The 61,967-nt window shown below is 34.3% G+C and overlaps 2 protein-coding genes and 1 pseudogene across 2 annotated transcripts; 1 reads left to right on the top strand and 2 right to left on the bottom strand.

The window, feature by feature from the left end:
* Positions 1-25,563: 25,563 nt before the first annotated feature.
* Positions 25,564-32,561, top strand: LOC133179685 (uncharacterized). The gene is made up of 5 exons (XM_061314381.1): positions 25,564-25,727; positions 26,153-26,287; positions 26,861-27,045; positions 27,919-28,025; positions 31,662-32,561. Exons 1-5 carry the CDS (start codon positions 25,612-25,614, stop codon positions 32,559-32,561), a joined length of 1,443 nt encoding a protein of 480 aa, XP_061170365.1. The 5' UTR covers positions 25,564-25,611.
* Positions 32,562-38,935: 6,374 nt separating this feature from the next.
* LOC133179684 (uncharacterized) lies at positions 38,936-39,994 on the bottom strand. Its single transcript, XM_061314380.1, has one exon. The coding sequence runs from the start codon at positions 39,992-39,994 to the stop codon at positions 38,936-38,938; it is 1,059 nt and encodes a 352-aa protein (XP_061170364.1).
* A 2,604-nt stretch (positions 39,995-42,598) lies between these two features.
* LOC133179683 (uncharacterized) lies at positions 42,599-46,179 on the bottom strand (annotated as a pseudogene).
* Positions 46,180-61,967: the final 15,788 nt, after the last annotated feature.

Here is a 61,967-nt window from a genome sequence, read left to right as displayed (position 1 = left end):
TACAGGTGACATAAGTGTTGTTAATAATGAGGAGTAAATCACTTATTTTTAGAGGACCAAAATATAGGGCACCTAAAAATCTTTCAACTGGTGTCATAAATTCATAAATATTAAGAATTCTGTGGAAGATTACACCAGAACATGGGCCAGAAATGAAAAAAGACCTTGACACTTTAGAGTTTTAACTTGTCTAAATTACTGAATTGGATCAATGTCGGTATGATTTACATCAAGCAGGAATCAGACTAAGTTTATGTTAGTAAGGAAAAAAAAGGTCAAAAACAAATCATTTAAGGCTTCATTTTGGGAAATAAGTACGGACTTAAAAAAAAAATCCAGAACGCAATCGTAAGCTGATAACTTGCATCCATTTCTGTATTAAACTGTGATTCTGTCCATTCATTGAATCAAGGGTGTAAACTGATCTCTAGGATTTGCAAAGAGCAGAACCTAGTGGTTTCACCGCACATTTACGGGTAAAAAAAAGTCGACAATCGCACACTCAGGAAATGCATGCAATTATTTAATTTTTTAAATCATCAGCATATTAGGTAGTTAACGATAAGACGAACTTCAAAATTATAACAAATGAATGATAGGGGAAACATTTATTTTCTGTTATTTACATAAGAGTTGGGATTTGATGTCTATATATAATACTGAATTTGCATTTCTATCGTGCGCAACTTTTACTTTAAAATCAAACATTCAATTTGAGATACTGCAGAAAATATTAAGTTTTGCCATTTAATGACAAAATATAATCTACATGATCAATTTCAACATTTAATGCTTTGTAATTAACTTAGCCATTAAAAATGAAACATTTACCTTTTGATTCAACCAAGTATCAAACCTGCCAAGTTCCTAGAGAACCCATTAATAAGATGGCATCACAAATAAGTGATGTTAATCCTTCTCATTTTGACTTTACATTAAAAGTGCCAGGAATGCATTTATAACATACCAAAAAATAGGCTTTTATTAGGTCACCTGAGTCACTCAGGTGACCTATTGCTATCCGTTTTTGTCCGTCGTCGTGCGATGTGCGTTAACCTTTGAACATTTTTAGCTTCTTCTCTAAAACCGCTGAACCAAATTCAACCAAGTTTGGCATATAGCATCTATAGGTGAAGGGGAACAAAAATTGTGAATTTCATGGTCCCTGCTCCCCTGGAGCCTGAGGGATGGGGCTTAAACCACCGAAATTAATGCAATCTTGAAAAATCTTCTTCTTTACTCCTGGACATCAAGCAGTCAAACTGTTGGCATGATTGTAATAAGCATTGAGCCCTCCATCAAAATTGTGAAATTCATGGCCCCAGGGTCAAGGTTTCTGGTGCTGGGGTGGGGCTATATATATCATAAAGTGAAAGTACATATCTTTGAAAATCCTTTTCTCTGCTTCTGGGTATTAAATAAACTAAGTAAGTACATAGTTATCATGAGCAAGAGTTTCTCTTCCAAAATTGTGAATTTCATGGCCCCAGGGTCAGGGGTTCTGGTGCTAGGGCGGGGCTCTATTGATTAGATAGTGAAAATGCATTAATTCTTTGAAAATCTTTTTCTCTGCTCCTGGGTATTAAACTAAGTAAGCACATAGTTATGATGAGCAAGAGTGCCTCTTCCAAAATTGTGAATTTCATGGCCCCAGGGTCAGGGGTTCTGGTGTTAGGGCGGGGCTCTGTTAATTATATAGTTAAAATACATTAATTTATTGAAAATCTTTTCTGCTCCTGGGTATTAAATAAACTATTTAAGAACATAGTTATGGTGAACATGGCTGCCTTTTCAGAAATTATGAATTTTATGGCCCCTGGGTCAGGAGTTCAGGTGTTAGGGCGGGGCTCTATTGATTATATAGTGAAAATGCATTAATTCTTTGAAAAACTTCTTCTCTGCTCCTGGGTATTAAATAAACGAAGTAAGTACATAATTATGATGAGCAAGAGCGTCTCTTCCAAAATTGTGAATTTCATGGCCCCAGGGTCAGGGTTCCGGTGTAAGGGTGGGGCTCTATTGATTATATAGTGAAAATACATTAATTCTTTGAAATCTTTTTCTCTGCTCCTGGGTATTAAATAAACTTTGCAAGTACATAGTTATGATGAGCAAGAGAGCTTCTTCCAAAATTGTGAATTTCATGGCCCCAGGGTCAGGGGTTCTCGTGTTAGGGCGGGGCTCTGTTGATTATATAGTGAAAATACATTAATTCTTTGAAAATCTTCTTCTCTGGTCTTGGGTTTTAATTAAACTAACTTAGTGCATAGTTATGACGAGCATGATTGCCTATTCCAAAATTGTGAATTTCATGGCCCCTGGGTCAGGGGTTCAGGTGTAAGGGCGGGGCTCTATTAATTATATAGGGAAAATGCATAAATTCTTTCAAAATTTTCTTCTCTACTCCTGGGTATTTTTCAAAGGAAGTGCATGGTTATGATAAGGAAGAATGGCTCTTACAAAATTGTGAAATTCATGGCCCCAGGGGTTCTGGTGAAGGGGGGGGGGGTGTGCTCTATTGATTATATAATGAAAATGCATAATTTCTTTCAATGTATTTTTTTTCTACTACTGGTTATAGTCGCCCGCGTGGTGCAGTGGTTAGAGCGTCTGCTCTAGGCGTAAGGAGTTGATCCTTACGTTGCGGGTTCGAATTCCACTGTCGAACGTGGAGACCGGTCCTTCGTATGAGACCGTATGAACCGAGGTCCCGTGTCGCAGTAGGTCCTGGCACGAAAAAGATCCCTCACTGCTCAATGGCCGTAAGTGCCGAGTATAGGTCAAAATTTGTAGCTCTCCACCGGCAAGTGGTGGCGTCTCCATATGATTGAAAAATTCTCGAGAGGGACGTTAAACAACATACAAACAAACAAAACTACTGGATATAAAGCAAAAAAGCAAGTGTATAGTTAAGTATAGTAAGGATGCTTATTCCAGAATTGTGAGCCTATTACCAATGGGTCAGATGTTCTGGTGTAAGGATGGGGCTTTATTTATTAATAATATAGTGATAATGCATTTCTTTCAAAATTTCTATGCTTCTTGGCATATTCGAGGCAGACAGAGAAAAATTTTAATATGCAAGGGTATTTTTACCATAATTTTGAACACCTGGACAATTTAATCAAGTGTTCTAGTCCTGGCCAGTGCTCTATTAACTTGAATTCTGCTGAGCAAAGTTATTCCCCTTTGCCATTCATCTTGATAATTAATCACTGTAAATAATGTATTTGAATGCTTAATGGAATAAGAGAATTATGCAAGAATATTTATTGTATAATACAAAAAGTACTTTCATAGTTTTAATGATCAGGTAGACTTGGAAATAATAGATGAATAAAATTGAGACAAAAATAACTCATCTTTTGTAATTCTTCTTCAAAGGCGAAGAGAGGCTAATGTGAGAAATATGGGGTTAAAAAATAGACAGTTTGTTAAGTCTGCATGGTAATAGTTGATAAATGGGGGGACAGATAGATACCAGACCAATTAATTTGTTGATGCAAATCATACTATTTTTCTTGCTTTTGGGCACCAGAGCTTCATTTATCAGTTTATGGATCCTCTAAATTGTTGTATTGTACTCAGGTGACCTTTAAGGTCCTTGGACTTCTTGTTCTAATTAGGTGTAAACAAATATTGATGTACATAACAAAAGACCAACTGCACTGATCACCAATATGCAATTTCTCTAATTGAGAATTGTGGTTAGAGCGTCTGCTCTAGAGTCGCGGAGTAAGGAGTTGATCCTTACGTCGCGGGTTCGAATCCCACTGCGGGAAGTGGAGATCGGTCCTTCGGATGAGACCGTATAAACCGAGGTCCCGTTCTCGCAGTAGGTACTGGTACGAAAAAGATCCCTCATTGCTGAATGGCCCTGAGTGCAGAGTATAGGTCGAAATTTGCAGCTATCCACCGGCAAGTGGTGGCGTCTCTATATGAGTGAAAAATTCTCGAGAGAGACGTTAAACAACAAACAAATTAATGTCATAATGCTTTAGAACTGGCGTTGTGCTGACCAGCTGCTCTACTGCTTTGAAAACATCCTCTTGTTGAGACTCCCCTTGCCATAAAGTATCTTTGACGGTTAGTCGTCTGAGAGGTTCACACGTTTCTGACAAGTTTGGTGAATACTTGGAAAAGTAAGTCACAAGTATAATGAGTTTCTGAACATCCTTCACGTTAGTGGGTCTCGGCATCTGTACAACCGCTTCACCTTTTTTGGATCTGGACGCATTCCCTCTGAGGTGAGTATCTGACCCATGTACTTCGCTGAAGGAAGTCTAAGCTTTAACTTCTTGTTGAGTTTCAAACCGACTTGTCGTGCTCTGATGAGAAGTGCCCGAAGATTAAAGTCATGCTTTGGGATTTCATGAAGAGTAATTATCATTGTTACTATGTTTACGTTAGCGTTGCATGAGCAGGCAATTTTCGTTAATTTATAAGTAACCGGTCACTTCAGTACAAGAGTCGTGACGGCGCTTTGGTTGCTTCTGTGGGCGCTTGGAAAAGTCACCTCAAACAACAATATTACGCAGTACAGTTAAGGATACCCATGACATTTTTATGGTAATGAGGTTTGACGTCATGACAGTCGCTCCGACCTGATATATCTATATACGGAATTAGAGCTCAAAATAACTATTTAACGGCAATTGTAAGAATTTGTAACAAATGTCCGTATTCTTGGGTTTAAATAAACTAGAAGTAGTGATTTTCTCTTGTTTGTTGAGATAATAGTTTTCTTTTTAATTTTGAACAGATGTAAGAATTTCATTTATGAACTTGTTTTTTTTAATCAGTTATTTTCCAAGCTTAAATTGCTATTGCACATGTCAGAGTTTTAAAATTCCCAAAAAAGTTTTGTAACAAAAGAGTTCATGAATTTTAGAAAATGTAATATTACATGGTTTGTTTTGCACATTGCAATGCCATTCATTTAAAATATGTATTTGACTTATTACATTTTTGGTATATTTTATGTTACAGTAGCTGTTCACGAACAATTTGAACCATTCCAGTGTTGACACAGGCAGCAAGTGTATGGTCCAAGTAAAAAGGTATGCTCAATGATATCAACAACACACATATTCATGGCACTATTATTTTATAACATTATTTTAAGGAGGGATTCTTGTCTGGTTTCTGACTAGACGAAATATTCCAAGTATATATTCTTGTATGTCTTATATACTTAGCTGTAATTTATTAAAAAGATCATATTTTTCTTTCCTCATCACAATTGTTCAACTTTAAATAGAAATGGTAAACTGATTTGAAATCTAGCAGGGACTATAATTTTGGCGGAATGGCGGTGTATAAAAATAACTTCTTTTCTGCCTCTCAAAATAATTATAGAACAATGAATTTAGTTATAATTTTTACACAATCAAAGACTTGGAGAAAATTTTTAAATGTAGGTTAAATTAATAATAAGGGACTAAAGTTTTAAAATATATCAAATAAATATCATTTTCCAAAAAAACTACAATTATCTTAGCTTTTAAAAGCTTCCAATCTAAGTTAAGATTTGAGCCAAAAATCCGTAAAAAGTGTTTTTTCTCTCTTAGTAAACGGTCAAAACTTTTTGTTTTTATATCATTTTGTATCTTTATGTGACAACTTTACCATATGTGAAAATAAGAAAAATTTAAATATAGGAAGCATACAAAAATAACTAAAATATCTTAAAATTTTAAGAAAAATAAAGAAAATTCGGATTAGCCAATATCCATTTTAGTTAAATTATTTATGTCTAATGGTAATATCATCTTATAGACCCTATATGGTAATATCTCTTTATGCAAAGAGAAAAACATTTAATTTATTGAAATAGAGGTAGGCATCGCATGATTGGCAACAGTAAGTTCTTATTCTTAATGTCCAGGGAAAAGGTACTGACCTTGACCTGACCTTGCCTCTAATATAAAACGGTCAAATTTAATCTAAATGATACCATCACTTAGAGATATTGTCTTCTTGATTCTGTGAAAATTTCATTGATTTTTAAATACAAGAAATAAGTGTCCTTATGAGAAGAATCCCTCCTTAATTAATAAAAATAGCAGAGTTACAGATATTTGATACATTTTTATGTGATTTCATTAGATTTTACTCATTACATTGTTTTAAGTTGTACTGTTTTAATCACCAATGCACTTAATAAAATTTCATTTTATTTTTAGAATGGATTTTATCCCAGAGTACATGTCTTGATGGAAAAAACTATGCACCTGCTGAGAATTACTCTCACAGCCTGGCTTAGTATCACGAAAAAACACCCCAATGAATGAAAAGGAAAGGTAAGTACGTTTTCTTAATGTCATCATATAAATATTATGTTCACATAGTCGTCGGAACCGGGAGTAGGGTGGGGGCGGGGCTTAACCCCCCCCCCCATTTTTTTTATATAAAGATAAACATTAATATAGGCATTGAAATTGGGGCTTAATGTTTTTTTGTATTCCATTCACAGGCGAGAAAGAAAGAACAGATTTTATAGACACCAATGAACTGTTTTCAATTTCTCATCATCTCTCATTAAAGATCAGCACTTCAAAATAAAATGGTCAACGAAAGGAAAACAATAAGAATAAAGGTCAATGAAAAGATGAAACAAATGGAAGTCTATCAGAATCCTCTGGAGTAGAGGAGATGTGCTTCCTAGGTGACGTCCAAGGTGTTCTTTCTACATGTAAATGTATTGATGAAATATTTTGTGGTTTGGTATGCTAGGAAGGATTCTGTGGTAGTATTTGTTGTGGCAACATGTGTTGTATTGGCTTTTGTACCAGTGAGATTTTAGGAGACATTGAATGATGTGTATACATCTGTTGAGTTTAAATGTCTTGAGTTGGATGTGAAAGGGAAATCTGTTGTGTTTACATCTAGTATTCAAACGATGGCACCGATATTTGTTCAGTCCAAGGAGGTGGCTGTGTGTAGTCGAAGTCTTGTGTCCATGTGGCAAGTGCCATTGTTTTGTCTCTTTATATGTATGTGTAAATATCGTTAACCTAAGGGAAAAAATATTATATTACAAAACTGTAAGACTGATATCTTAATAAACATAGCTTTGCCAGTTGATTAAAAATACGAAACTTTACCTGAGACTCTGTATTGTGGAACTGGGGGATCACACCTCTCATGTTACTTTGTAGATATGCTCTCAACAGCAATCTTTCGCATGTGTTTCTGAGGGATGAACTGGAAAAATATCAGGACTCAGTTTTTCAAAAGGGGGTTAAATTTAACACAGTGGTTAGGATAACAATGTGTTTAATCCTTATTAATTAATAAGCTAACACAGTGGTTATATTCTGTTGATCAAAATCAATTTAACGCAATGGTTAACTAACACTGAGTTAACTGAATTAATCACTTGGTCACCTATAATGCATTTCTACTTCTTATGAGTCGCCCGCGTGGCGCAGTGGTTAGAGCGTCTGCTCTAGAGTCGCGAAGCAAAGAGTTGATCCTTACGTCGCGGGTTCGAATCCCACTGTGGGACGTGGAGACCGGTCCTTCGGATGAGACCGTATAAACCGAGGTCCCGTGTCGCAGTAGGTGTTGGCACGAAAAAGATCCCTCACTGCTCAATGGCCGTAAGTGCCGAGTATAGGTCAAAATTTGTAGCTCTCCACCGGCAAGTGGTGGCGTCTCCATATGAGTGAAAAATTCTCGAGAGGGACGTTAAACAACATACAAACAAACAAACTTCTTATGTAAACATGGAGAGCACTGACGACTTCTGCTTCTTCTTTTCCAAGCCTTGGCGCCGTAGACGCCAAAATTATAGTATTATGGGGACGACTACCATACACAACATTGTAAAGCAAACCCAATATTGGAGAGTAAGCACTTTATTATATGGTCACTAACCAGAAAAAAGAAAAGCGGTATGGAAAAACATCACAGAAAAAATTCGATGCTGTGGGCACTGCTCAAAGGACTGTAACAGAAGTAAAAGATAAATGGCGGATTATTTACAGGGACGCTAAACAATTTTTGCTGAACAACGTAGGGAATCGCAAAGGAATTCTAGTCAACTCGGCACCTGGTATACTCGGCACCAAGTAAAGTGAATTCGGCACCAGATATATTCGGCACCTAGTTAACTCGGCACCTGGTATATTCGGCACCTAGTTAATTCGGCATTTGTTTTGTGAGTTACTTTTCCACTTATTTATAATTATTTATGTTTATTTTTTGTCAATATATTCAATGTTTCCGATTGCAAGAGGTGAGTTGGAGATTGCTTATGTTCATATTTTCAGAAAATAAAATGTCACATAACGCACATATATACGAAATAGGCTATATCAACGAAACACTCATAAAAGTAAACAAGCATGGTAGAAGAAAAATATGATAATAAGGAAATATTTTCAAATATTTATCTTCATAGCTGTAATTTTTTATTTGCGTAGCCAATGTTTTCTGTGAGCGTTATTTAATTAATATGACATAATAGTACGGCGTTAAAACGGCACTTGTTCTTGGTTCTGGTTATCAATCTTTTTTTTAATCTCTCATTAGACATTGTTAGACTCACTATTTTCAGGTGAATGTTGTCTGGTGAAATTGACCTGAAGCTTACACGTAAATATTACTAGTATCTTGTTGTACTATTTAACTTTAATGATCACGTTTGTAGCGCTGATTTGGAAAAAGACATGCATGTATGTGTATCTATCAGTATGTAAATCTTTACTGGCTATAGATATAACAATGTTTATTCAACATTCAGTCAGTCAAAACATTTGTATAAAATAACAGTGCTTCATCAAATGACATTACTGGGGTGGAGGGCCATAGATGGAGGCACATCCTTTGAGAAGTTGGCTTGCATTTATTCCCCTTTCACAATATTATTACCACGGATCAAATATCCGACCCTCCACTTGACGGTCCTCTTCCGATGATACCGCTGTATATTTCCCTCCGACACCATCTGAATCTGTAACAAGATGTCCATTGCCTCTTTGTAAAGGACGGCAATGAGATGGTAAAATGGCACGGGTCCCCTGGTTGCCACACTGGTATTTAATCTGTTGTGCCACCCCTTCACATCGTTGTTGGTCCGGAATATCAGAATTCACCTGGTAGTATTCTTCGTTCCTCTTTCCGGACATAATGACAAACACCAAGGGGATCTGCTTTATGTGGCTACCTGACTTAACGAAGCCATGGATGGAGAAAAGCTGCTTCCAAGGATTGTTGACGCATCGAAATGTCCCATCCATATACCACGTCTTCGCCTTAGCCAATAGTTTGAGCTGTCTTTCTGTATAAAATATCAGATGTCGCTTGTCGTCCACTAGTAAGTCTGCGCCAAAATCCGTGGGCATGGAGCTCCAAAAAATCCAGGTCCAGCTGCAATAATCGCAAATAATGTTAATACTACAATATGGGTGTAATTGGGTGACGTTTTGTTTCACAATTCTTTATATTTAATTGTAAACACGCCTCTTCTTGAAGGTCAGAAGGATCCTGTGGTCTTGCAATGTTTTCATGATATTTTTCTGATTTTCATCGTTTTCAAACTTAATACCATCATATATTGTCAGTATGCATCTGTACCGATACACGTTAACAATGTTTTACAGGCAATTTATTGTTTTTCTTTCTGTACTGTGGCAATTTCATAATTTTGCCCATATCCTTAAAATGGCGCCATTTGTGGCCATATTACCACGTATGTCCAATTTCGCCGGTAAAGGACTATTCGTTGGTACATAAAATTTCTCCGGGATGACTGCAACTTCCGTTCCTTTGGGTTCCCCGTTCCCTTCACTCATTCCGAACAGAAGAGAAAGCATTCATCGAAGCTGGTGCACGTGTGTACTTCTGACACCATGTAACGTTTACTGAACAATCAACAACATATATTGTTCATTGAACCCAATCATTAAATTAGATCTTAATTAACCCAATTTCCTCACACGCAATTTTTACTTCAGAGTGCCAAGCGCTTGTTGGAGGAAGAAAAGGCGTATATTACTTTCCAGTTAAAGTTTATTAAGTATAAAACACAGATATTGATATATTGATCTTTTTTTCAGATTATGTTGTTTGCTGCAGATATACCTTCCCATATTTAGATGTTTATTTTGGATGTATTTAAAAATGGCGGAAAGATCAATTAGATTTTTGACGCAAGGTTATGCAATTTATAAATGACATCTGAGCATGCGCCATCTATCAGTGTGGGCGTTTCTTAAGAGAAGGATTGTGTAATCGATTGAGGAATGTATAATTATACATGTATGTCCTAAATTTATAATTGAAACATCTGAAATCTATTTATATGGTTTAAAGTAAAATACAGAGATGTAAAGTAAAGTGATTTAATTTTAATAATAATAATAATAATTTTAATACCAGTTTTAAATAGTTAAGTACTTTTAATTCCAGCTCTTTATATAAGAGGAGTATACGATGTTTTCCATTGAAATCAGACTTGAAAGCATTAGCATATTTTAAAATATACTTGGTTATGGATAAATGTTCTTTAAATTTTTCCTTATTTTTTACGCATATAACATTAAACATATGTAATTGATAAAAGTCAACGTTTAAGTTATAAACCCCTTCGAAATGGGTGAAAAAACGAGATTTTTTTCTTTTTATTTTTGTCTGTAAAACATATGCCCCCCCCCCCTTGAAACACGAAAAGCTTTATTAAGAATGTGTGAAATAACAATCCATATTACATGTCGAAAGGAATTGTTGTTGTGGGGGGGGGGGGGTGTTATAATATTTTCCGTTGATTTCTATAGTGAAAAACACAAGTTTTACTAAAATTATAGAGTTATCTCTCTTTGTTTACCTAAATAAGTAATGTTTTATGAAATTTCACATATATCTATATATCTATTTATATATATATTGAAAAATCATTCATATAGCTTTTGAAAATTGACTTGCAGTAAGGCGGGAGAACAATACTATCGTTCGTAGATCTTGGGTTGCAAAATATCAGATTCTGGCTGAAAAACTTGTCTTTTTGAGTTGAAACTAACAAGCGAACATTTGGTTTAGTCCCTTTATTTCTTGGCTGGCTATTCTGCATTGTCCAATTATAAATGCAATTGTTCCCTTAGTTTAATTCATGCCCATTACCCAAACATCTAATTTCCACACTGAAGAAAATTCAGATCTAAATTCGACAAATTCTCATAAGAGATAGGTATCTAAATCTAATATGCAACCGCATGTATGAGCTATAACTCTTCTTGCAAAACCATCAAGACTTGTATACCGTAACTGAATAGTTTTCAACATTAAATCAGACCCGTGCAAAATCTTCGACATTTTCCAAGACCCTCCTTCTCCAATTCTCTTAAAAATCTCTGAAAAAATTTCATCATTTCGGTTTCCTTTTCCAAAAGAATTTCTGGAAAGACTAGCCTTTCAAACACTCCTCGATTGGACGGAGTCAGTTTTCTGTAGCACTCATTGAGCTCCGTTTCCGTCATGAGACCATACAATTGCAGCTTAAAAACGAATCTATTTCAAACATAGATTTTTGCACAATTTCCTTATGTGCAATTTCCTGTAAGACAGTTTCAATGTTACCCGATGATAACATTCTCCTACAGTGATATGTTTGCGCAATATCATTGAGCTCATCAAGATGATCCACTGCATTTAGGTCTGTCAGAGCTTCGGTCAGAACAGAAGATTTGGATGGACTTACAAAAGTTAAGAAAGTTCGTTTCAAGTCTGTTTTCCCCTCTCTTAAATACAATATTCAATGAAAGGCCTTGCTATGTAGAAAGGGGAGGATCCAAATTCTTTATATCCGTATCTAATAATTTTACCGAAAGATTCCCACTGTTGGTGCCGTATCTTATAAACGGGACCTTGAAATCTTTACCCACTATGCAATTTCAATAAAAATTCCTCCCAAAATTTGGCTAGACAATCTCTAGGTACTCCACCCTCAGCTTGCGCTTGCTCAATTTTGCCGTTAGGAAGTACCATTTGGATTTATTTTGCTGTTTTCAAGAAGTAATGTTCTTGAAAATACCTCCATCAGTTCCTTTAATGCATGTCCCCTGTGGACCCTATCAAAATTTCATCCAATAGGATGTCTTGGTTTCGTAGTTTAATTGTATCACTCTACTGTCATTTTGATCAATGGTGTATACAACTTCTTCTTGTGTTTCATCTGGTAGCGTAACCTTCATCCCATGAATTCACTCAGATCAGGTAAAGTGTCCCTGTCGGATTCGATTTGCATATTTTATAGATGTACATTCCGACGGTAATTTCAAACTTTGCAAACCAGATGGACCTGGTATATCCTGGTTCTTTATTGAGAGAGGTAGTTCCGAAGGTGTGCATAGACCGGATAGTCCAGGAATGTCAGATGGGTTGGATGCCATTGTACATGGTTTTATAGTTTTTACATTAAATGAGCCAGGTATATCAGGATTTGGTAATGGTTCATCTGATATAGGGACACATTAGAACTCTTACATAGACTGGAAGGTCTAGGAGTGTCTGGATTTTTCCTACTCTCTGTTGTTTTCATTTTTGTTTTGTTTCTCATTTTCTTTCGGTTTCGTAAATAAATAGTACCTTAGATTTCTTCTGTTTGTCTTTTGAAACAGTTCGCCGATTGTTATCTTGTCATCTAAAGGATGTGACCTAAAATCTGCCACGTCAAATTCCAAATCACCTTCGTGTCCTTTTGATGATATTCCATCCTGAAAAAACATAGACATTGCTTTCGCAAGAAGGTAAGCTTTTGTGATTTTTTTGGAACGAAATATCATCCGTTCCGCCTCCTTCGTCAGATCTGACTTGAGTTTGTTCAAAGAATCATTTTTAAGGCTTCTGATACTGATTTTTTATGTGACTGTCAAAAACGAAGTCGCAGATGGACGCTAAACAGAGAAAAAGTTTGGAATGACCTTAACAAACGATATTTGTCTTTTTTTCCTCCCTGAAATATTTATGAAATTCATTTAATTTTCTCTCCCACATCTCGCCTTAAAGGGTTTCAATCTCATTCATTAATACCTGAATAAACTGTCATTTATCTATTTCTGTTCAATGCATTTAATCAAATTAAAAGGAACAAACGATGAAGATTTTACTCTTGTATACGTCACTTTATTTTATTATTAAGCCAATGAAATACAAAAAATATTAATAATTGAATTAGAGATCACTATTTCTTTTCACACATTTCCAATCACGAAAATTCAAAACATCATAAAAGTCTTCAGTTAATCACTCTCTCTTTTACAAAAACTTAAAATTCCTAAAAGTCTTAAATTTATGCAACTAGTGCCAGCTTCCGTAAGAACTCTGCAACCTTGGAGTTCCCCCTCCAAGGACGCCATTTTTTCCTCAAATGCTGTCATCCGGCGCTCCATTTCCATTTCCTGCTGCATGATCTAAAATGATAAATTTTACTGTTAAACAAAAATTATAAAATATTAATGATTATAATATTAATAGAATTTTCTTCGGTTCATGTCATACTATATTCTGTTAGGGCAAATATCTAATATCCAGGGGAAATGATATTATGATGAATGAAATGATCCCATTCTTAAGATTACGATTACAGCAATCCTTTTCCGACAAGCTGGAAAAAAACCCACATCGAATGCATTTACATCACCTGATGTTAAAATTTTAATCAATATGAAGTCGCTTCCTGTTTATTAAACTATTGGAAAGCAGAGTTGATTGTTCCATCAGTAATATATTTTTGATAATACCTTCACATTCATTCGTGAAGTTGAGCTGAATACCCTACAGCTAAAGGTGTCCTTACATTTATTTCAATGTTTACGAGGGGGATCGTTCACGCTCATGTTACAATGTCGGGGTTGTTTTTTCGTTTATAGGGAGGGGGGGGGGAGATTGTGATTACAGAATTGGAGAGGGGGTATATAACCAGGGAAGTAAAGGGAGGATCTTTCCGGTAGTCATAAAGGGGAACAGGTTGAGAAGTTGTGATTATGATACTGAGGAAAGATCGATTTCCGAGCAGAATCAGTTGAGATCTAACAAAATTAACCCCGCAAAGGAAATCATGTATGTAATGATGCAATAAATACTTATGACTAATGATATGAATCATATTAATAAGAAAAGTATACGGAGTCTTGTTCAGTTCATCCCACTTATTTCAGATGGTTAAAAATTATGAAGCCATTTTGTTCCATATGCAACGAATCGTTTAATAGTGTTTCTAATTACAATCGACATCATAGAGTTGTACATGAAGAAACAAATAGCTTTCGCTGTGATATCTAGTGATGGGACATCGGTTAATTGTCATAATCGATCATCGGTTAGAATCGGTTACTGCTTCCGATGCGATTTTGCAGATTATAATCGGATGTCATAGTTTTGTATATAAAAAGCAGACTATTACAATTATTTCATATTATTTGTTTAACATGAATATATAATATATATAAAATATTATTTTCTTTGTTGTTTTGCTTCTTTTACACTTTCTATATGTGCACCTTTCGGCTCTTAATCACGTCTGCTTCGTGCTAGTTGGCTAGTATCAGATGCAGACGCCATTTCCTTTCATTAAGAAGAAATAAAATTTTAAACCAGAAATGGATAATTCCGGAATGTATTGAATTAGAAATACCTTTCTGATGATCGAGTATTAAAAATTATAATCGATCATCGGAATCCTCAGCATTTTTTCGTCGATAATCGATGTTTTCTGATTATCGGTACAACACTAGTGATATCTGTGAAAAAGTACTGAATCGAAAAGACAATTATGATCGACATGTTAGATTGTGCAAAGCAGAATTTAAATGTTTGTACTGTGGCTACACTTTTAATTTTTCATCTCGTCGCAGACTACATGTCTACATTTAAATATATGCGACTTTTTGCAGCCTAATTTGGTTATGAAGGATACATTTTAATTACCTTTTTTTGCCAAGAAAAGTCAACGTTCTTTCCATAGTTTTATCTGATTTCCTCACCAGCTTTTATGTCTTTAACAGCAAAAATGCAGAGATGGGGCTCTGCAAATCCCTCATGAAGCACCTTTATATTAGCATTTGGACTTGTATGGTCATCATTTATCAGTCTTACCATGGAACCATCATCTTCCAAGGCATCAATCTTGAGAGAGAAAACTTGCATATACACACTAAGTAACACCGAGTTCAATACCCATATTTAATATTTATCCTACTGGAAAATGTGTATGTGGTAAGAATTAAGTTTTTGTCCCCAGCTGAAAGTGGGAGATATTAATTTCGGTCTCTTTGTCCGTCCTCCGTAATTCTCTCTGTCTGTAACACTTCCATTTCCAACCAATATGTCGAGAAGCCTTTGAGCTTTTGCAATGAAATTTTACACAACTCACTATGGCCTAAGGAAGACCCTATTTATTTTGAGGTCAAAGATCAAGGTCATAAATTCATACATTCTGTGAGTGTATAACTTTCATTTCCGGGCGATATCTCAAGAAGCTTTTGAGTTTTTGCAATTAAATTTTATTCCCTAACTCCCTATGGCCCCGCCCGCCATTCTTAAAGTGCCCCCCCCTCAACAACCCTAGATCCATGCATGCTCTTTTTTCACTAAGCGGGGGACACGGATTCTCTGAATTAGCTTATTTATATATCAATGAATTTCATGTTTCAAGGACAGGATTTTTTAAAATCAATTAACAGAATTATTTCAAACATGAGATATCGATACAATGACCTTGTCAGCAAATACAATTTATCATTGAGTCAAATGCTGACTGACGTTTTTCAAACTAATTGTTAGGCCATTATTAACACACTGAATTGTCGTCGGATTTTTCCGTTATTTCCCGATCATGACAAGGAGCACACGGGGGTGTGACCGGTCGTCAGGGGATGCTCACTCCTCCATGGCACCTGATCCCACCTCCGATGTGTAGAGGTCCGTGTTTGCTCTGCTCCTATTTTGTATTGTTTAATGGACTCTCGAGTTTGAATACTGATCGTTATCTCCACATATTATGCAGGGTGTGCTTAATACAGGAATTTTCAAATTAGGAAATAAAGGGGTGGGGGTAGGGACACTTATACCAAAGTCTTATTCTGACATTTCAAGCATTAACTTTGGAAATTAGCATGATGAGTGAAAAATAGCTGTTTTCCAATTAGAAAAAAAAACCCACTTCCTGTCACATGTCTATGACCCAAGAATACTGTGCTACATATACATATCCAAGAGTCTTAAGCCCAACAGCAATATATATATTTCAAGACCCAACATTTTCATTATTTACTTTTGAGAAGAAAAGTCTTCAACAGTCCTCAACATTAACTGATATATCCACCTTGTCCATCCATCAAGTTGCAAACCCAATGTTACTTGTCAGAATTCCTAATTAACTTGTCCAACTCTGAACATATATAAAGAATTTCGCAGAACTATAATATATAGATAATATTAATTAACAGTGATTTGTAAATCAAAACAACTGGGGAATAAAGTCATCTCAATTGCTATTTGTGACCATTTAATGCTGATTTAACTGTCGCAATCTATCAAAAAGTGGAGCCGGTAAAACAGATGTGCAATTCCCATTTAAATCCAGTTTAAATGCTCATTTAACTGCTTAAAAATCAGTGCATTAGCCAATCAAAATGCATTTTACTAATGGCAAATGCAGTATCACTGTCTGTAGCTTAATCTATTAACAATATCTAGTGAAGAGAGACTGAACCCTGATGGCAGCATTTTTAAACTATGACAGTGGTTAAAAATTATTTGGGGTAATAATTTAAAAAAAAATCATATTCACAATATTCTCTAAAGGTATTAAGGTAAAAAGATTTTCTTGCCGATCAGACAAGTGTGCTTGGAGATTGACATGTCTGATCACAAAATGAACTGTACACAGGCAATTGTGAGACATGCACCAGATATTAGGGCTAGTGGTCTCCCTGATCTTCAAAACTTCTTTCTAAATTGCTTTGAAAGAGAAGTGAAGTGTCCCTACATTTTGGGCCTAGGTTAGTCCCTGACAGTATTCTTAAAATAGTGTGAATTTCAATTTTGCAGAAGGGCACTATTAAGCGTAGAATCCCCTCACAAGAGCACATTGATCCTCATGTAAATCACTACTTCTGTTGCACATGGACAAACTTTCTTACACAAATTACTATATCCCTTCGACTTTGTTGCGAAGAAAAATTACATATGTTTTGAAAAAACAAGTGTTAAAGGAAAATTTATAAGAGTGCACATTAACGACATTCATATTTTTTTTAATTTATAAGAGTGCACATTAACGACATTCATATTTTTTTTACAGTCTATAGGACAGATTGTCAGCGATTTACTGTCTCAAAAAAAAACAACAACAACTCTGCATCTATATTGACCTACTAGTACACAACTGACTAACCAGTCTGTGGTCTTCTTGTGAAAACTCAAACTTGTAAACACTCTCCTTTGGTTCTTCTATGCATAATTTGCCCCTGTATTCTGCAATAAAATCACCTTTGCTTAGAGGATTTTCTGTTACAACTCCCCCGTCTGCAAAAAATACAGAATTCGAACATCTGAGATTAACAAACATTTCAGAATCTTAGAAGCAGCTGGTGATTATTTTCATATCTAAATAGAAGTGAAACAACTCACTACTGTATCAATTCACCGCGTCTTTAGTTTCAGTAGTGTTAAATCCAAAGCAAATGAACAAGTATTTTTTTAAATGTTTAAATTATGTGAAAAATAAATGTGTTTATGTACCTAGGGGCAACTGGGGCAGAATATCAACACTTTATTAGCCAGATTTTTATTCAATAAAGTGAAGAATACCTCTCACAGAAAAAAATAATTAATAGAAACCAGGAGCAACCCATGTGCATGAAAACTTACAAATACATAATTACATGTACTTACGTATCTCATCACTAATCCAAACATTTTTAAGGAATTCTAAATCCCTTTTTCTTTCAATACATTCTTTGGCCACCATCAGAGGCTTTTTAAGTATGTTTCTTCTGAAAGCAGAAGAAAAAAGTGTAGATTGATCAGCTGATGCGCTTGTAGGGCTGCACAATAACAGCTGAATAATACGGATATTCTGGTGTATTGCAGCTCATTGACAAAAAATATCGCATTGCGATTCATTTTTTGAGTACCGATATACCTGCAAATTAAATGCTTAGACTGGGATTTCTATAATAAATAAAAAGTTATAAAAGATATCAGAAATGTTTGCAATCCTGCCAAACAGTACGACAAAAGCTGTAGTATGGTTGCATTTTGGTGCATCACTGTTAAATCAACAAAATCTTTTTGGGGGTTATTTATCCTACTAATCAGTCAGGGGTGAGACTGAAATCCATCATATTGAAAAATTTTCTTGACAAACAACTGAAACCAAAATAAAGTAGTGCGCCCTGTAAAACACAAGAGATAATTAAGTGCGCCCAGACCTACCAATTTGATAACAAATGAAATATGGTCATGCATATTTAATGTCTCTATATTTTAAAATAAATTCCAAATAGTTATGACTGCTTTTCATCATTATTATAAAAAATGATGAATTTTAGTAATTTTAAGAATCAATTTTATGACTAGAAATCATTTTTTAAAAATGATGAACTTCAGTCTCACCCCCAGACTGGTAATGTACATTTTGCATATAAATGGAAATAAATATAATATGGAAAAAAAAAAGAAAATATTTCAGTGAATATCGCAATATAGTTTCAAATATCGCCAGGGATTTCCCACTACCCCGTGTAAGGCCGAATATGGGCCCCATCCAAATTGGAAAACCCCTCCCTTTTTCCCAAAAATGAACTACATGTTCAATTTTTGAATGCACAAAAACTTGACAAATTAACTTGATCAAAATTCATGTAAAACAAACATGGTCAGGTATGGCAATTTGAATGAAATGAACAATATTTTAAGAAAGTTCGGTAAAACATCATTATAAAATATCTGTTCTCTAATTTATAGTTCTGAATAATTAAGTAAAAGATCAATTTTATTCATCATAAATGTTTATCTCTTGAAAAACTTAATGCAATAAAATTTCCAAATAAGAGTAGAGATAAAATTTCGTTAAATTCCCAATTCTAATTGCTTGTGACCCATTCCCAAAACGAAGTGGAAAACCTATATCTCGATACGAAATTTCCAGCCTTATGTACATGATGTATGATGTAGGCAAATATGTTGATGTTAAGATGGGTCATATAGGTACTACAATCGATTTTACAAAGAATAGAGAATACAACCTTTACACATTTTAAATCCAAGTCTTGGCAGAGGAATTTCGAACTTCCATGCTATAAAAGTAGCTTAAGCATTATGGTTTTCAAATATTGATCAATCTTTGATAGTGCTCATATTTATATCACAAAGTTAATTCCATTGGACCCTATTAAAGCTGTGTAATTGGAAAAATGTATAAGTACCTCTGCATCGTTGTTGCAACCACTTCGTGGGTCCTTCCGGTTTGAACTTCGGCGAATCTCGAATCATTCCGCATCTAATTTCGCGCCACTATCACGCAACTTCTGATTGGACAATGACAGTATGTGTACTTCACGGGAAATTTAGGCCCAACAATTCAGGTTACAGAAAAACAGTTTATATGAAACATTTTTCTGAATTGTAAGGAAATAGAACAACAATTAATTGTTGGGTCTATAATTGTTAGGTCGATGACCCGACAGCTCAAAAAAGACCCGACAATTTAAAAAAGACCCAACAACAAGCTCTTAAATTTGCAATTGGCCAGACAATTGACCAAGTAGAAAACTACACATATATATATTTCAACATTCATTCAGTAAGTTTTAGTGTTGTAGATCATTATTTCCAAGGCAAAATGAATATACACAAGAATTGATGGTCACAATGGTGCTATATTTGTACTTAGAATCTCAAAAAAAGGAAAAATGAATTTCTGCAATTTTGCCAAGGTAATCCTTGCACGAACAACAAAAGATTAAAATAAAAAAAAAAATAACACCAGAACCCCTGACCCTGGGGCCATGAAATTCAATTTTGGAAGAGGCACTCTTGCTCAGCATAACTATGTACTTAATTAGTTTGTTTAATACCCAGGACCAAAGAAGAAGATTTTCAAAGAAATAATGCATTTTCACTACATAATAAATAAGAGCCCCACCCTAACACCAGAACCCCTGACCCTGGGGCCATGAAATTCACAATTTTGGAAGAGGCACTTTGTTCATCATAACTATGTACTTAGTTTATTTCATACCCATGAGCAGAGAAGAAGATTTTCAAAGAAATAATGCACTTTTACTATATGATCTATATAGCCCCACCCTAGCCCCAGAACCCCTAACTCTGGGGCCATGAATTTCACAATTTTGGTAGAGGGCTCAATGCTTATTACAATCATGTCAACAGTTTGACTGCTTGATGTTCACGAGTAAAGAAGAAGATTTTTAAAGATTGCATTAATTTTAGTGTTTTTTTTGCCCCTCCCTCAGGCCCCAGGGGGGGGGGCAGGGACCCTGAAATTAACAAATTTTGTCCCTCTTCACCCATAGATGCTATATGCCAAATTTGGTTGAAATTGGTTGAGCGGTTTCAGAGAAGAAGCTGAAAATGTTCAAATGTTAACGCACGCCGACGGACGAAAACGGATAGCAATAGGTCACCTGAGTAAACTCAGGTGACCTAAAAATTGACTTGAACGGACAAATAAGTAGGTTTTATGGAATTGCTTCATATTTTTATGCCCCCGGATCGAAAGATCCCGGGGGTATATTGTTTTTGTCCTGTCTGTCTGTTTGTCTGTTTATCTGTTTGTCTGTTTATCCGTTTGTCTGTTTGTCTGTCTGTCTGTTGTCAACTTTAACCTTGCCCATAACTTTTGATTGGTTGGAGCTATGACTTTCATATTTCACATGTGTATTCCTTGTGACAAGACCTTTCTTTGGGTACCATCATATTTGACCTTTTGACCTTGACCTTGGAGTTTGACCTACTTTGGCAAAATTTTATGAGACTTTAACCTTGGCCATAACTTCTGAACAGTTGGTGCTTGGGGTTTCAAACTTCACATGTAAATTCTTTGTGACAAGGCCTTCCTTTGGATACCAACAACTTTGACCTTTTTACCTTGACCTTGGAGTTTGACCTACTTTTGAAAAACTTTAACCTTGGCCATAACTTTTGAACAGTTGGTGCTTAGGGTTTCAAACTTCACATGTGTATTCCTTGTGACAAGACCTTCCTCTGGATATCAACCACTTTGACCCTTTGACCTTGACCTAGGAGTTTGACCTACTTTTGAAAAACTTTAACCTTGGCCATAACTTTTGAATGGTTGGAGCTAGGGCTTTCATACTTCACATATGTAATCCTTGCGACAAGACCTTCCTTTGGATATCAACCACCACTTTGACCTTATGACCTTGACCTAGGAGTTTGACCTACTTTTGAAAAACTTTAACCTTGGCCATAACTTTTGAATGGTTGATGCTAGGGCTTTCATACTTCACATATGTAATCCTTGTGACAAGACCTTCCTTTGTGTACCAACCACTTTGACCCTTTGATCTTGACCTAGAAGTTTGACTTACTTTTGAAAAACTTTAAACTTGGCCATAACTTTTAAATGGTTGGTGCTAGGGCTTTCATACTTCACAAATGTAATCCTTGTGACAAGATCTTCCTTTGGACACCAACCACTTTGACCTTGACCTTGACGTTTGACTTTTATTTAAAAACTTTAACCTTCGCCATAACTTTTGAACAGTTGTATCTAGGTCTTTCAAATTTCACAGGTGTATTCCTCGAGACAAGACCTTTCTTTGGGTATCAACATTTCTTATCTTTTGGCCTGGATTTTGAGTTGCATTTGAAGAAACTTTAACCTTCGCCATAAGCTGCCATACGGGGGCATCAGTGTTTCACAAACACATCTTGTTTTCATATAAAAACTTTTCAAACCAGAATTGAATAAATAATGTAAAATAACAATCAAAAAGCCATTTTTTTTTCACATATACAAGAGAAGATAATCAAGGTCTAGATTTAATCATTTATACCCCTTTTACCATTTTGAAGCATAAAAAACTTTAATTTCTTGTGATTTTGTATTTTAGAAAGTCTTTTAAGGTGTAATGATATGTTACTAATAAAAATTATGAAACTTTTTAATCCGATTGTCTATTCTATTGCCGCTTCATGATTTTAAACTAGAATGCATGTGCAATATGATGATATAAGTGAAAAAAATGTTATAAGTAGTTGAATTTTTCCAAAAATTTTATGTTTGGTGGTCTTTTTTATTAATTCACCCAGTGGTGAGCTCTGTCCACAGATCCTGATCATTTTCACAGCATTTCGTCTCCCAGTTCTCATAGATAGTGATGTCTTTGTAGAGGTCATTGTTTTCTCTCAAGCAATTCAATGCATCTTTGATGTAGTTTGGTCTAATGTACTCAAATTTTGCATGTTTTTGCACACAATTTTCCTCTTTAATAGGGGATAACAAAAGCTTCATTTGATATCTTGGCAATTTTCTTCATTCACAGGGACATTTAAAACTGCACCTTTTATGCCACTCTGTTTCCCCTTTGGTAATGCTAGCATTTTCATGAATGGGTAACTGCGAGAAATTAATTTTCTTTCTAGAGATGTTAATTTTGCTAGTTCTTCAGGTATGTCAGAAACTTCCATATCATTATAAACAGCCTGGGGGGGGGGGGGGGGATTTGTTTTTTTTTTAACATATCTAGCACAAGACTGACAAATCCATTGAAATCCCAAGGCAAATATTCTTCCTGTTATGCAATTGTTTAGAACTTCTTCTGAGGAATATTTGAAAGTTTCTGCTCCAACATGTGTTACACTTCTTATATAACGCATTTTTCTACATGTGTAAAAATACTCTGGGTACTGTTGGATGTCTTTTGAAAATCTTTGTATTACTGATCTTCATTCTGTAATGTTCTAAAATCCTGTTTTCTTTGCTTACACCGTTCACGGTAGCTTAGTCGGTAGAGCGCTCGCTCCGTGATCGGGAGGTCGTGAGTTCGAATCTCGGCCGCGACTGACGTAAGTCGATAAAAAATAAGTAGCAACTGTTCCTTCGCCATGCGCTCGGCACTTTGAAGTGAAAGTTGCTGGTCCTTCGAAGAGAGCTTAAAAACCGAGGCCCCGTGTCACGGCAGGCGTTGGTATGATAAAGTTCCCTCACTGCTCAATGGCCCTGAGTGCCGAGTAAAGGTCAATGAAGCCCTTCACCGGTATATGTTGACGTATCTATATGAATGAAAAATTCTCGAATGGGACGTAAAACAACATACAATCAATCTTTTGCTTTCTTTTAGATTAGTTTGGCTGTTTTTCTTCAGGTGTTCTGTCACTTCTTTTTTCTTCATTGATTCAATTTCATAAAGTGTTTTCATTTCTTCTTCTGTAAGACTGTAGTTTTTCCTTCTTACGTTTTCTATCAGAGAAACCAAGTCCTGACTTTTGCTCTTGAGATAAATTGGAACGCTTCTCTTCTTATTCCTGTCGGTCCATTTCATTAAATCCTCTTTTTTGTTCCTCTGTAAGACTTTGTAGTTTCCCCTTCTTATGTGTTCTTTCAGAAGCGTAATTTTTTTATTTCTGCTCATCAGATACATTGGAACGCTTCTTCCTGTTTCAGTCGGTCTCTTTCATTAAATTCTCTTTTATTCTTCTGTAAGACTTTGTAGTTTTTCCTTCTTGCGTTTTCTGTCAGAGGCACAAGTTCTGACTTTGCTCTTCAGATACATTGGAACGCTTCTCTTCCTTTTTCAGTCGGTCTCTCTTATTGAATTCTCTTTTTGTTCTTCTATAAGACTTTGTAGTTTTTCCTACCTACGTTTTCTGTCAAAAAAAGTTCTGACTTTTGCTCTTCAGATAAATTGGAACGCTTTTCTGCCTTTTTCAGTCAGTCTCTTATCATTAATTCCTCTGTTTTGTTCTTCTGTAAGAAGATGTAGTTTTTCCTTTTTACGTTCTCTGTCAGAGAAACAAAGTTTTGGCTTTTGCTCTTCAGATAAATTGGAACGCTCTCTTCCTTTCTCAGTCGGTCTTTCTCATTAAATCCTCTTTTTTGCTCTTCTGTAAGACTTTGTAGCTTTTTCTCTTTTTACGTTTTCTGTCAGAGGCACAAATTTCTGACTTTTGCTCTTCAGATAAATTGGAACGCTTCTCTTCCTTTTTCAATCGGTCTCTCTCATTAAATTCTCTTTCTTGCTCTTCTTTAAGACTTTGTACTTTTTCCTTCTTAAGTTTTCTGTCAGAGAAACGAATTTCTAGTTTTTAGCTCACCTAAGCCAAAGGCTCAAGTGAGCTTATCTGATCAAAATTTGTCCGTTGTCTGTCGTCGTCGTTAATTTTTCACAATTTAATCTTCTTCTCCCGAACCACTAGGCCAATTTCAACCAAACTTGACACAGACTATCCTTGGGTAAAGGGGATTCAAGTTTGTTCAAATGATGGGCCACGCCCTCTTCCAAGGGGAGATAATTATATAGAAGTGAAAAATGAATGGCATCTTTTAAAAATCTTCTTCTCAAGAACCAATGAGCCAGGAAAGGTGAAACTCAATTGGAATCATCGTCAGGTAGTGTAGATTCAAGTTTATTCAAAATAATGAACCCCGGGTGTAGGGTGGGGCCACAATGGACAATCAAATGTTTACAAAGGAATATATAGGAAAAATCTTCTTCTCAAGGACAGAAAAGCCATGATTGGTCATATTTATGTGAAAGCAACCTCAGGTGGTGTAGATTCAAGTTTGTTCAAATGATGACCCCTGGGGGTAGGGTGGGATTTTAGTACACAATGTGCACTTTGCCTTCCCTGATGAACTTATCTTTATAATTCATTCAGATATCGACACTCCTTTGAAATTTCCATTGCTTGATATCACTGGAACACACGAGTTCAACCAGTCCCATCGAAATTTCTTTTTAACATCTTTGTCAATGCTGGAAACGTCTTTACTTCTGTCCACTCTCTCCATAGTTTTCATCCAGACTTATTCGATAATGCGCTTTACACCTCGCAGTAATTGGCTTCTTGTAAAACGATTTAAAGACCGAGACAAGTTATCTACACCGGAATATGGTAAAATTAGATCCCATACGTTCTCACACACAAGAAAAACATATTACATTCAAATGTTTTGCTGTTGATATATATTAAATACATCATCTATGTTATTTACAATACTGATCATTATCAAGATGACGATCTTAAAAGATTTAGTACCTGTAACCTGTGTGCCAAGTTATATTGGAATCGGACCAAAACTGTAGGAGAAGTAGCATTTGAAAATATGTCAAAGAAATTTCTATTTTTAGTAACCATGACGACACCGTTCATCGGAATTAAAAACCGATACACAGAATTGTGTATTTAGTGTAGTCTACTATTGTGCCAAGTTATGTTGAAATCAAACCAAAATTGTAGGAGGAGTAGCATTTTAAAAAAAATATTTCAAAGACATTTCTATTTTTAGTAACCGTTCATCGAAATCAGAAACCGATACACAGAAGGAATAATAGGCTCCGTAAGTCTCGTTTACTTTCACTTTCGTTTTGCGACTTCCGGGCAGTTCTACACAAGATGCCATACTGTTTTGCGTTCGGTTGTACGCACATTACTGGGGGGAAACAGCACTGCAGTTTGTATAGGTTTCCCACCGACCCCAAGAAAAGAAAGAAGTGGATTGAAAGATGTCGGTAGGTGCATATTTATACCTTTGCAGCGTATAATTTTAACGAACAGTTGCGATATAATACGCAGATTAGCATCTCCCTACACACCCGTGTCTTTACCTGTTTACGTCCATCGTATTAAGTAGTAGTATTAAAAATAAATAGACTAGAAATATAAGGTATATGGCCTACTCGGTACTGAATAAAAAGAATTCACACAGATATATATGAGAAAGAGAGAGAGAAATACAGAATAATTAGATCTTCAGACCTTTGAACTGTTGAAGAAAATGTAAACAAACCTGATCCAAGTTATTCCAGTTATTTATGGCCAAAGCCTGTTAAAACTGTTACTTACAGATATTTTATAAATATCAATTTTATATCTTAAATATAAATAAAAGGGGGAAAGATAAAAGGAAAATCACCATAGATTTATTTATCTTCAGGCGAGCAGACAGAGAATATACAGAGAATGATAGACTCTGTAGTTGTCATTTTGTGGAGGGAAGGAAAGAAAATGGGCCAACAATTTTTTCTTTCAACAAGACCTTCAACTTTCCTGAAGTACCTACTCCAAAGAGGTAATATTGTATGTATTTATTTTATGTTTTGAAGCATCATTGAGAAATCAGAATTTTATTGAATTATTTGAATACCTGTACTCATATTTAAATGCCCCATAGAATAGTGACAGAATACATCAGACAACTATACTGATAAATATGATAAAAATTCAATGAAATATGTGCTATAAATGTAGATTGGGAGATGTACTCAAAACAAGTCATAGACAGATATTCCCCTGTATTTATTGCATGGGGAATACAATGTAATATTAAATAAAATCTTAAAGAACAGTAATACATTATTAAGCATTATTAAGCTCAAAAGTCCAACCAAACAATACAAACTTATATTGTGAGCAGAACAAACAAGGCTTTTTGAGAACATTGGACCTTATCAAAATTTCTGTCATCAAGAAGTGTTAAATTATGGGATACAGTACATGTACATGTATTTATTGTAGATATTTGATATGGCAACAAAATTTTAAAACTCATTAAATTGTGTTTCTTATATGCAAGGTCCCAAATACATGTAGATAAAGTTTCTTTTATTTGTTACAAATTTAAACATGTATACAATTTTTATAGGTTAAAAAAATCCAAAGACGATAAAGGTAATGATGGAAACTCTACACTACCAATGATGGCAAGCCATGACCATTACATTGCAGAAAGTCATCTTTACAAACCTCTAGAAACTGACCATTCCTATTTTGTAAAACCAGTAACAACAGATGATACATTTATTCCCATCCAAAGAAAGACCAATTCAGGTAGGAAAAACAATTTCATTCATTAGAGAGGTTGAGATTTCATACATGTACGGGTACGTCTACTAGGGGAATTCCCTTAATTTCTTGCGTATTACGTCATCGGTTTTGGTGTTGATAGTTTTCTACACGTTCCTACAACTTGTAAAAAGGCCTCTACACGTAGGTGTAAACTTGTAGTTTTTATTAAAAAAAAACTAGTCAATTTATGTGTGAAACTGTTATTGTTGTTAAATATTTACAATGTTAAGTTTCATGAACACTTATTTTAACCATGTTTTGTTCACTAAATAAAGTCAAACTAATGTCACAAAACTACTAAATAGTTGAAACAGAGACACAGATTACAGTCTACACATTCATGTTACACGTCATTAAATCTTAACAGACAAATTCCAAAAAAACGTGTACGTGTGTGTCAAAGTTTGTGTACTCGTACGCGTACAAGTTTAAAATCTCAATCTCTCTATTGTATTGAGTGCCGAGTAAAGGTCAAAATTTGAAGCTCTTCACGGATATATGGTGATATCTTTGTATGAATGAAAAATTTTCAAACTGAATGTAAAACAATAATCAATCAATCACTAGTCATATGCTGTACCAAGAACAATTTGGACAGTGGCATTTGATCTGTCTGACTGCCACATTCCTGTTTTGTTTTAAAGTTCTTGAAGACTTAGACATCTACCCATTTGGTGCCATACAATGTTCTGGAACATCTAGGTTTTTTGTCTTAAGGAAGACTTTTAAGTGGGCAGATTACTTAGTTGGTAGAACATCTGAGTAAGTTATTAAGAGGTCCCAGGTTAAAAATTCTGGTCTGTTCACATGTTCCCCTTCACTGAACTGTTATTCACTTTTTTTTTTCATTTGCAGTTGAAAAACTTGAGCAGGAAATTAAAGAACTGGAGGAAGAAATTAAAAAGCTAAAAACACAGACATCCAAAATGACAGTTGGAGATATCCTTAATGACAATGAAAAGGTAATTTTTCTTAAATCAATATTTACTTTAACCCACTATTATATAATTGCGATACTTCAGAATCCATATTTACTTTAACCCGCTATTATATAATTGCAATACTTCAGAATCCATATTTACTTTAACCCACTATTATATAATCGCAATACTTCAGTATCCATATTTACTTTAACCCGCTATTATATAATTGCAATACTTCAGAATCCATATTTACTTTAACCCGCTATTATATAATTGCAATACTTCAGAATCCATATTTACTTTAACCCGCTATTATATAATTGCAATACTTCAGTATCCATATTTACTTTAACCCACTATTTTATTATTGCAATACTTCAGAATCCATATTTACTTTAACCCACTATTATGTAATTGCAATACTTCAGAATCCATATTTACTTTAACCCGCTATTATATAATTGCAATACTTCAGTAGCAATATTTACTTTAACCCACTATTATGTAATTGCAATACTTCAGAATCCATATTTACTTTAACCCGCTATTATATAATTGCAATACTTCAGTAGCAATATTTACTTTAACCCACTATTATGTAATTGCAATACTTCAGTAGCAATATTTACTTTAACCCACTATTATGTAATTGCAATACTTCAGAATCAATATTTACTTTAACCCGCTATTATATAATTGCAATACTTCAGAATCAATATTTACTTTAACCCACTGTTATATAATTGCAATACTTCAGAATCAATATTTACTTTAACCCACTGTTATATAATTGCAATACTTCAGAATCAATATTTACTTTAACCCACTGTTATATAATTGCAATACTTCAGAATCAATATTTACTTTAACCCACTATTATATAATTGCAATACTTCAGTATCAATATTTACTTTAACCCACTGTTATATAATTGCAATACTTCAGAATCAATATTTACTTTAACCCACTGTTATATAATTGCAATACTTCAGAATCAATATTTACTTTAACCCACTGTTATATAATTGCAATACTTCAGAATCAATATTTACTTTAACCCACTATTATATAATTGCAATACTTCAGAATCCATATTTACTTTAACCCACTATTATATAATTGCAATACTTCAGAATCCATATTTACTTTAACCCACTGTTATATAATTGCAATACTTCAGAATCAATATTTACTTTAACCCACTGTTATATAATTGCAATACTTCAGAATCAATATTTACTTTAACCCACTGTTATATAATTGCAATACTTCAGAATCAATATTTACTTTTACCCGCTATTATGTAATTGCAATACTTCAGTGGCAATATTTACTTTAACCCACTATTATGTAATTGCAATACTTCAGAATCCATATTTACTTTAACCCGCTATTATATAATTGCAATACTTCAGTAGCAATATTTACTTTAACCCACTATTATGTAATTGCAATACTTCAGAATCAATATTTACTTTAACCCACTATTATATAATTGCAATACTTCAGAATCCATATTTACTTTAACCCGCTATTATATAATTGCAATACTTCAGAATCCATATTTTCTTTAACCCACTATTATATAATTGCAATACTTCAGAATCCATATTTACTTTAACCCACTATTATATAATTGCAATACTTCAGAATCCATATTTACTTTAACCCACTATTATATAATTGCAATACTTCAGAATCCATATTTACTTTAACCCACTATTATATAATTGCAATACTTCAGAATCCATATTTACTTTAACCCACTATTATATAATTGCAATACTTCAGAATCCATATTTACTTTAACCCACTATTATATAATTGCAATACTTCAGAATCCATATTTACTTTAACCCACTATTATATAATTGCAATACTTCAGAATCCATATTTACTTTAACCCACTATTATATAATTGCAATACTTCAGAATCCATATTTACTTTAACCCGCTATTATATAATTGCAATACTTCAGAATCCATATTTACTTTAACCCGCTATTATATAATTGCAATACTTCAGAATCCATATTTACTTTAACCCACTATTATATAATTGCAATACTTCAGAATCCATATTTACTTTAACCCGCTGTTATATAATTGCAATACTTCAGAATCCATATTTACTTTAACCCGCTATTATATAATTGCAATACTTCAGAATCCATATTTACTTTAACCCACTGTTATATAATTGCAATACTTCAGAATCCATATTTACTTTAACCCACTGTTATATAATTGCAATACTTCAGAATCCATATTTACTTTAACCCACTGTTATATAATTGCAATACTTCAGAATCCATATTTACTTTAACCCACTGTTATATAATTGCAATACTTCAGAATCCATATTTACTTTAACCCGCTATTATATAATTGCAATACTTCAGAATCCATATTTACTTTAACCCACTGTTATATAATTGCAATACTTCAGAATCCATATTTACTTTAACCCACTATTATATAATTGCAATACTTCAGAATCCATATTTACTTTAACCCACTATTATATAATTGCAATACTTCAGAATCCATATTTACTTTAACCCGCTATTATATAATTGCAATACTTCATATGAGACTACTACTGTGTACAACTGAGACAACATTCTATTATTTATTATTATTCTGAATAATTGGTTCATGACAAGAAATATCCGCGAATGAAAGGTCGTGAAACTCATGGATATTTCTCGCTCACGAAAAAAAGTTGATTTACAGTGTAATAAGATGTTTTTAGGTGACCTGAGTCTTAAGTGAAATTTGTTTATCACCACCTGACATAGTCCTTGAGTACCCTTTGCAATTTTAGTTCACCTTTGGCCAAAGGTTCAGGCAAGCTTATGTGATCAGTACTTGTCTTTTGTCAAAGTTGTTGCTATAATTGTAAATTTTCAAAATTCTTTCTTCTTCTCCAGAACAAATAGGTTAATTTCAACCAAACTTGGCATGAAGTATCCTTTGAAAAAGGGTTACTGTATGTGCCTTATTTTCTGTGGGTACTGTGGACTACACAATGACTTGTAGGTGTCAAATGGTAAGAACAAGAATCCATGACTGGACAGAGTATTTAATTTTTTTCAGCAATATAAAAATGAAAGTGAAAACCAAGTCATTTTATTTCATGAGTTCATGGGTCTTTACTTTTACTTTTTTTTCATAAACAATGGGCTAGCTCATTTGTTTTTTGTTTTTTTTTTTTTGGTTCTTTAACATCCCTTAGAGAATTTTTTAATCATAAATGTTCTTGGTCTGTATGCCAACAATAATGATATTTGTTCTTTGCGAGATTTTTTGTGGTAATGCAGGGGCTGACAAATATAAATTTTAGGCACTTGTCCAAGGGCAAGTGCATGGTCAAAATTCACTTGCCCTACATGAATTTTTGTTTGCCCCACCATAAACTAACACTGTATTTATATATATTTAAAAAAAAAATATGAAGACAATTACTGAGTAGATCATGCAAGCCCCTAAGCCCAGCTTTAAATCTGTGACATCCATATTGAATTTATTTTTTTTTTTTTTCAGTCACTTGCCCACGGGCCAGTGGTTGGTAAAATTTCACTTGCCCATCCCTAAAATCCACTAGCCCCGGGCGTCAGGCAATGGGATTTGTCAGCCCCTGAACTGAAGAATTGTTTTTTTTTCTTTTTTCAGATGTTGCTTTACACATCATTTCCAGCAGATGTATTCAACGTAATTGTACAGGTTCTCAGACGAATGGCGCCATTTAATTACTTTGCTGGATGGGAGGTCACCTGCTTCAGCCTTGAGGACCAGCTGCTCATATGTTTAATAAAACTTAGATTAAACTTTAGAGATTTAGACCTTGCCGTTAGATTTGGGACAAGCCGTTCTACAGTATCAAATATTGTGAACACGTTTATTTCTGTCCTTCATGAAATCTTTTTTGATGGTGTATTAAAGGCAGTAGGCATCCCTTCTCAACTAAAATGCAAAGGATCTATGCCGAAATCGTTTGAAGATTTTACATCAGCAAGGATTGCCATGGATGCCACTGAAATTACTCAAGACATTCCATCCAATATGAACAGTCAGTCTCTTACTTACAGCAACTATAAAAGCCGTCATACTGTAAAGGCCGTAACATGTGTTGCTCCAAATGGTGCCCTTGTATTCACATCCGATTTATATCCTGGATCCACCTCAGATGCTGCCATAGTTGAGCACTGCAAAGTTCTTGACCAAATACAGCCTGGAGATCTAATTCTTGCAGATAAAGGATTCAATATTTTTGACAAACTTCCTGCAGGAGTATCATTAAACATCCCACCATTTTTGTCTAGTAAATCTCATTTTACCAGAGAAGAGGCAAAACTGTGCTATAAAATCGGACGCAGTAGAATTCATGTTGAAAGAGCCAATGAAAGAATTAAAAACTATGAAATCCTCAGCCATGTTCCATCTCAGTACAGACATATGACAACAAAAATCTTTCAATTATGCTGCTGTTTAGTTAATCTTCAGGCTCCTCTCCTTAAAGAGATTGCTGACAAATATGAGGTAGGACAGGAGAATGAGTCAGAGATGTGGTAATACAGTAAAATACATTATGCAATGAAATGCAATGTTTTGACATTTATATCATGTTTTATTGTTATCCTCAGAATATTTTCATCTTTATTTCTGTATCTTATAAGTTATAAAAACCAATTGCTATCAATTAATTGATTAAGTCTACGTAAAAACCATTTACAGTTAACCTTGTTATCTCGAATTCAAAGGGACTGAGAAAATACTTCCAGATATCCGAGGATTTGAGATATCCAGGGTAAAATACTTAAGGAATAAACGGTTGGGACTTCAAAATCACTTTCACAAATCCATGGTATTCAAAAATATTGGTGTTCGAGATACCGAAGTTCTAATGTATTTAAATGTACAGATAAAAAATTCAATATTTTATGCAATTTCAACCATATTATGTACGTAATTATCAGATACATGAAATCCAATGATATGCCTTTCTTTTCTTGGTCACTTGAGGATTATCAATATTTACAAACAAAGAATTTTAAAACAGCTTTTGACCTACTCTTTTGTGTTATTATAATTGCAGGAACTTTCAACATATTTTATAACGTATAAGAAAAATACATAAAGAATATAAATATTGTGATTTACAGCCAGTGGTTTACTTCAGTATATTAAAAGTATGCAATTCAATTCAAATTAGACTTCACCATATTGGTATACAATCAAAATGAGAATTTGAATGACAGATAACAGGGGGAAAAAAAAGAAAAAATAGAATATAATGGCTATGTTACCGGGTTCACAAAGTAACAAATATTGTTGGTGTTCCAATCCTTTATATATCCAATATTCAATATTCAACAGTCTGAAATAAACACAGACATTATTTAACACACAACAACACACACACATATAAAATACACAAAGAGAGATAACTCTTCTTGTTTCTTAATACTCACTATTCAATAAATATTTCAGGCATAAAAACTATTTCTCATATTAGTATAATATTGAGATTATTCCTACAAAAACTATAATTAACTGTATATGATTTACTTTCTTTGTATATCGTAATTCTTGTAAACTTCAGTGAATAAAATACGACAGCAGATATTCAAATGTAAGTCACTACTATTAATGAAATAGATACGTTTCCCGTTATGATTCACATAACAATGGAATGTAAATACATAATATACAGACTCACATTACACCTAACATGATACAAACATATACATCACATATCTTACCCAATATATGGTATCAGACCCTTGTTATATATACAGCAATTCAGCTACATGTACATCATATCAAGTGGATCTGAATAATAACAAATATCATAATATACTCTTTACTTATTAATTTATAAAAAAAATGATTCACACATTCACTTTTACTATTCATCAAATGAATGTATTTATAATATTAAAATCAACTGACCTTCTATGGATAAATAAAGTCCAAGATCAATATATCACAAGAACTGAATGACCAAACTGATCATTTCAGACTCAATTTGAAAAATAATAATATTAATAGAAACTTCAAGATAAAAATCACATGACTTAAACTTTCAGCCAACCAAAACAAGAATTCAATGATCCATGAAAAACTGACCAGAACTGGTATGGAAATCCATTTCTGACATATTTAAATAGAATGAGAATAAATTTATGGAAAGCTGTTACTGTAAATGATAAATGTTTTAAATTAAATTTATTTTATAATCTGTTAAAATAAATCAACTCACACACTACTACATACTCCCCCTCGTTCAATAAATGACTTCCATGTCATTTCATGCTAATCATCCTGGTAAATGAAAACATTAAACATGATTTCCCTGAATTACATTTTGAAAAAAATGTTCATATATCAGCAAACATCCATTACGATTTTAAAATGATTTGTAAAATTGCATCGGTAGAATTTGGTGTCTCTTTAATTACACCACTCTTAATTAATTGCACAGCATAATCTGCTTTTTCTCTCCACTCACGATCTTTTGTTATAGAGGATTTCGACACAAATTCACCTGTAGTCATCCACTTTGGCTTTCCTTTCTTTCTGATTGAACGCCTAGGGACTACTTCCTCTTCATCAACTACTTCTGCTGCTTCAACTTCAGTGTCAGCTTTGACTGCAGAATCAATTTCCTCAGCCTCGGCTTCAACTTCAGTGTCAGCTTTGACTGCAGAATCAACTTCCTCAGTCTCAGCTTCATCTTCAGTGTCAGCTTTGACTGCAGAATCAACTTCCTCAGCCTCGGCTTCATCTTCAGTGTCAGCTTTGACTGCAGAATCAACTTCCTCAGCCTCGGCTTCATGTAACTCATCATCATCAATATTCCCTTCATCAACATCTGTAGCACTGTCTTCATCTACAACAGTATCTTCAATACTATCTTCAACAGTGTCGTCCATACTCTTTTCAACACCGGTGTTTTCTGTTTCATCTATCTCACCAATTTCTGTATCTGAAGCGCTTCTTTCTAATTCTGTAACAACATCTTCTGTAGAAAACTGAACATCTTTGTCATGACTGGATGAAGTCAGACTATCCTCAGTAACTACAATGACTTCTTCTGAATCATCTTCTTCTGATGAGCTTTCATGAATTATAGCTTTAGATTTTGTTCTAGGCTTTGGAATTGGTCTTGTTTTCCTTTCTGTTTGTGTTGAAATCTTTGTGGAATTAACATTATCCTCCGATATGAATCCGATAGGAAATAAAAGGTTCCTGTGTAGTGTTCTTTCCTTGCCTTGACCATTCTGCTTCTTCACTGTATAAACAGGAATCTCTGGATTAGGCTGTTTTATCACTACATATATATCATCTTCCCATTTATTGGCCAGTTTATGCCTGCCATCAAATGCTACAATCTTTACAAGAACTTTATCACCAGGTTGTACCACTGTTCCTCTGGATCTTAAGTCATATCTGTCTTTTTGTTTCTTCTGCGCTCTCTGTATCTGTTCTGTGGCCACTCTGTATGCTTCCAATAGTCTCTCTCTTAAATCTTGAATATATTTGGTATTAGGTTTTTTATTTTCTTTTCTTGTTAAACCAAATGCGATATCCACTGGTAAATTTGGTTCTCGCCCAAACATGAGGAAATAAGGTGACTCTCTTGTAGATTCATGTTTAGTACAATTGTAGGCATGTACCATAGTTGCAACATGTGATTTCCAGTTCTGTTTCTTGTTTGCATCTGAAGTTCCAAGCATATTTAATAGAGTGCGATTGAATCTCTCCGTCATGCCATTGCCAATCGGATGATAGGGAGTAGTTCTGGATTTATCAATTCCTGTTAAGTTACATAATTCTTTGATTAAGTTGCTCTCAAAATTTGCCCCCTGGTCCGAATGAATTCTTTGTGGTATTCCATAATTTACAATAAAATAGTTGAACAAAGTTTCTGCAGTAGTTTTTGCTTGTTTGGTTTCTGGTCGGTATAGCTTGCGCATATCTGGTAAAGTGATCTGTTATAACTAAAATGTTTTCATAGCCTCCTTTAGATTTTTCTAGCGAAAGAAAGTCAATACAAACAAGTTCTAGGGGTTGAGTTGTCTGAATGTTCACTAGTGGTGCAATACTAGGTTCCTTTTTCCTCTTGATACACTTTTGACAGTGGCTAATCCAGTTGTCGATGTCAGTTGTCATTCCAGGCCAATAGAATCTGTCACGAATAAGGCTGGTTGTTCTGTCTCGCCCTTGATGGCCCATTTCATCATGTAATGCTTCTAGTACATTGTTAATGTGTAGTGATGGCAGTATAAGCTGTTTCCTCTCTTTATCCTGTACTATTGTTTTCCTGTACAATGTATCATCTTCCAATATAAGCTGATCAAAAAGTTTGAAAAATGGACTATTTGGCATTTGTCCTCGCTTTGGCTTCTTTCCTCTACGTACATGTTCTTTCCAAGCTTTTAGTACTGGATCCTGGTTCTGTATCTCTGACCAATTGACATCATGTCTCATATTCATCTGAAGATCTATCTCAGCTGGGCATAAAGTATTCTGCTCACAAGATATTGTTTCAATATATGGAATGCATATCCTATTACAAATAGATTTGATAGAATCTGCTGAAATGTGAGTACTATCTTTTGATGTGGGTAATCTTGATAAACTGTCTGCATCCACATTACTTTTTCCTGGCCTGTATATGATTTCAAAATTGTAGACTCCAAGAGCAGCTAGCCATCTATGTCCCGTAGCATCCAAATTAGCTGTGGTTAACACATAAGTTAATGGGTTGTTATCTGTGACTACCATAAAGGTGTTTCCGTAGAGATAATCATGGAATTTATCACATAGAGCCCATTTTAACGCCAAGAATTCTAACTTATGTGCGGGATAGTGTTGTTCAGACTTTGATAAACTGCGGCTGGCATATGCAATAACCCTCTTTATCCCATTCTGCTCTTGATATAAAATGGCTCCAAGTCCTGAACTGCTAGCATCAGTGTGAATTTCAAATGGTCGATCATGATCTGGATAACTTAAAATTGGTGATGTTGAAAGTTTCTTCTTTAATGTTTCAAAAGCTGCTTGTTGTTCATTTCCCCAAATCCATTCTTTCTGCTTTACTGGTTTCTTCTTGGTTTTCTTCTTATTGTTGATTGGCATAAGTTCAGTAAGAGGTTTTGAAATTTGGCTGAAGTGTTGAATAAATCTTCGGTAATAACCTGCAAATCCAATGAACTTTCTGACTTCTTCAGGACTAGCTGGAGTAGGCCAATTGATGATCTTTTCAATCTTTTCTGGATCAGTCTCTACACCCTCTTCTGATATAATGTGTCCTACATATTTGACTTTGGTTTTAAAAAATGAGCATTTCTTTGGTGATAGTTTTAAGTTGGCATCTCTGATCCGATCAAACACTTGCTTCAGTCTTGTTAGGTGTTCTTCAAATGTAGATGAAAAGATGATAATGTCGTCTATGAATATGCAACAGATCTTCATGTGCAACTCTCCCAAAATATCCTGCATCAATCTTTGATAAGTGGCTGGCGCTCCTGTCAGACCAAATGGCATTCTGTTGAACTCGTACAGTCCAAGTGGGCCGACTGTAAAAGCAGTGCGTTCTTTATGAGGTTCGAAAATTTCTACTTGATGATATCCTGATTTCATATCGATGACTGAAAAGTATTTGTTGCCTGCCATGGAATCTAAAAGTTCTTCAATACGAGGTAGTGCATATGCATCTTTCTTTGTTCTCTTGTTTAACTGTCGAAAATCAATGCAAAAACGAAGAGAGTTGTCTTTCTTCTTGACTAATACAATGTTGGAAGACCATGGAGAATGAGATTTTCTAATAATGCCAGATTGTAGTAATAATTTCAGATGTTGTCTAACTTCGCCTATCATTGATGGTGGAATTCTTCGATAACGTTGCTTGAATGGATATTCATCCTTTAACTCAATCCTGTGTTGTACTGTTCTTATATGTCCAACATCAGTATCTCCTGTTGAAAATATATCTGCATAATTGTATATCATATTTCTTCCTCGAACAAGTTCTTCCTTTGTCAAAGTTTTCTCATCTATGGTGATTTTATCCATTTGTTGTAGTGATTCATTGTTAGTAGCATAGGTGGAGTTCTGTACAATGGATACTGGTTGTATTTCACAGATAATAGCCTTCTCTGGTATTGATACAGTTCTGGTTGTTATATTGCTGATTTCTACTTCTATCAAGTTGCTGTCCATGTATCTGTACTCCATAAGAGATGGTACAATATCTAAATCCTCAGGTACTACTGATCTTTCTGTTCTCTGTAACATAGCTGCTGTATGGTGATAAGGAATCTTCTTGTCCAAATATCCTGTCAAAGTTATATTACTGTTTGGTGGAATAATGATTCTCTTTTGTGCATTTCTCACAATGGCCAACTTTGAACTGTTTCTCTGCAACTCTTTTTCTCGTAAGTGTATGGATCTAAATGTAAGGTACCATTCGGTTGTCAAGTTAGATTTCTGTAGATATTTTTCACCTTCTTGTTGTTGAAGTATTTCCGTAATCACACCCAAGACATTTGTTCCAAGCAGTAGGGGTACTGAGTTGTTGTAATTACTCTCTGGAATGACTAATAAAATGGCACTAAATTTATGTCTGATTTTAGGTACTTCTAATTCAGCTTCAATGAATCCTTCATAGGGTAATGATTTTCCATCTGCACATTCAATATCAAGTAATAACTCTAATTTCTGGATAGGAATGTTGCTCAAATTTTCTTCATAAAACTTTCTGCTGATAGTCGAAACGGTTGATCCTGTGTCTAAAAGTGTTTGAGTTTCTATTTTGTTGATAATAATACTGGTTTCTGTAGGTTTACCGCATATTCCAGGTGGTAAATATTTAGCCATTTTTGCAATCAAAGGGTCCTTAGGTTGTTTGTCTACGGCCGACCCTAGCGCATAGACAGCATCTAGTTTAAATTCTTTCCATGGACATCAGTGTTGGCACGACATCCTCTCTCGATGTGTCCCTCTCTTCCACAACGTCTGCAGGTAATGCTAGGAAAAGTAAAATGTTCCTTACTGCTTTGCTTCGTTCGAGTAAAATCATTTCTCAATCCTCTACCCCTGTAGGTCTGATCTCGATACCGTGATCCTCTGAATGGTGTTCTAAATTTTGATCTACCTCGTTGTGCAGTCTCTAGATTTTCTAATCTGTGTGTAATTTGCTTTAATACTCCTTTTATCTCATCTGATGATGATGTATCTTCAACAATGGCCTTCTTTGATAGCTGTTTAGAAATTTTCCCTTCACTTTCTTGTTGATTTTCTTTTTCAATTTTCCTCAATGCTACTCGAAGTGAATCAAATGAGTGGTATTTCTCTCGCTCATAGTGTGTAATGTCTTTCAAATCTGGTCTTAATCCTTTCCATAGCATATCATGTAGCATCTTGTCAGAACTGCTTTCAAAAACTTGACCTGTCATTATCGCTCTTCCCAGAATATCTTCCAATCTGCAGCTCCATTCTGTGATGTTTTCAGTCTGTTTCTGCCTTGCACCATAGAATTCACTAAGGATAGATTCTTTCTCATCTACGTCTCCATAAACACTTGTAAGTTTATCCAATATTTCTGGAATCTTTGCTTTAGGTCCAAGTCTCATTACAGTCCGTCCTGCCTCGCCCTTCAATGATTTTCTAATTGCCTGAGCAATTGCTTCTTGTGAATGGGTTTTCTCAATCATAAGACACTTGACTTCATACAGCCATAGGTCAAATGTAGTAGCACTCTTTCCTGTTGGATCTGTTCCTGAAAATGTACTAATGGCAGGAGGATGAATATAGGTAGTCGTTTTAGGAATGGCACCAGCATTCGCACCAGTTCCAGGTTCAATCTTGATTTCCACTTTCTCTTTTTCCAGGTACGCTTTCATCCAATTGATTAATTCTTCTTTAGAATCAGCTTTTGGTACTACTTCCATACCCTGAAGGGTTTCAACTAATTTCTGGTATTCCTCTGGCGTTCCCATTTTGTACAGTTATGTAGGGTTATTTCAAAAGTTGATATGGACAATTGTTCTTGAGGGTCTGGTGGTTAATATTGCTTTTACATCGCTATTTTAAATTGTATTTTACTCGACTAAATGTATTTAATTAAAGTTTAATTTATTTCAATTTAGTATAGCTATTTAAATTTTATTTATATCCTGATAAATTTATTAATAGCTGTCTTTAAATTTAATTTGATTTACTATCAAGTTTTTCCAAGTTCACTTAAATTTAACTAAGTTTTAAATCAACAATCAGTTTTCAATTGACACCAATTGAAAACTTATAAAAAAAAAAAAAAATAAACTCAATGTAAATGACACACCTCAGTTGGCAATAACCCAAATAAAAATAAACACCAACTGAACTAACTTTGTACTACTTAATTAATTCCTCTATATATGACACCTACAGACTGTATCTGATACTAAACTCTTATCAACACCTTGTAATTAAATAGCAATATTCTTCTTTGCTTGTAAAATATTTCTCAAGTGAAAAAAAAATAAATTCTAATAATTGCTTTCTAAATATGTACAAGTTGGTTCTCAATCAGGAAATACCAGGCCTTTTGTCAATAATGTAAATTCAGGTTACTTCCGGTCAAGGTCACTCAACTTCAGAGTAGATAATCTTAGCATATAAACATGCTCATATTGCACCAAGAAGTTGTAAAACAGATGCTTATATATTATAACCTTCTAATGCACACACACACAAAAATATATCAGTTCATGCAAAAGAAAAATCAGAAAAATCAATCTATATGTATACAATATAGTGTAGACCAATATCTACACACACGGTCAAAGTGTATGCTAAATTATCAATATAAGAAATGTCAAATGACAAAGTCTTTCCTGCAAGTTTGCAAGCAAAAATCAAATATAGACAAAAAAAAATAAATTTAAAAGTCTTGAACTTTATCCATAAGTTTAATCATTCGGTCTTGTTGTCCACCAGTTCACTTACGTTGTAACACACGCTGTAAGTTAATAAAACAGTACCTCAAATTCAATGTAGTTCACAGTTCACGGTTACTTCACTGTTTACATGTGGAACTTCCGGAAATTCAGCTAAAGGTCACTTCCGTTTGAAGACCATGGCGAATGACGTCACTTTGCGGGAAAACTCCTGGCGGATGAATACCGAAATGGCGATTCGTTCACAGTCGTAGTCGAAGTCGAGCCAAAGTCCCTACATGGGCGCCATTTGTTACCGGGTTCACAAAGTAACAAATATTGTTGGTGTTCCAATCCTTTATATATCCAATATTCAATATTCAATATTCAACAGTCTGAAATAAACACAGACATTATTTAACACACAACAACACACACACATATAAAATACACAAAGAGAGATAACTCTTCTTGTTTCTTAATACTCACTATTCAATAAATATTTCAGGCATAAAAACTATTTCTCATATTAGTATAATATTGAGATTATTCCTACAAAAACTATAATTAACTGTATATGATTTACTTTCTTTGTATATCGTAATTCTTGTAAACTTCAGTGAATAAAATACGACAGCAGATATTCAAATGTAAGTCACTACTATTAATGAAATAGATACGTTTCCCGTTATGATTCACATAACAATGGAATGTAAATACATAATATACAGACTCACATTACACCTAACATGATACAAACATATACATCACATATCTTACCCAATATATGGTATCAGACCCTTGTTATATATACAGCAATTCAGCTACATGTACATCATATCAAGTGGATCTGAATAATAACAAATATCATAATATACTCTTTACTTATTAATTTATAAAAAAATGATTCACACATTCACTTTTACTATTCATCAAATGAATGTATTTATAATATTAAAATCAACTGACCTTCTATGGATAAATAAAGTCCAAGATCAATATATCACAAGAACTGAATGACCAAACTGATCATTTCAGACTCAATTTGAAAAATAATAATATTAATAGAAACTTCAAGATAAAAATCACATGACTTAAACTTTCAGCCAACCAAAACAAGAATTCAATGATCCATGAAAAACTGACCAGAACTGGTATGGAAATCCATTTCTGACATATTTAAATAGAATGAGAATAAATTTATGGAAAGCTGTTACTGTAAATGATAAATGTTTTAAATTAAATTTATTTTATAATCTGTTAAAATAAATCAACTCACACACTACTACAGCTATAGCATGCAATACAATTTTACACAATTCTTTATAGTCCCTGGATTTGTTTTCTCTGCTTAAAGCATTTATCTAAAGTAGTTACATATACATTTTGTGGTACTATAATCACATGGGATAACAATTTCTCTAATGGGATCAGTGACTCTGAAAAATTTGTCATATAAAATATCACAATATTGAAATATGAAAATTGTCTTACACAGGACAGTAACGTACAAAAAGTTTTTCATTTTCAACCAGTAATTTACAAGCATAGCAGAACCTTTTTTCCTTAGGCATTATTGAGTTTGACTTGTATTTGAGAAACTTAACCTTTGCTATATGCTGCCATACATGGACATATGTGTTTCACATCTTTTACTGTATTAAATGTACATATATGTCATCAATCATTCATTCCGACAAAGATGGCAGAAACTTGGAAAAATAAAAGTCTAACATTGTTGAAATGTTTTGAGCCCATGTGTCGTCTTTCAATATCCTGACAATTTTCAAGTCCACTAGAGTCCATATGACAAGGTCACAGCAACAAGTTCCTGATAAATGAAGCTGTCCTTGAATCTGATGCCAGTAGTCGTGTGTCTTCTTCAGATTTAGACTCCCATCTTCTTCAGCAACTGCAACAGTAATACAGTACCACAAAATTATAATTTGATCACCTTATTTAACATGTTTAATTCAATTGATATTCTTCGAAAAAATGCAAGCAATCTATGGTAAAACATTGAAGAGGAAACCTCATACATGTATATATCTCATAATATATGTTTATAAACAAGCAAGAGCTCATCAGTATATATGGCAATAAATCTAACAAGTACCTAAGTAGAAATCCTTGATTCTAGTACATGCAGCTGCAACTGTCATATCCTTTGCTGAGAAAGGGCACTTGATTTCTACTATATCAGGTGAAATCCTATCACGAGGTTGCTGATGGTACACATTCAAGCTGTCTTTGAAAGTTCCTTGCACAAAACCAGCAGGTGAAGCCCCTAAAATTCCTGTCTCATGAAGCCATATACCTAGAAAATCATATAATCTTCAATTTAAGAACTATTTTTAACTGCCTTTCATAAAAAATGAAAATAATGTTGAATACTATCTGATTATGGTGGGAAAAAATGTAAATTTAGGCAGGTTTATTTTCTGAGAGTAAAGCTGATTTTTCTTGTTATTTTGGCATAATTTTGCCCTCTGTACATGCACTGTATACATATATGTTAACAACTGCATAAAAACATCATAAACATGCATGTCAACTAATCTTGCATATAATTTGTTTGTTTGTATGTTGTTACGTCCCTCTCGAGAATTTTTCACTCATGGAGACGCCACCACTTGCCGGTGGAGAGCTGCAAATTTTGTCCTATACTCGGCACTTAGGGCCATTGAGCAGTGAGGGATCCAGCACCTTCTGCGACACAGGACCTCTGTTTATATGGTCTCATCCAAAGGATGTCCCACAGTGGGATTCGAACCGGCGACATAAGGATCGACTCCTTACTTCGTGACTCTAGAGCAGATGCTCTAACCACTAAAATCCAATTGGTTTAGATGGATTTAACATTTTGTAATTTTACAGAAAGATAGACAAGCAGACATATTGAAACCATAATGAAACATTCAGTATAATAAATAGTGCACATTTTTATGGTAACTGTTGAAACTGACCCCCTCTCGGAAAACATTGTCAGTTGTCAACTTCAACTTTCAAAAACAAGCACTATTTATATATTTAGGTCTTCCGTTTTCAACGGAAGACCTATAGTGATTCTACTGTTTCTTATTATTATTATTATTTTTATTATTTTTTTGACTTTCTAATTTTGTGCACGCGATTTCTCGAAGACTGTTGGATGGATTTACATGAAATTTTCAGGAAAGATGTGTCGTAACATGAACTTGATCTATCTGAGAGAAAATTTGGAAATTCACTTTCGGTGCCAAGTTACAGACCATTTTCTGAATTTAAAGTGACATTTTGTCCGCGGATAATCTCAGGAACGGTAAAAGATATCAATGTGAAACTTTCAGGGATTATAGGTCGTAATAAATCCTAGCCGGGACGTGACCTTTCGTTCGTCGTCAGTACTTCCGGTCGTTACTGGATGCAAATCTAAAAAATTGAATTTTTAAACTTTTTTAATTTTCAACATTTTTCTTTGATAGTAGTAGTGTTAATAGAGACCCTTCTGCAAATGCTTGATTTATTATTTGTTTTCAAAAAGATGAATTCAAACTCTAGGTATTCGCACTTTAAAATTTGAAGCGGGTCCAAAATGGCGGCTGTCACCGTACACTCCGACGAGCAGGTCGGCACTCGGAGCTCCTCGGGTTGCTAGTATTTCGCACACTAACCTCGGACGTCAACGGTGTTCTACCATGTTGCTGATACAGTCATGTGATCTTCTTTGAAATTCCTCCAAATGTATACCTTTGAAATCTGAGCTACTTTGTGGCACGCCCAACACTAGGTTGTTGCTTTCAAAGACTAATTACATGATGTTGTAATCAAAACAAATATAAAAGATAGAGTTAGACAAGAGGAAAAAAAACTTTTTGAAGAACTTTATGCAAAGCGAAATTTTAAATGAGTTACTAGGCAGTTTTCGGCGGAGAAATGTAATTGATTTGATACACATTCCTCCACCAATCACATCCGAGGTTTGTATGGAGGTAGCGGAGTCAGCTGAGGATTGCCGATTGGCAGGTCGGAATTTACGGAAACAGCCGAGCGTCTTGTTGAAGGAAACTACAATAAGGATCAATGTTCTCACAATATTGCTCGGCCATAGTAAACGACTGAAGTCTAAAAGTTTCAGAGCTGATAGTCATTCATCAGTTTTTTTGAATCGTGAGAAAATCTTGTATCGCCTTTACTTCTGGTCGTGACAGGTAGTGATGTACAAAAATGAATGGTTAATGGTTAGCACGTTGGATTTTCACACTGACGGCCAGGTTTAAATCTCCAGATTGTCTGAATTTCTTTTATCACCTTTTCAGCTTGAATTTTCGTTTTTATTTTCAGAATCGGACGGAAGACCTCTCATTGCTCGCAATGAGTTTCTAGTTTAAATATTATTTTGCATGTTACTTCAAGTTGACAAAGCAGTAATATCCTTCATATAGGTGGTAGTGATATGTCACCAGGTAAACTGTATATAAAACTAACTAGTAAAAAGCATTTGCTTTGGAATCAGTGATATACAAAACTGTAATTTCTTAATATGAAGATACCTGTTGGCAATACTGAGACATCTCCTTCTTTGCAATACTCTGCCATTGCAACACTCTCATGTGTTATACCCCACTGGATGGGGTCCCTCTTCTCTAAGTTGTAAGCACTTAGTAGCCTTTTCTTCAGAGAAGTCGTCAACCTGAGGGACAAAGCCATAAAGTATAGTTTATTTGATTTTACATGTATGTGTTTTTCTTCTTTATATTCTTCCTTTTAAGTAAATATATTGTAATTGTGAGCTATTACTCCTAAATCTCTTACTCCTAAACTACTTTAAAATGACACAATACAAAAATGTTTTCTGATATGGTTAATGGGATCATGCAACTGTTAAATAACTGATTTTTCTAAAATTCATCAAAATATTGCAATTTGCCCTGCTTTCCTCCTCTGTAAATGTGCCGTACAACTTGGTGAAATGTTCTTTTAGCATGTTTATATATAAATGTATGTACCTATTGCGCTTTGCAGCTGCAATGATTTTTTCCAAAATTAGAGGCAGTAAACCTAAGTTTCCTTATTGCTCCCCAAACAGCATTTTCCCTCTGTCCAGTTGTAAGGAAGGCTGTCTGTATCACTTTTTCAGGTGATACAATAAGTTGGTGCCTCAGCCATGTTAGTGGCTCCTCTGCTTGAAGATATTCCTGACACATGAGAAGGTCCTCAACCAATGGTACTGGCAGTGCCTCAACTTCAGGTTCCTTGCTTAGAATCCAGTGCAAAGCTTTAAAAAAAAAGACTACATTCTAAGATGTATTTTATAATGTACAGATGTGATAAATTATGGACCACCGGTCAATAGACTGCGATCTATTGAACCGACAACTTATATAAATCTATTTGTTTGATTTTTTGAGAGAAATTTTCTCATTTTAATTGATAAAAGATTAAAAGATCACTGCATTGTGTTTATTTTACTATCACTCTTAAAATCTATTGTTTAGATCATCTAGGTATTAATTTACAATGATTTGAATGCATAATGGTAGTGAAACCTTCTGTTATATATACAATTGTGAACAATAAATACTAAAAATGGAATTAGGTAATAAAACAATTATTTAATGCCTGAGCAGTCAATAGACAAGAAATTTTTTCCCTTTGTGTAAGGAACAGCTCAGTGTGTTCTATTGCCCTCGGCCATTGGCCTCAAGCAATGGAAAACACTGAGCTGTTCCCCACACTTTGGGGAAAATATTCTGGTGTATTGACTGCCCAGGCATTAAATAATTGTATAATATTGCTCATGTGAAATAATGACTTGAAAAACTGAAAAATTCTATTGATGAACTTCTGTAGGTTCATGGCATGAAGAAATCCATGAATTTTTGTCCACCATGAAACATAAGATTATAACAATATTCATTCTTATTAACGTTTAGAAGGGTTAGGGTTAAGGATAAACTCAGGGTTAAGGTTTAGTTAACAGTTATAAGCTAAAATTTTATATGAACGTGTCGGATTATGTTTGTTGTATAGGAATTGAAATTTCAGTTAACGTGTTAGGTTACAAGTTGAATTTTTTTTATTGTTTATCTAGTAATTTACAATTTTTTTCCCTTAAGTAGGGGACACAGATTCTCTAAATTAGCTTGTTTGATCAGGCTCTGGGGCCATAAAACTTAGACGAGATCACTTTTGATCTCAGTCTCAATATAGTGAAAAAAAGTGAGCTCATATAAGTTTTATGGCCCCAGGGCCAGGGTTTTTGGCTCAGATAAGCTAACAGGAGGGTTAAGGAGCATCGTAATAATGACTTGTTCAGTTATTACCTTTTGTGGGGGTATATTTTCTTTCTTGTTTTTCTCACGATTTTACATACATGCATGGAAGTGTATATCTATTAACAAGAGGTCCACGGGCCTTATAGGTCACCTGAGTATCATGTATCAACTTTGTCATAAGCCCTGCCCTAACACAGGAGCAGGGTTGGCAAAAAACTGGGAAATACTCATACTTCCCAGGACGGTGGGAAATACTGGTAATTACCCGGAATTACCGGTATTTCCCGGGAAATATTGGGAAATAAGAAAAAGCTACTAACATATTTCGTTCATATTGACATGTAGTACACCTTATTGGCTAAGATATATACCTGGTATCACTGTCCCTGATTTAAAAAATTCTGGTTTTTAAGTAATTCATTTTATATAATCATAACACAGTATATTCATACACCAGTCATGAGTGTCATTTGTTTCATGCTTGAGTCAGATATAACTCAACTAATTATAAAGGTCCATGATATGAACCCAAAGATCCCAAATGCTTTTTTATCTAAGAAAATTAATTCTTAGATGTAGAGTATGGTATAAATATCAAAACTAAGAAGAAGCCTTTCAGTTCTTCTCAAGGTAATTATATCTTAAAACAGGAGCACAAAACTGTCCAAAGCAATTTGTTCAAACAACATGATTGTTTGTAACAACTACAGTGTTTATAGAAGGATTAGAACAAGATGTTTTTTTTTTGTTCTTAGATTTATAATTAATAAACTTAATAATTTTACAAAACTGAAAAGAAACTTGAATTGGAAAACTTCAGCGCAGCACAGTTAAGGCTGCAATAAGGAGGCGGGGCCTAATTTTTACGGGAAATGCTTACTATGCCATCACACAAAAATACATGTTCTTCAATTACCACAAAATGAAATGATACGCTATTCTAAACTGTTGGATAGCTTTAAACTACATCAATACTTACTATTGCATGTATTTTTGTCGTTGGTTAAATCCTACACAGCAATATATAAACAACTAGAGCCGAGCCCGTTGCAAAGCAACGAATAGGTCTTCCGTTGGAGCTACGGGCAGGAAGACGTAACCTCGAGTCTCGGTCAAGCAACATTTAAAGTTATACAAGTTAGCAACCTAAAGGCTCGTAAAGGAAGCAACTTACAATGTTTCGCCAGAAAAAAAACTGTAAAGGTATGTATGTGACATTGAACTTTTTTTATATTTCTATATATCCTTATATCTATAGGACATGAATGCCCCGCCGAGTGTAGATTAGTAATGCAACATTGAAATCTGTATTAGTGTATGACGTTTGTTAAGAATATCTTGAATTGTTTTTTTTTTTAACTGAAATCTTAAAAAATGGATGTAGAATATGAAATCCCCTTTAAATATAAAATAAAATTAATATCTCAAATGGGTTTTTTTAATACTTAGCAAAATGCATATTAAAGACAAGTGAGGTCAAGGTCACAGGAAAGTGCATGGTCAAAATGTACCGGCATACTAAAGTTTTATAAAGATGTCTTGAATGGATTCTTCAAAACTGAGCGTCGCCCACGCGTGTGGCGCAGTGATAAGAGCTCTCAAAAGTGTGTATCAGCATATGAAGTTGAGTGAGATTATTAATGGTTTCTTCAAAACTGAGCTAAATACTAACTTAAGTATAGTGAGATCCAGGTTAAAGGAGAGGTCAAAGTAGAAAGAATATTGATGCAGCTGAACAGCTTACATCAGTATGTATCACAATGAGAAGTTTGAATACTCAGTCTTCAATGGTTTGTTTATAACTGAGTTAAATACTAACCTGAGAAAAGTTTGGTTAAGGTCAAAAGAAAGGTAAAAAAAATTTTAAATACAGTTTCATACATGTATCGTAGTACGTATCGGCACATTTCAGTACATATCGGCACATGAAGTTTGATTATACTATCTTGAATGGTTTCTTTAGACAAATTTTAAAAAAGGTGAGGTCTAGTTGAAAGAAAAGGTCAAAGTCGAAAGGTGTTGATGCAGGTATATAGCTCTCATCAATGTCTATTAGCATAGGAAGTTTTATGGAAAAAAAAAATGATTAGTTTCTTTGTAATTGAGCTTTGAACTGAGCTAAACGCAAAGCGGGACAGAGGGACAGACGGAAAGATAAAGACGGACATGGCAAACTATAAAGCCCGGCCATTTTTATGGGAGAACATCAAAAGTTCATTAAGAATGTTTTATGTGAAGTTTAGAGACTTGTGAAACGATGCATGGGGAGAGCTAGAGAATGGATTTCTGTATTAGCGCTATTATAGCTTCTTATTATCAGTTAAGCGGGTAGTTGATTTTAATCTAAATGAATTGGAATCAATGTGAAGCTAATCCGTGTGTACATGCATATGTAAACAATAACTTTGATTTCGTAAGCCGCGCCATGTAACGGGAGCATGTTAGTTTAGAAAATCTATTTCAATATTTAAGTATTCATTATTGTGGCATATAGTATGCATTCAAATCAATGTCACTGTTATCGATGAACATAAGACATTTGTTAACAAGATATAAAAGTGCAATGGTTACAGCTATATGAAGGATATGTCGGAAGTTGAGTATGATTGATTATTCCTGTTTTAGTAGTGCAGGATTTTTTAAATATCCACTTTACATAGTTATTTAAAGTATTCTTAACTAAGTCTCAAACCATAATTTTAATAACGTTCAATGAAATGGCGGAATGTTTCATGTTTTGTAGAATGAAGATTGTGTTTTCATCTGTGTATTATTCGTGTTATATAGATAGAAATCGTTAAACATTATATATCATTTTAGTGTCAATATTTCGTGTGAAGTTGTGTGTAGAAATTTTGGCTCTTATATTTTCTCAGGAACATGTATAGTAAAAGTTTTTTTTTCGTTTTAATCATGATATATGGTGTGTTTTCTGTATTTTCTCCTATTAATTGGCCGGGAATTTATGTTTTAATTGATTATATGAAAAATTCATTAGTTTTATGTTGTTGTACAAGACAGTGTGTTTCTTTTGATATATGATTAGTTATATTTAATTCTTCTGTGTTTGAGGAATTGACGATCGGGAGTTTTTTTTAAAGCACAAAACATCGTGCTTTTGTGATCCGAATTATGGTGTTTTCGAGGCGGTCCGCGCTTTGTGTGGAATTAGACGCCATATTCTTGCCGCTGTTTTCGGATGATTTTTGAAAGTTTTTAAATATCCTCGTGTGTCAAGCACTAAATTATAATGTTTTGAAGCTAATAAAAGGTATCATTTGTAGTTTATGATTCAAAGCAGTATGACGAGGTTGGCGTCGAATTGGGAATCCGTAAATTGGAAAAGATTCGGTTTTACTTTGTATGAAATAATGTTAGATAATGTTATTGACATATCTAAATTCAAAAAAAAAAAAAAAAATGAAATAATGCAAAGGGAGAGCTAGAGCATGGACTTCTGTATTAGCGTTATTATAGCTTTTTATTATTAGTTTAGCGGGTATTTTATTTTAGTCTTAATGAATTGGAATCAGTGTGAAGCTAATCCGTGTGTACATGTATATGTAAACGATAACTTTGATTTTGTAAGCCGCGCCATGTAACGGTAGCATGTTAGTTAAGAAATTAAGTATTCATTATTGTGGCATAGCATGCATTTAAATGTCACATCGATGATCCGTAAATTGGAGGAGACATGTTTTTAATATCGATGAAATGAAGCTGGATGTTCTTAAGATATTTAAGAAAGTATTTTAAATAAAGCAAAGGGAGAGATAGAGCATGGCCTTGTGTTTTTGCGCTATAAAAGCATCTAATTATCAGTTCAGCGGGTATTTGATGTCAGTCTAAATGAAGAGCCGTTTGTATTACTGGCGGATTTTGAGGGTGTCGGGAAGGGGGTGGCACCCCTTTTTGTGTTCAAAAAGAACCCAAAATTTCATAAATCAATGATTTTTTTCTTTTTTGATGAAGCTGTGGACACCTACAGGCTACTCTGACTTAATCTGGTCGGGCTATCCCTCTCCCCTTTTTCAAGCTTTCTGGATCCGCCACTGATACGAGCTACAACTCTTTGATTTTCAATTTGTAAGTTGCGCCATCTTTCGGTAACATGTTAATATAGAAGATCTGTTAACTACAATGTAGCTGTTATCGATGAACATAAGGAATGTGGCCATAGATTTAATAACGTTCTATAAAATGGTGAAATGTATACATGTTGTTTGGAGAATGAAGATTGTGTTTTCATCTGTGTATTATTTATGGAATAGGGATATAAATTGTGAGGCATTAAATATAATTTTAGTTTCAATATTTCGTGCGAATTAGTGTGTCAAAATTTTTGCAGTTTTATAGTGTCAGAAACATGTATGATAGAAGAATTATTCGTATTAAATATGATATGGGGTTTGTTTCGTGTATTTTTTTTTCTTTTAAAATAGGTAGAAATTTAATTTTTATTGATATATGAGGTTTTCATTAGTAATATGTTATTCTACAAGACTGTCTGATTCTAATGATATATGATATGTATATTTTCTATTGATCTATATATGAGGAATTGACGATCAAAAGTTGCAAGAAAGCACAAAACAGCGTAATCGCTGTAATCCGAGTTGCTTCTAAATAGGATGTTTTCGAGGCGGTCCGCGCTCTGGGTATAAAGATGTCGCCATTTTCTGCCTGCGGTTATCTCCCTGTTGTCGGTGTGTTGTTGTGGAATTCGGATTTTATTTCAGATTACGGTAAGCCATGTTTTTTTCCTTCGCTCATTATTTTTTCGGTTGAGATCTATACTTTACTTAGCATAGGAAGTGTTTTATTGCAGCTTTGGAATGAATATTTCTGCTTTAGGCTTTAGGTTTTCATTGTTTTTTCTAAAGACGACTGAACTATTATTCATATTGGAATAGACGCTTCCTTATAGCACCAGAAACTGTTTTTGCGATATTATACTGTTTTAAGAACAATAATCATGAACAGTGATTAAATTTTTCAATTATCGGCCCAGATATGGTTATGTAGTCACTAGATTTAGTGGCGTTTCTTGATAAACATGCATAGCTGTTGCTATTTTCGTAGCATATTTTTAACTATTTTCAAGTTTCTTTGTAACTTTCCTGTTTGGTTTTCTGCTTTTTATCTGCCCTTCCGATTTTTTAGCTCACCTGAGTTGAAGGCTCAAGTGAGCTTTTCTGATCAAAATTGGTAGTCGTCTGTTGTCGTTGTCGCCGTTGTCGTAAACTTTTTACATTTTCATCTTCTGCCCAAGAAGCCTACTGAAGTTCGTTTAACAAAATTTTAGATTTTAAACATGTTATATGGTGTAAATTTTGATATTTTTTGAAACATTTTTTTTAATACAAGAAGATTATATTTGTAGCAGAGACATAATTATTTATGTCTGTGTTTGAAGTATACATAGCATATAATTATGTATTATTTTTACACCATGCTAATTATAATACCGCCATCTAATTAAGTAATTATTGCTGGTTTGACTACCAACACGTCAATTAATAAATTCTCACCTTTCGATCTACAACTAATTACAATTAAATCCTCATGGAATTTTTGATGAACACGATCCGTAATCTTTGGCAGTGCATACATGTATTATTAAGTCATGCATTTGAACACACAACATCTATATATGTATATCTTATAATTGATAAACAATTTATTAAAATGGATAAAAATGTCATGGAATATTTAAAATAAATCGTGAGATGTTTCGCACCTAAATCGGCGCGAATCATCCAGGCGCGAACCATCTCAGTGCAAAACAGAATTGGCGCGAAACTTCCCGGATTCAGAACCACTGGGCTAATTTCAACCAAAGTTGCCACAAAATATCCTTAGGTGAAAGGGATTCAAGTTAATTCAAATGAAGGGCCATGCCCTTATTCAAGGGGTGATAATTTAGAAAAAGTGAAAATTTGGTTGTATGTTTTGAACATCTACTCAAGAACAACTGTGTCAGGAAAGATTAAACTTTTTAGAAACATCCTCAGGTAGTTGAAATTCAAGTTTGATCAAATCATGACCCCTGGGGTAAGGGCAGGGCCACAATTGTTGAGCATAGTTTTGCATAGAAATATATTGGAAAATTTTTTTAAAATCTTAAGAACCACTGTGCCTGGAAAAATAAAACTGATATGGAAACATCCTCTGATAGTGTAGATTCAAGTTTGTTCAAATAATGACCCCCGGGGTAGGGCGGGGCCACATTGGCCGATCAAGGTTTTACATAGAAATATATAGGAAAATTCTTTAAAAATCTTCTTCTCAAGAACCACTGTGCCAGGAAAAATAAAACTTTTAAGGAAGCATCGTTAGGTAGTGTTGATACTAGTTTGTTTAAATCATGACCCCCCAGGGGGTAGGACGGGGCGTAAATGGCCAATCAAAGTTTTACATAGAAATATATATCGGAAAATTCTTTAAAAATCTTCTTCTCAAGAATAGCTAAGGCATGAATGATCATATTAAATGGAAGCATCCTCATATAGTGCAGATTCAGGTTTATTCAATTCATGATCCCGGGGGGTAGGGCAGGGCCACTATGATCAAAGTTTTACATAGGAATGTATTGGAAAATTCTTGAAAAATCTTGTTCTCAAGAACCACTGTGCCAGGAAAAATGAAACTTTTAAGGAAGCATCCTTAGGTAGTGTTGATACTAGTTTGTTTAAATCATGACCCCGAAGGGGTAGGACGGGTCCACAATGGCCAATCAAAGTTTTACATTGAAATATATACGAAAATTCTTTAAAAATCTTTTTCTCAAAAACCACTGTGCCAGGAGAAATGAAAGTTTTAGGGAAGCATCCTCAGGTAGTGTTGATACAAGTTTGTTCAAATCATGACCCCGGGGGATAGGGCGGGGCCACAATGGCCGATCAAAGTTTTACATAGGAATATATGAGATAATTGTTTAATTATCTTCTTCTCAAGAACCACTGTGCCAGGAAAGATGAAACTTATATGGAACGTACATCTTTAGATAGTGTAGAGTAATAAACTGATTTCTGCTTTTTTACAAGCTACAGTGCTCAGGCGAGCGATTTGGCCCATGGGCCTCTTGTTAAAATTGTTCATAGATAGATCGTACTACCATTTGGTTTAATAGAATGTTGACACGGAAATGCTGATTTCAATTAGAAATCTAAGTGTTTTGTCAAGATAGTTCGATGACTTGTGGAATTAAATATAGTTTCATAAAAGTTCAGCCTTCCCTCAAACAAATTTATTTCGCAAGTTACCATAGGTGTCCATTTTACCAGTTACGAATAAGCCAACGGGTTACGGATACCCCAGAGGTTCTTATTCAATTCAACCCTAAATTAAAAAATATACGTCCCAGACGTTATCCATTGGCATTTCTAAGAAAAGTTAAATTAATTGCTTACCAATAAATTATTTGTATTTCCAAAGGTTTATGAGAAACTAAAGGCACTGTGGGCACTGAACTCATTTTAATGATACCCCGCGCCTCCCTTAGGATTATTTAATATGGAACGCCATAGCTGTCTTAAGGTATGGTACATCATATCACATGGTGTGTTCTATATAATATAGGGTTGATTCAATATATTAAATGGTCACCGCCCCTTGTTAAAGGGTGAAGAGCACATAATACATGGTGCGTTCAATATAATAAATGGTCGGTTCATTATGTTAAATGGTCACTACTACTTATTATAGGGTGAAACATACATAATAAATGGTGTGTTCAATATAATAAAGGGTCGGTTTATTCTGTTAAATGGTTACTGCTACTCGTCATAGGGTGAAAAATACAACATAAATACTGCGTTCAATATAATAAAGGGTCGGTTTATTCCGTTAAATGGTCACCGCTATTTGTTATAGGCCTAGGTGAAAAATACAACATAAATGGTGTGTTCAATATAATAAAGGGTCGGTTTACTATGTTAAATGGTCACCGCTACTTGTTATAGGGTGGAACATACAACATAAATGGTAAGTATTGCATTACAAAAAATACGTCAAGTACATTACTTGGTGTGCAGCTAATTTTACATCGTTTAAAAAAAAATATGATGACTTAAATGGTGTCTTTGGAAGGTTTAAAATGCCACACTCTTCTTTTGATATCCTCATTTTAATTTTGTGTGTCTGTATGTGTGTGTGTGGGGGGGGGTACCCTAACTTAAAGAATAAGGGGGGATACGCAAACTTGAAAAATCTAGTTTAGTAAGGGGGTTAGGTACGGTCTAGGTCAGATTATTTATTTTCTCCCAAGTGGGAGACAGGTTATTTATTTTCAACATTTTCATGGACAGATTATTTATTTCCAAAATCTTCCAGGCCTCCCCTACCTCAGAATCAGTCATGTTGATCTGAACAATAAAATAAAATATCAATTAAGTATCGATGTAGGCCTGTGGTTCGAGGGGGAAGGGTACACCGATTTGATTTAATATGAAAATTTTCATTCAAAGGCTGCTTGCCCCCCCCCCCCCATTTTTGTAGCAGCATGGTTGAAATGTGTCCCACTATAATGCATTGATTTAAAAAAATGTCGAAAAGTTATAGAAAGATACTAACCCCCCCCCCCCCCCCCCCTCAATAGGTTTTCGACTTTGAGCCTATAATTTTTTTAATGCTTGTCAATTTTCTCATCCCCCCTTTAAAAATGTTGCTATGGGCCTATGTGGCAAATTAAAAGCGTTGTATACTGTATAGACATGACCCCTCCTCCAATTTTCACACATAATGCAAATGACAAAAAAGGGGGAGGATAATTTTTATACGAAAGGTTGGAGAGGTGTGGTCTTTCTATAAACAATTTTTTTAACATAGAAAAATGATATTTTTACAGAGGAGGAAATATATTGTAATAAGTGACTGTGATGTTCCTTAGAAGACTACACATTACGTACGGCAAAAAGAAGATGAGACTAAACTCTCCCTCCCCTTCCATCAGCCGTTCTTTTTTTTTCAATTGTACTTGATAACGATATACATTTAAAGATATGTGACATTTGTGTACTATAGGCAAGTACTAAAAAAGAGTACTGATTCACATCAAATTTTTATAGAATTAAACGAAAACACGGAAGAATATTATGGAAATTAAAGTAAGGGGACGTCCATTTGATTTTGTGTTGTTAGGGCTGGGAGATTCTAGATATAAATTATACTAGTATTCCCCCACTGTGAAGAAAATAAATAAATGGACCTTGTTGGTTGGTATCACCCTGAAAATATAGAGTTTGGGTACCTCCCCGCAATGAAATATTTTTTTGACTTGTCAATCTTAATGAACATGAAGAGGAAAATTAAATCTGACCCAGATAACCTTTGAAATAAATTATCCGTCCTATACCGACATAAAAATAAATAATCTGACACTGAAAAATTTGCCAACTTCCCCCTTCAGAATGAAATGGCCAACTCCTAAAATGTTCCGGGAAATATAGTTTTTCGGTACGTTTCATTGGTAGTTCGCACAAGACCTCAATGTATATTCAACATTTGCATAAGAGGTCGCAGCGCCCTCTTTCGTCCTAATTTGCTTAGAAAATTTCACCCGGATTACTCATTCTAACTTTCTTATTTTAACATTTTTACTATAACTTACTCTTACTTTCTAACTCCGCCTTTACACATATTTTTACTGAAATAAAGGAAGGTGTATAAAATAAAATTTTAAAAGTTTCTTAAAGAATCAAGTGTCTTTGGAATATAATCTTTCAATTTCAGCCTCATAAAGTAAAAAAGAAGCTGTACGGTTTTTCCGGTGACCAAGTAAATATTCAAATTTAGAAAGTCTGTATAAAAGGTCAAAATGAAATGAAAAATTGAATTGGAAAAACAAGATGTTAGAACTAAGATAATAAATAAATGAAATATTAAAATAAAATTGGAAAATCAATAAATTAAAGTAAGAATACTAAAAGAGAACTGTGCCACGGAAATCCCTCCATAAACACCAGTTAATTGAATCATCATAGCTAACTTTTAATGTGTGTTTTTTGAAACCATGTGAAATTAGCTGTACACTGATTATATGTACTTAACGTATTTTTTTTAAACGTGTTAATTTCTATTTATTACATGTATGTGCTTTTCACCCTATAATAAGTAACGGTGACCTTTTAATACAGTAAACCGACCCTTTATACTATTGAACACATCATGTATGTACCTTTCACTCTATAACAAGGAGTGGTAACCATTTAACATACTAAACCGACCCTTTATTATATAGAACACACTATTTCTTATACTCCCTTAACCGTATGACAAGGGGTGGTGATCATTTAACATAATGAACCGACCCTTTATTAAATTAAACGCACCATGTATTATGTACGTTTCACCCTATAACAGGTAGCGGTGACCATTTAACATACTAAACCGACCCTTTATTATATTGAACGCACCATTTATTATGTACGTTTCACCCTTTAGCAAGTAGCGGTGACCATTTAACATAATGAACCGACCCTTTATTATATTGAACGCACCATTTATTATGTACGTCTCACTCTTTAACAAGTAGCGGTGACCATTTAACATAATGAACCGACCCTTTATTATATTGAACACACCATTTATTATGTACATTTCACACTTCAACAGGTAGCGGTGACCATATAACATAATGAACCGACCCTTTATTATATTAAACGCACCATGTATTAGGTACGTTTCACCCTATAACAAGTGGCAGTGACCATTTAACATGGTTAAATGATCCTTTATTATATTGAACGCACCATTTATACACCCTTCACCCTATAACAAGGAGTGATGACCATTTAACATACTAAACTGACCCTTTATTATATTGAACACACCATGTATGATGTATTTTTCACCGAATTACAAGTAGTGGTGACCATTTAACATAATGAACCGACCATTTATTATATTGAACGCACCATGTATTATGTGCTCTTCACCCTTTAACAAGGAGTGGTGACCATTTAATATATTGAATCAACCCTTTATTATACAGAACTTACCATGTAATATGATGTACCATACCTTAAGACAGCTATGGCGTTCCATAATTTAAGACAAAATCCATGTTTTACTCTGGGAGACCCGATATAAGTGTCAGATGAAAAGTTTAATAAAAGGTCACAATGTAATAAAGAATATGTGAAAGTATCATTAAATCTTATTCAGTGGTATAGGAGGAATTGCGGATAAGAGATGGATATACCTTTCAATATTACATTATGCCTGGGGGTTTTCAGACCCAGGAGGTTGGGGATTTTTTTTTTTTTTTTACAGTTGAAGCTGAATGACTTCTAGTTTATCTGGAAAGTCTAATTTTAATAATTTTATCAGTCTAGTTCTGTTTTATAGCATTTCTCTTTGAAATTTAGCCCTTTCTTAAGACAACCTTTACAAACAGTGCAATCCACACAAATTTTTTTAAGAATAGATGGGAAGTTTTGTGGAAAAGTGGGATGGGATGTTTGTTATTTTGTAGAGTGTTCACCAAAAATCAGTTTTATCATTATGTTTCAAAGACTTGTCGTATATATTAACAAACACCATTTTTCCTTTAATATTTGGGATAAAACATTTCTGATGGACCTATGTAATTTTTATATCTCATTCGTCTGTCTGTCAGTCTGTCCGTTCATTACGAGAAACTTTTTCCTTGCCCATAACTTTTGATTTAGTGGAGCTATGACTTTCATATTTTACATGTATATCGCTTGTGATAAGACCTTAATTTGGGTACCACCATGCAAATTTGACGAAGTGACCTTGGAGTTTGAACCACTTTTACACAAAAACTCCAAGCTTTTACTTTGGCCATAACTTTTGAATGTTAAATACTATGAATTTCATTGGATACCAAGAACTTTGACCTTTTGACCTTGACCTTGGAGATTTCCGTACTTATGAAAAAACTTTTAACCTTGACCATAACTTTTGAACGGTACGGGCTTGGGCTTTCATACTTCATATGTATAATTCTTGTGAGAAGACCTTTCATTGGATCTAAGAACTTTAACCCTTTGAACTTGGAGTTTGGCCTACTTTTCATAAACATTGACCTTGGCCACAACTTTTGAACAGTAGAAACTAGGACTTTCTTATTTCACATATACATTCTTTGAGGTAAGACCTTTCATTTGATATTAACAACCTCTACCTTTTGACCTTGACCTTGGATATTTTCCGTACTTATGAAAAAACTTGACCATAACTTTTGAATGGTAAGGGCTAGGGCTTTTATTCTTCACATATGTAATCCTTGTGAGAAGACTTTTCATTGTATACCAAGAACTTTGACCTTGACGTTCAGTGATAATTTCTAAATAAGTGACATATGATTGGGTGTTCATATTAGATACTGTATGTCAACAAAAATGACATCTCACCCACAAAGACACTGAAAACGGGAGACCACAATTCTTTGAATTTGCTTGTTTTTATGGAGATACATAAATATTCTGCTCTTCAACGCTTGAATGTTTTCACATCCACTGATCCAACCTTATCTGACATTTTAGTGGCTTTCATTTTGTAAATAATTTGTTTTAAAGCAAAAGATATTTTCTAGCTTGGAATTTTTCATGTGTATTTGTAGATCTTACAATGTTTTCGTCCCACGTCTGAAAGAGCCTTGAGAAACGTGATTTAAGGAGAAAGGGGGGGGGGTGGGGGGAGATGATTTTTCGCTATAAATTCAAAACGGCTCGTTTAAAAAAATTACAAAAAATTATCGAGATTACTTTTGTAACCAGTTACATGAAAAACGTATTTTTTACAAAATTAAACGATAGGTTTTTTCGTAAAAAAGTATTATAATTGAAAAAGACGCATTTTTCAAGGCTTAAATGAACCATAGTTTTTCTGTTTAAGTTCTTCAAAAAATATTTTGGCGATGTGTACCTCTACAAAAATACTTTATTTGTGTGGTTAATGGTTAAATGAATGAGTCGATGAAATTTGACGGCCAGACTAGCTGGACTTTTTTGAAAATCAAGGATTTTATAGCTAGCCCGTCGAAAATTTATTCCCCGCGTGAACAACCAAAGGGGGTAACTTACGGAACTTCCTGTCCAAATACGACTCGAACGATTTTGTCCAAAATGTGCATACGCATGGTATATATAGTCATGTATAAAATATACAAAATTAGCGAAAATTAAACGACAGGAATTTTTTGGTGGTGGGTGTGTTGTACGTCCTTAATTTTCTATTTATTTTGTCTTATTTTTATAAATTTCTTTTGAATATACACATGTGTCATAACAGTATTTCACTTGAGGTTCACGTCAAATCATGGCTGACGCAAAATAATTCCTGAATCTTCCCTTCCGATTCGGGCATTTTAACACGAGACTGGAGCTGAATTTTTTTATGAGATGAAAAACAATATGTAAACTTCCTGTATTGACTAGATTCATTATAATTTAGGGCGTGCTGATTTTTCTATATACTGTATTTGAGTGGGGAGTGATTAGGTCCTGGACTTGATTTTCAAGCACCTGCTCGACTTCCAACGAAACAAACTTGCGTGCCTTGCTGGATGCCTATGTATTTTTTGGTACTAAAATCTTTATAAAGAATTGTTTTACAAGATCTGAAAAGGAAACTTCTCAAAAGTTTGTTTTGAATTAATACCACCTACTCAAAGTTGCGCATTTTTGGTAAGAATATATAGCAAAATTTAATACTGTTGTGCAACCTGCAGTAAAACCAGATTTTATACTTAGAAATATTGTAGTCTATAATTTAAGGTTTAATTTCGTGAGTTTAGACGGAAAATGAGAAATAATGGCATTTTTTGGCCGTCATTGCCGTTCGTTCGCGTTTAATGGAGCATAGAAAATTAGTCCAGATTTCCTCTAAAATAATTTATCTTGACCACACAAGAGCCTGATTTCGATGTATCGGGTTGAGAGAAATGCATGAAAATTAGAAGACACTTTAACAAATACCTTGCCATCACACTCGTTAACAGTATTTACTCATAAACAATTTCAAAGTCTATAAATTTAAAGAATTTAGACTAAACCCGGAGCAAAATAAAAATTCTGAATTTGTGTCAATATCGGTTAATTTGGAACACAGTGGTAACAGATGCAGAAATCTGGTTAGAAAAAAGAATTATTTAGGCAAAACAATCGTAATTAAGCAGAAAACGCCATGATATTTCAATAATATGTATTATTCCAATGCTCTTTTTAACCCCACGCCCCCCCCCCCCCTTCCCTATGACAAAGACTACTTCTTTCGCCCTGTTATAAAAAGCAAACACATTTTAAATAATTTTTAATCCTTATGTGAATCAGTATGCATTAATTTAAAATTTGAGACGAAAAAATAACAAAAGTTCAACGCGCAAGATCATGACATACAGTTCAACTTTTGCCATATTTTTAGAAATCCGTGTTCACCACGAACACCCCTGTCACCGAGTGTCGCCAATATTTTTCCTACCTTGAGACGGATTTTTATGAAACTTGCTTTATTACATTGAATATTCATTACAGATCGGGAAAATAGCATTATACTTGCAAGCAAAAATTTTAAGTTTTATTGCAGGTGTCATAACAGTATTTCACTTGAGGTTCACGTCAAATCATGGCTGACGCAAAATAATTCCTGAATCTTCCCTTCCGATTCGGGCATTTTAACACGAGACTGGAGCTGAATTTTTTTATGAGATGAAAAACAATATGTAAACTTCCTGTATTGACTAGACTCATTATAATTTAGGGCGTGCTGATTTTTCTATATACTGTATTTGAGTGGGGAGTGATTAGGTCCTGGACTTGATTTTCAAG

This window comes from Saccostrea echinata, unplaced genomic scaffold (genome assembly GCF_033153115.1).
Source record: "Saccostrea echinata isolate AGI-Se365-2 ecotype Australia unplaced genomic scaffold, CSIRO_AGI_Sech_v1 ptg000005l, whole genome shotgun sequence".
In the NCBI taxonomy this organism is placed as follows: Eukaryota; Metazoa; Mollusca; class Bivalvia; order Ostreida; family Ostreidae; genus Saccostrea; species Saccostrea echinata.
This window is presented reverse-complemented; position numbering and strand designations above follow the sequence as displayed.

Bases quoted from the DNA above. Each gene is read 5' to 3' on its own strand.
- LOC133179685 (XM_061314381.1), top strand. From the start codon at position 25,612: ATGCCATACTGTTTTGCGTTCGGTTGTACGCACATTACTGGGGGGAAA. The intron at 26,288-26,860 runs GTAATATTGTAT...CAATTTTTATAG, and splicing joins GAAGTACCTACTCCAAAGAG to GTTAAAAAAATCCAAAGACG. The intron at 27,046-27,918 runs GTAGGAAAAACA...TTTCATTTGCAG, and splicing joins CCAAAGAAAGACCAATTCAG to TTGAAAAACTTGAGCAGGAA.
- LOC133179684 (XM_061314380.1), bottom strand. From the start codon at position 39,994: ATGGGAACGCCAGAGGAATACCAGAAATTAGTTGAAACCCTTCAGGGT.